Source organism: Oratosquilla oratoria, chromosome 4, assembly GCF_046742065.1.
Source record: "Oratosquilla oratoria isolate Oo_2021 chromosome 4, ASM4674206v1, whole genome shotgun sequence".
NCBI classification, from domain to species: domain Eukaryota; kingdom Metazoa; phylum Arthropoda; class Malacostraca; order Stomatopoda; family Squillidae; genus Oratosquilla; species Oratosquilla oratoria.
In genome coordinates this window covers 26978045-27050133 of record NC_134780.1, presented here as the reverse complement: position 1 = coordinate 27050133, position 72089 = coordinate 26978045, and the positions used below count along the sequence as shown (strand labels likewise).

The 72089-nt window shown below is 38.4% G+C and overlaps 1 protein-coding gene across 1 annotated transcript; it reads right to left on the bottom strand.

The window, feature by feature from the left end:
• Positions 1–13983: 13983 nt before the first annotated feature.
• LOC143024700 (facilitated trehalose transporter Tret1-like) lies at positions 13984–47491 on the bottom strand. The gene is made up of 6 exons (XM_076183743.1): positions 47443–47491; positions 36922–37033; positions 31416–31545; positions 30765–31159; positions 30485–30631; positions 13984–19173 (listed from the first exon to the last, which is right to left on the bottom strand). The coding sequence occupies exons 2-6, from the start codon at positions 36970–36972 to the stop codon at positions 18430–18432; spliced, it is 1467 nt and encodes a 488-aa protein (XP_076039858.1). The 5' UTR covers positions 36973–37033; positions 47443–47491; the 3' UTR covers positions 13984–18429.
• Between the last annotated feature and the right edge of the window lie 24598 nt (positions 47492–72089).

Genomic DNA, 72089 nt, shown 5'->3' with positions numbered 1-72089 from the left:
AAGCAGATCCAAGTCTTGGACATTAAGCAACATGAATAAAATGAAGATCTATACTTACAACGTAAGAAGTCTCTCAGAAGACCACAGGCTGGAGAGTTTAATGGAAGAACTAGACAACATCAATCGGGACATCGTAGGACTGAACGAAGTCCGAAGAACGGAAGAAAAGCTGATACAATTACAAGATGGTCATCACCTGTTCTACTATAGAGGTAAGGACAAAGAAAGATCCAGTGGAGTAGGATTCTTGATCAACCGAGAGATTGCTGGTAACGTAGTCAAATTCAATAGTCTGTCTGACAGGGTAGCTTGGATTGTGATTAGGCTATGTAAAAGGTGCACTCTAAAAATAGTTCAGGTTTATGCACCAGCTTCACAGAGTTCAGACGATGAAATTGAGTCGTTCTATGATTATTTAAGTCAAGTAATGGTTCAAGAAAAAAGTAAGTACACGTTGGTAATAGGAGACTTTAATGCTAAAGTATGGAAGAAGATGGGAGATGAAACGTGTATTGGAAGTTTGGAGTAGGTAAAAGAAATGACAGAGGCGAGATGTTGGTCAATTTTGCAGAGAACTACAACATGAGGATAATGAACACTTTCTTCCAAAAGCGTGTAGGTCGTAAATGGACGTGGAGAAGTCCAAATGGAACAACAAATAACGAAATAGACCTCAAATTAGGAGATGAGAGCAAAAGCGTTAGTAATGTTACGGTCATAAATAAAGTAAACATAGGTAGTGACCATAGAATGGTAGGTTGCACAGCTAAATTCAATTTCAGAGCCGATAGAAATAAACAAATTTTGAGAAAGAAAATCAGCCTTGCAAAGGTTAAGGATAATAAGCAGAAAATTCAATTAGAAATTAAAAATAGATTTGAAGCTCTAAGAACAAACGAGGACACCGTTTGAATTAAGTGAATATCAGTAGGGAATCGGCAGAGAAAGTAGGAAGCACAAGAAACATTAGAGAAAACAAATACTCCAAAGCTACAAGTGACCTAATTAAAAGAAGAAGGACCATGCAGATTAAAAGCAGGAGGGACTAAATAGAAAGAGTAGAACTAAACAAGCTTATCAATAAAAGGCAGAGATTAGAGAAAAGAAAGAGAAACATGGATGAAATAGAGGAATCTATTCGGAAAGGTAAAAGTATTAAAGTGACCAAGCGCAGACATGCTTTAGGACAGGGGTTCTTAACCTTTTTTCTCCAATTCCCCACTTTTTAGTGAGCCAACTCTCCATTTCCCACCACAGCATCGGTCTTTGACAAATTCGATTTTAACCCATGCAGTGTTTAGTACGTAAATATACAGTGTTGTCACTTTTACCCAAACATGACTTACAATACCTTATATATTGGTTGTTTTTGTTATTAAAACAGTCTGTAAATGGTTGTGATTTGTAAAGTAAGTCAACATTTGGATGTAATGTATTAAATTTTGAAGCACTATCGATTATTTGTGGGTGGAAACAAATTCACGAAATGTGACAACAAGAAGACACCAGAAACAAACAAAAAGAAACAAAAACACGTCGATAAAAAAAAAAGAAAAAAAAAAAGACAGTGGTTCTTCTGTCCAACCGGTTATTCCCCACTTGGCAACTCCGCCATTCCCCACCAGTGAGGAATTCCCCACAGGTTAAGAACCACTGGTATAGACGTTTCAACTAGAATAGTATAGAGGATGATATGTTACAAGATAAAACCATGAGCGAATTCATAATAATGATGTAAATGTGTTCAGCGCACGTACCTTTGTTCGTGATGATAGTCTTGTAATAATAATGATAATCGTAATCAAGGAAAAATAGTTTGATTAGTACTCCTTTTTAGAGTGAAAACTCATCACCTCACCACATGTCAAGGGTATCTCGGTGTAACCTAATCTTTTGTTGGGTTGTTTTGACTCAATAGTACTATAAAACGTTTTATCCGACCTCGGAATATTTCACAATTTCGGGATATGTTCGTTTTCTTATGCTTATGATAGGAATAACTGAGACATGGTTAAATGGTATAGAGTTCGAAGCTGAATTTAATATTGCGGGATTTAAACACTTTCATCAGGATAGAAACGACAAGAAAGGTGGGGGTGTTCTGTTGTACGTTAAAAACAATGTTCATGCTTGTGTTTTAGAGAAAGTGAAACAGGATGCATATGATAGTTTGTGGGTTGAGTTAACCCAAACAAATGGACAAAAAATGAATATAGGTGTAATATATAGGCCAAAGACATTATCATTAGCAGACGACAAACTGTTATTTCAAGAACTGCCTAGTTTCTGCAACCGGGATTTATTGATAATGGGTGATTTCAATTTTACTGACATTGATTGGATGACCCTTGAACATGGCCATATAGGTAGTCGCTTGATTGATTTTCTTGGTGACAATTACTTAATTCAGCATGTAAAAGAGCCCACAAGATATGGAAACTTACTCGATCTATTGATCACTAGCCGCGAAAGCATGGTAACTGATGTAGAAGTCGATGAATCTGTTGCAAATAGCGATCACAACTTAGATTCAAACTCCTAAACAATTTTAGAGTAGATACTTGTGTTTCTAAAATACCCGATTTCAGTAAAGCTCAGTTCATAGGACTACGCCAGGAGCTTCAGCTTACAAATTGGGAGGCAAAATTAAACGAAAGACCTGTAGATCAGATGTGGGAAATATTTCAAAGTACGCTCACTAAAATGATTCATACTTACATTCCTTTTAAGGACAGACGTCCCCCAAATCAGGCTCGCCCAAAGTAGCTCGACAAAGAAACTGAAAAAAAGTATTGCTAAAAAGAGACAGGCTTATAAGAAATATAAGTGCTCGGGTGCATCTAATGACTATGAAAGTTATGTATCAATACAGAGAGATTTAAAAAAGACAATAAGAAAAAGAAAACGACAATACGAAATGAACATCGCTGATAAATCCAAAGAGAATCCCAAAGAATTCTATAGTTACATTAGAGATAAAAAGGTTGTTAGGAATCACATTGGTCCATTATTATCTGCTGACGGTCAACTTGAATATTCACATGAAGAAATGTGTAATATCTTAAACAATTATTTTAGCTCGGTATTCGTAAACGAAACACCTCAAAGTGAATTCCAAACTGAAACCTGTGAAAAGTCTAGGGTAAACTTACTCACTACGGTAAATATAACAAAAGAAAAAATTAAAAGGTGTATATATAAACTCAAAGTTAATAAAACACCAGGGCCTGACGGTTGGCATCCAAGAATTTTAAAGGAAATGAAAAATCAGATTGTTGTTCCATTAGAAATTATTTTTGAAGAAATCCATCATATCCGGAGATGTCCCAAGAGAATGGAAGCTAGCTAACGTTACTCCCATATTAAAAAAAGGTGACAAAAAGAAACCAAATAACTATAGGCCTATAAGTTTGACTTCAATCGTAGGAAAAATAATGGAAACTATCATCAGATATGCTATCGAACATCATTTAGAAAGTAACCGTTTGATAAATGATAGCCAGCATGGTTTCAGACGGAAACGTTCTTGCGTGACTAACTTACTCGAATTCTACAATACAGTTATCTCGAATTATGACAAAAGAAACAATATAGATTTAATATATCTAGTCTTTGCAAAAGCTTTTGATACCGTCCCACACGAAAGACTACTTACTAAATTAGCTTTACACGGAATAAGTGGTAGCCTATTAGGTTGGACTAGTAATTGGTTGAATGGTCGAAAACAGAGAGTTGTTTTAAATGGAAAAACTTCTAGATGGAAAAATGTTACAAGTGGAGTTCCTCAGGGTTCCGTTCTTGGGCCACTTCTATTCATAGTATATATAAATGATATAGACCATGGACTAAAATCTACTGTTTCCAAATTTGCTGATGATACAAAACTGTGCGGAATGGCAAATGATCACTTAAACCAATTAGATATTCAAGAAGATTTAGATAAATTACAGTAATGGTCTGAAAAGTGGCTAATGAAATTTAACACAACTAAATGCAAGGTAATGCACATAGGTAAAAATAACAGTAAGTACGATTATAAGTTATTTGGAAATTCGTTAACAAAAGTGGATAGTGAAAAAGATCTCGGCGTAATTATCAGTAACGACCTCAAATCATCAAGCAGTGTATTTCAACCTCTGAGAAAGCAAATAAGATTCTAGGACTGATTGCGTGATCTTTTGATTTCAAAAGTCCATCACTCATTAACAAGCTATATAAATCGTTAGTTCGTCCACATTTGGAATATGCTGTTTCCATATGGTCACCGAATCTCATTAAAGATATTGACAGACTTGAAAAAGTACAACGGCGAGCCACAAAACTGATTCCAAATATCAAAAATAAATTATACGAAAATCGACTAAAACATATGAATCTGTTTTCCCTAAAAAAGCGTAGACTCAGAGGTGACTTGATACAGGTCTTTAAGATTCTAAAGGGAATTGACAGCATCAAAAGTGACAAATTTTTCACATTGAATGAGAATCAGACAAGAAACAATGGTCTCAAACTGTTCGGAAATAGATTCAATTTGGAAGTAGGTAGAAACAACTTTGCCAGCCGTGTAGTTAATGAATGGAATAAACTTCCTGCACAGGTAGTGCAATGTAGTTCAGTTCGAAGCTTTAGGGTTGATTCACACTATCGGTCCGGTCACGCTCCATTCTCGGTCTGCTCTCGGTTCTGAGGCATTCACACGTACGGACCGTCATCGCCCCTCCCTCGATACCAGTAGAAGTCTTACCATCAGTTACGAAGGAAGTGTGACTTTTCTGACGCCGAGTTGGCAATATTCGCTATTGCACTTGATGAAGAAGAAGAAGAAGGAAAACAAAATAGAAAAAGAAAGAGATTGTGGGTTCATCCTATGTTGCAAGATAGGAAGACTGAAGGAGAATTTCATACTCTGTATCCTCGTCTTATTGATGATGAGAGTAAATTCCACAGCTATTTCAGAATGAACAAAGGAACATTTGAGAAAATACTATCCAAAATTGAGGATGACTTGAAATGTACAAGAAGATGCTGCACTTCCTGGCACTGATGTGCTTGCACCATACGTTATAGTGGGAGATGAGGCTTTCCCGCTGAAGAGAAATTTGATGAGGCCCTACCCAGGTTCACAGACTGAACATAAGATAGAGAAGAGGATTTTTAATTATAGATTATCTAGAGCCAGGAGGATAGTTGAGTGCACATTTGGTATTCTAGTGCAAACCTTCAGAATATATTTAAGGAAAATTAAAGCTATGCCTTCTAACGCTAATGCAATCATTACAACAACATGCATACTTCACAACCTGATACACCCAAATGCTGTTGCATTACCAGATACTGTTATCATGCCTCCATCAAACACAGTACGTCCAATGAGAGGAAGAGGGGGAAATGCTACAAAGGAGGCTTTTGGCGCGAGAGAAACACTGAAAGATTATTTCAGCTCCCCAGCTGGTTCAATGCCTTGGCAAAATGATAAAATATAAGTAGACAAACAAACTTGTGTAGGAATATTTGTTGAGTGAGCTAAGGAGATGCATTTCCGCAGTGGATAATAGGTTGTTATTATCCATATGGAATTTCTTTCTTCGGTTAATAATGTGTATTTTTTTCTCTCGGTACCTTGGCAATATGATAAGTATGCAAACATTATCACTGTAGTGCAGCGAAGTCAGGTCATACAGCTCTGGTTTACCTTTTGACCAATTCTATTAGCATTTCATCTAAATCCACAAAATCAAAGTAAGTTTTGTAGGTTATATTGTATTCAGTTGGTGCTTATGAATATCCTCGCTGTACGCATTGTCATTGTATCAGTGATAAATAAAAAGAAAATGTATTTTTATCATTTTTTCTAACTTTCTCATGATCCCATTGTGGTGTTTCCTTTGGATTATCCATGGTTTGGTAGGACAGAGGGTAACACTACTTGCTTATATGAAGGCTGAATCTCGACTGGAGTGGAGCAGGACCGTGGCAACTGAGTTCACACTGGCGCTCACGGTCCAGTCTCGCTCCAGTAAAAATATCTTTTGACGGAACCGTGACCGGAGCGAGACTGGAGCGAGAGCGCCAGTGTGAATGCTTCCATTGAAATTAATGAGACAATATTGGACCGGACCGAGAGCGTAGCGGGAGTGGAGCGCGACCGGACCGATAGTGTGAATCAACCCCTAAGAATCATTTAGATAAACACCTAACCAAGATGCTGTAATGATTATAATTTTATATTATTTGTTTTTGTTTTGTTATCATTTGTCTGTTTGATTTTCATTTATTATTAGTTATATGTCAATTTATTATTATTTACTATTTACCTGTTTGTTTATTATTTAACTATACCTATGCATTTATTTATGTATTTTATTTGTTATTTACATTATTATAGTTTTTGTTTATTAATCTATTATTATTATGATTTTTTCGCATCCGACCTAGATATGGACCAAAAGGTCTCCTGTCGGCATGCTCCGCCTTTGTAATATATATATATATATATATATATATATATATATATATATATATATATATATATATATATATATATATATATATAAATTCGACGCACCCAAGTTAAATCACATTTGACCTCTGTCACACTCCAAACTTCATCATAGTTCTTAACTCTTCTTAAAATTTTCTTCGCATTCATTCTTATCCTCTACCCACGTTGATTTTTTCTGTCATATTTGAGATGATGCCAATATGAATGGATCGTATTTATATGGAAAACCAGATATAACTTATATTAATGACTAATGAGACTGAGTAATTTCTTAAAGACGCAATAGATGATGAAATCAATTCAAACTAATTAAATAGAATCAATTGAAGTTTCAATTTTACAGCCTTCGTTGTCCGTGCAAGTTTGGTATGTAGTGTTCATAAGCAAGATGCATATTTTAGGCGAAATTGCGTTCTTGGCAACTATAAACTTCAATCAGTTTGACTGGAAACACTGAGGAATTTCGTGGTTGTTATTCATGCAGTTTCAGTTTGGTTGGTTGTGGGTTTGTTTGTGATTTTGTACATGCTGAGGTTTTTCAACTTGCTGTTTCAATCTTGTAAATCGTTTTCCCCACATGGAGATGATTTCACTTCATGTATCTGTTTTTATATTGTGGTGCTGCTATTGATATATGGGCATTTTTATGCATAATTATACAAAAAACTGTATATGTACTTTCCACTGTTCTTGTTTCGTTGTGAAGCACATGCTTTTTCTTAATTTCACAGTTCCACTAATAACTATACAGGCTCTTGTTTCTTAAGGATGTTTTCTATTCGTTTAGTGGTTGTTGCTCGCAGCACATTAGCGCAGGGGGACCCGCTCAGTTTCGAGTCCAATATTACCAATATTGGATTTTAAACGAATCCAGCGACCCTATCAAGATGACACTGTTACTATACTATAAATGTTGTTATTTGATAATAGTGATATTGAGAACGCCAATAATGTTTTATATGAATTTTGTGTTAAAAGACAAAGAGGAAAGATAGAAATGTTAAAGAAGAAATATTAATCTCTTCTTAGAGAATTAGAATCAATGTAAAAATTAATAAACTTAACATATTTCTGTAATAAAACTCATCAGAAGGATGGAATATTTATACAAATATTTAACCTAAGCTAACCTAACCGAACCTAATTCAGTTAAAACCTAACCTAAACTAAACCTAACATACCTAATGTATTTCCCAATTGTGACAATTGACGAATGAGTCACGAAGTCTATTAGTGGTCCGAATCAACCATTGCTAGCGAGTGCTGAATGAACCACGACAATGGACACAATTTCTGATTGTTAGTGTGTTATGTATAGGGCCTATAGTACTTAAAGAAAAATTCGTCCCACCCCCATTTTTAATCATGTGTTCTATTTTTCTATATAGGTCATGGATCGCTTCCTAATTCTCCACAAGAGGCAACAAATTAATGACGACGATCAAGAACCATGTACTTCTAGTTCTACTGAAAATCCGGAGTTGGAAGAGAAGGTGGATGATGACAGTACCCAGAAAAACACAAGACGTCCTCCAGGGCCAAACAACATCAGCCTGCTGCCAGATAGTGGGCCTACCTGTCCTGATTTGAAGAAGTATCCTTCACACATGCAAGGTGGTCAGACAAGATCATTCAATAAAAGATGGCACCAACAATATTCTTGGCTTGAATATTCCGTGGTCAAAGATGCAGCTTACTGTTTTGCGTGTCGTCATTTTACAACTTCCCATCTTGGTCGAGCTGAACAATCATTCACCCACAACGGATTCAAGAATTGGAAGAAGGCAACCATGTCTCTGAAGGCTCATGATACTTCAGCTTGTCATAAATTTGCGATGCAAGCTTGGGGAGAATTCAAATTGCAGAAAGTTACAGGGGCAACAATTTATCAAGCCATTGATGCCGGGCATGCCAAGACAGTGGTGGATAATCGGCGGTACATTAAAGCAGTTATTGATGTACTTCTCTATACAGCATGTCAAAATGTTGCCCAGAGAGGGCACAGAGAAGGGGATGAATCCGACAATCGAGGAAACTTTTTGGAATTACTTAATGTGCTAGCCAAGTATGATCATACAGTTGCAAAAAAAGTTAACGGTCCGGGGAATGCAAAATATACTCACCACGATATACAGAATGAATTATTTGAAATAATGGCAGGTATGATCAGAAAGGAGATAAGTGATGAGGTGAAACAAGCAGTGCACTTTGCCATCATGGTGGACGAAACGAAGGATATAGCGAAGAAGATCTCTATTGCCGTGAGGTATCTCCATGATCAGAAACTTCATGAAGAATTCTTGGATTTCACACCAGCTGAAGGCCTTGATGCAGAATCGTTACTCCAGAAGATATAAAAAAATTTAGCCAAATGTAAAATTGACCACAATACCTGTGTCGGTCGGTGCTATGATGGAGCGGCAGTTATGTCGGGTTGCACCAATGGGGTCCAAGAAAGATTCAGAAGAGATGTTTCACAGGCTGTATACATCCACTGCTATGCTCATAGGCTAAACCTTGTTTTAGTTGACTGTGTAAACAATATAAGGCCAATCTCTGAGTTTTTCGTCACAATCCAATCACTGTACAATTTTTCTCCTCGTCGGTTGTGTATCAGGAATTTCTAAAATTCCAAAAGGAGCTGAACCCAGAAAGACCACATATAGAACTCAAACGGTTATCGGACACCAGATGGGCATGCCAACACTCAGCCTGCCAAGCTGTTAAGAGGACCTTGCCTGGCATCGTTGCAACCCTAAAACATTTAATGGAAGGGGGAAATGTGGACAGGGCCAGTGGAGCAAGGTCACTCACTGCCCTTCTGGATCACCATTTTGTGACGAATCTGGTGTTCATGGAGAGTTTGCTGCATTTGACGAAAACCTTGTCAGATCAACTCCAGTCCCCCGATCTCCAGCTTGCCTCAGCAGTTGATTTGGTTGAAGCAGTGATGTCTAGTCTCACAGAGATGAGAAACGAAGAGAGCTGGGAGCAACTACGAAATCATGCTGAAGAATTGTGCCAGACTGTAGGGATTCGCAGACAACTTGCACGTCAGAGGCAAAGGGCAGCCCCACGATACTTGGATGAGTTTGTCATAACATCCGGCATAGGACAAGATGATGATTCGAATGACTCCGATGTTACCAAGAGACGGATTTACTACTCCGTGATAGACAAGTTTCTCAGTGAGTTGAGAAGGTTTTCCGGCGATGCATGTCAGGTACTTATTGGAGTATCTGCCCTCAACCCCAATCATCCAACCTTTTTGAACAAGGAAAAACTATCAGGAATGGCTGCAAATTACGGGGTGGACCCGGTGGAGGACAAAGATCTATCCGTAGAGCTGCACCAACTAAGAAGGTTGATTGCCAGAAAGCAGGAGCAGGGAATGGAAGTGGACACACCTATGCAACTTGCCATCATGCTCCAACCGTACAAAGATGCATTCATAGATTTGTATAAGCTAGTGCGTATTAATGTTACTCTTCCAGTTAACTCAGCATCATGTGAAAGAAGCTTTTTGTGTCTAAAGCAACTGAAAACCTACTTGTGTAACAGTAGCGGTGACAAACATACCAGTAATCTTGGAGTATTAAACATCAATTCCCAAAGAGCAAAGATGTTAGACAGGGATATGATTATCGATGCATTTGCTGCCATTTTAAAGTAGGTGGAACGATGTATTTCCTGAGATATCATCGTGAGTTCCTCTTCTTTTTTTAACTTTATCTGTTTATGGTTGAAATCCATGAAATGTTAAAACATCAAGGATTTACTGTTTTTTTCATATGAAGGAAACTGAATGAAGAAAACATGTATTTCTATCTATTTTTAAACTATTCATAAGGAACAACTTGCAATTAAGTTTAGCAAGAGGATTACATTTTTGTTATCGAAATATGTAAATAGTTTCTGGGGAAGTGCTTATGTTTCAAAAGTGTTTGTTCAGCTATATATGAATTTCATTTTCATTCATATAAATGTCTTACAAACCGTAAAACCTTTTTGTTTTTGTTTTTATTTCATTTTTTGTTTATTCGACAATTGAAGAAATATAGCCTACTTCAAGTAATGTTTCATGAAGCAATTTACACAGACGTATATGCTACATGGGTTAAAAGGGTGATTAGATGCCAGGGCCCACAATACTATATCAGAAGCTTTTGAATTTCCTATGGCATGTACTGCATGATGAATTGGTCACGGTAAAAACATACACTTGATTTCCTTCCTTACCCAATTACACAATTTGATGATTGACAGACAATAATACCCCATTCATAGACATTTAATCCAGCTCAAGAAACCCTAGTCACAGCATGCAGAGCATGTAGAGGGTTTTGATTACAATCCTGCCCAAAGTACCGTGTAATTTTTTGCAACCTAAGTGGAATAGCAGCTCGGTGAAGTGATAATAATAGACCTCCAGCAGTGGGTTTGGAAAATCGATATACCTCATTCGAACAATAGATAAGTGAGGTTAGAAAATCAACTTTTTTACCGGGATCAAAACAGCATGGTATGCCTCCCATGTTCAGATGTTCGTGAATGATCATCATCTGAGTTTATTTTCTGAGACCTCTCCTCGTCAACATGTTGAGTCCCTCCTCAGCCCCCAACAAAAAATCCTAGCAGAGCTCCCGTCAGGGCGGTGCCCCTGGACCCCACCAAGGACCCTAGGCCGGCCCCTTTGACCCCATGGCGGACCTTGGACTACGCCTTTCGGATTGCCGCTAACGCGGAAATTATAGTACTACAAGTCACCCCAAAAATTTGCTCAGCCCCCCCTTAGCCTCCCCATTAAAAATTCCTGGCGCCGCCGCTGCCCCTACCTGTCCTACACCCACACTGTTCCTCACCAATTATTCCCTCTGTTCCTCTCCTAATCCTCTTAATCAAGACCCTCCCATAAGCCTTCCCAACTACACTTAACAAACTGATCCCTCTGAAACTACTACACTCACACTTGTCCCCTTTTCCCTTGTAAAATGGAACTATACAGGCACTCGTCCAGTCCTCCGGCACTCTACCCTCTTTTAAATAAACATTAAATAATTTCACCAGCCAGTCCACCATCACTGTGCCTCTTTTTTTTTTTTTTTTTTTTTTTTTTTTAGACACCCATCCAACCCAGGTGCCTTCACCTCATCTCTCCTTATTTCTCCTCCATTTTCCTCGGTCATCACTGCCATTTTCTTAGCGTTTCCCACCACAACTACCTTTCCCTCCCTATCCTCCTTTACATTAAGCAACTGCCTAAAATGCTCTGCCCATCTTCCTCTTACTGCCGTCTCTTCCATTATGATCTCTCCATCTGCACATTTTACCTTTCCCTCTTTACTTGATTCGCTCCTCTTCCTCTTTTAATTTCTTTCCAAAACATATTTTCATTACTTACAAAATTACTCTCATACTCCTAACTCACATCTTCTCTGCCTCCATTACCTTATGTTTTACTTCTCTCCTCTTTTCTTTGTACCTCTCATATGATTCTCTTGTCCTATTTTACAACCAATACATTAAAGCTCACTTCTCTTCTACAACCTTCTTTGCTTCCTCATTCCACCACTCACTACCGCTCCTTCTATTTCCTCCCGTTCTCCAGTTCCACACACCATCTTTGCACACCTTGTGACTCCCTCCTTGAACCATCCCCATTCTTCCTCCACTCTTAGTTCTACTCTACCCTTCACTCCCTCCCACTCCTCTCTCGGCTTCTTGTACTACTCCTTTTCTTTATTGCGGGAAAGGGGAAATGCCGCTATAAGAATCATGTACCATTAAAAAAAGTACTATTTTCGGTACGGAATTATGGTTCTTAGAGCGTATGATGTTAAGAAGCAAAATGGCTTACGCATGATGACAGCTCAGTGGAGGCGCTATTCTGGGATACATACATGTATATATATATCAACGGTTTTTTCCCTCTTACATGGGGGGTAGCCAAAAAAGGCATAAAATCCACTCCCACCCATTCCATCCCCATATACTCTACTCCCACTCACCCCCCCTCCCTCCCTCTCATTTTGCCTCCCCCTGGATGACGGGTCATCCCTGCATCTCGCCCACTGCCCTTGGTCAGAAGCAAGGTAGCAAGACAGCACATCCACAGCAAGGCCGCTTCATTTAATCGGCGACCCCCTCTCCCCATCCCCTCATGCAGAAAAAGATAAGACGGGGAGAACAGCAATGTCGAGAAGTGACAGGGAAAGTGAAGATCGTGTTCAGAAGTGTGTATTAGTGATAAAAATAGGAAATTTCTATCGCTATGCTAGGGACAAACGCAAATCATGATGGCTAGCTGCCTTGGAAACAAGGGACCTTGAGTACGATGACTCGGACGAAAATTTCGACGACAGTGACGTTGATAAAAGATGATCATCCTGGTAAAGACAATGGTAGTAATAGTGATGTGATGTGATAAAAAAAAAAGGGAAGAGTGTAAAGTGTAGTGGTGCTGGTGATGATTGTGGTGACGATGGTGGTAAGCGCCACGTGGTGCGGCTGTTGGTGATGGTGGTGGGGCTATTATAGTAATGATGGTGATGTGTCTTGTGATAGTCGGGGTGGGCTGGTGGTGATCATGGCGGTGGTGGTGATGATGTCGATGTTACTGGACCTAGTATGGTCAGGGGACAAGGGAGAAAGAAGACCAGGCGAGTGATTGGGGGTTTACTAAGGCGAAAAAGCCAGAAACTTAGGGCAGCAATATATTAGTTATAAGACCAAGAAAGTGATGCCAGCGAGGAGGATAGGGCCACCGTGCCGTGATGGGTCATTCACGAAAATAGGACTTGAGGAGACAGATTTTTTTAATAACTTTTTGGCTCTGGGTGATGTTGACCGTAATAACAGCTATCTTGTTGCCTGCATGAGAGTAGAAAAGTATAGGTGGGGGGGGGGAAAATCACAGAAAAGTGTTAACCATGGCTTCCATGTGACAAATTCTAATGAGATAAGCGAAATCGTCAGGTCGGCCGATTTGGCGTATCATGGAAAAAATACATTTGAATGACCGAATTGTTAGCACACAAGAACTGTGGCACTCTTAGATTAGTGGAAGTGATTAAATTGTGTTAGGGTAGGGCTGTTTGCAGAGGATTCTGATTTTTCATTGTAGTGTTTCCACAGTTATCCAATGGGTTCATCTTGCAGCAGTAAACTAGATCCTTTCACATAAGTTGCATAGTTAATGTCATCATTAAAGCTGCATACTGAACTATTATATGGGTTCATGTCCACTGTTTCTAACTGCAATAACTAGGATTTTGTGTTCTTTCCAGAGGCATCTAGACTGATTTTTTTTCCAAAGCCTATGTTAATGCATCTGAAAATCTCATGATTATAATAAAAAGGTTCAAGGCAGCCCCAGTTGGTGATATTGACTCTTAAAGAGGATTCATTTTCTCAATATCTGAGAAGGTTACCATTAGTTTTCCAAATTTAGAAAGCTACAGGTATGAAATAAAATCAAAGTCTTATTATATAAGATTTAATGTATACATACATGAATATAGAAATTAATACTTACATATTATATATATAAATATATATATATATATATATATGTTTTTTCAGTGAATAGTTTCTCTGACAAATGCACCTCAAATAAGCTTCATATTTTAAAGTACAAGTCAGGCAATGACAGGCATTTTTTGATGAAAGGTTTATAATCAATTTGATGCAAATAGTATGTACAGCCTTTCCACCATACTGTTATACTCTCTTTGGACAAATGGTACTGCTTTAGATTTGAAGAATGTACATTATTGGGTGAATAGGTGAAACCAAGTTTGCCTACCTATTCACTTCAGCTTTGAAATCCTTGAGTGAAAAGAAAGGTGATCATTTTGTATTAGAGCATGTCTGTTATGTCCAGGTTTGGTGCAACTGAAGTAACCTGATTAGTGTTGTTTCAAACAGAAAATTTTCTGCTGCTCCAATTGTGAGGAGTTTATTTGCATTGAATTTTATCTATTTTGTAACATTTTGTTAAGTGTTGAAGGAAAATATAAATGGCTCTTTCATTATTTTTTTTGTTTTATTTCATGTTTTCCTTTAAGTAAAGAGGAATAGTATGTAAAAATTGGTAATATTTATGTTGTTGATATCATTGTTATAATTATTATTATTATTATCATTAGGCCAATGGAGGCAAAGAAACCATGAAGAAATTAGGGGGATAATAGCAAACATACAACAGGAAGAGATATAGGCAGGCCATGTGGTAAAAATGAATCAAGAAAGGAATCTGTACCAAGTTTTAAGTGGGACAGTTCTAGGAAGGAGACCATTAGGAAGACCCCAATATAGATGGAATAACATTATCAAAGTCTTAGATTCTAAGATGTCAAATAACATGTGGAAAACTTAGAGCAATAGTAGGAGATCGCCAACAACAGATCAATGGAGAGCCTTGGTGAAGGCGGTCATGGGACGTCAGACCCGAGTACTACAGGAGTAAGAAAGAGAGTATTTTATTATTATTCCACTTTACAAGGGAAAAGGGGACAAGTGTGAGTGTAGTAGTTTCAGAGGGATTAGCTTCTTAAGTGTAGTTGGGAAGGATTATGGGAGGATCTTGACTGAGAGGATTAAGAGAGGAACAAAGGGAGTATTTTGTGAGGAACAGTGTGGATTTAGGACAGGTAGAGATTGCGTAGATTAGATTTTTGTGGTAAGACAGATATGTGAGAAAGCTATAGGAAAAGGTAAAGATGTGTTTTGGGCTTTTATGAATCAGGAAAAGGCTTATTACAGGGTAGACAGGAAGGCATAGTGGGAGGTTTTGCAGATATATGGGATAGGAGGAAAGCTAGGAGCTGTCAAGAGTTTTTATGAGAGTAGTAGAGCATGTGTCAGGATTACAAATGGAGAGAGTGAGTGGTTCGAGGTAAAGGTGGGACTTTGTCAGGGATGTGTTATGTCGCCCTGGCTGTTCAACTTATACATGGATGGGGTGGTGCGGGAGTTAAATGCAAGGGTAGTGGGTCAGGGATTGGAGATGTTTAAAGAAAAGTGGGAGGTGAGCCAGCTGTTGTTTACAGATGACACTGTGCTTGTAGCAAGATCAGAGGAGGGATTGAGGAAGTTGGTGACAGAGTTTGGGAGAGTGTGTGATAGAAGACAGCTGAAGATAAATGTGGTTAAAAGTAAGGTGATGAGATGTACAATGGGTGAAAGTGGCAGCAGACTGAAAGTGAGCATTAAAGGAGAGTGACTGGAGGAAGTGGATAGTTTTAGATACATGGGTGCGAATGTGGCAGGAAAGGGTGGAGGTGGAGGTAGAATGTAGATTGAGAAAAGCTACTAAATGCCTTGGTGGATTAAAAAGTGTAATGAGGAATATACATTTGGTAATGGATACTAAGAGGAGATTGTATGAAGGAGTGATTGTGCCAACAGCACTCTATGGGGCAGAAACATGGAACATAAGAGTGAAGGAGTTTGAATGTGTTTGTGATGAGGTGCCTGAGAAGTATGATGGGGGTTACTAGGCAGGATAGAGTAAGAAATGAGGAGAACAGGGGTGATGAGGGAGTTGGGAGATAGGGTTGATGAAAGAGTATTTGGATGGTTTGGACACATGGAAAGAATGAGTGAAGAAAGACTAGTAAAAGAGGTATGGAAGGCAGATGTGGAGGAAGTGAACATGAGGGGGCGACCTAGGATGAGATGGATGGATGGGGTGAAGGGGGCTTTGGGGAAGATGGGATGTCTGTTGAAGAAAGATAGGAGAGGACAGAAGACGGGTGAATGGAGAATGGTTGTACATGGATGATGTTGTGATGCATGAGGTAGAATGGATGGGGGTGAGATAGTATGTGTGAGAAAAATTTGACGCAGCCCGAAGGGATTTCTCCCCGTCTTCTCCTTTTCTGCATGAGGGGATGGAGAGGGGGGGTTGCCGATTTACTGAAGCGGCCTTACTGTGGATGTGTTGTGTCTTGCGACACTACTTCTGACCCAGGATAGTGGATAAGATGCAGGGATGACCCATCATCCAGGAGGTGCCAAGATAAGAGGGAGTGTAGAGGGTGGAGGGGAGTGGAGTGTATAGGGACGGAATAGGTGAGAATGGTTTTTATGCCTTTGTTTTCTGGCTACCTCCCTTGTTAGGGGGAAAAAGCATTTGGTACATGGATGTATGTATGTTATTATTATCATAACTATTTTCAGCATGAGGGGATGGAGAAGGGGGGTCACCAATTAAATGAAGTGACCTTGCTTTGGATGTACTGTGTCACACTGCAATGCTTCTGACCAAAGACAGTGGGTGGGAGACAGGGATGACCCTTTATCCACAAGGAGCTAAGATGAGAGGGAGGAAAGGGTGATGGATGGGAATGGAATGGGTATATGCCTTTTGACTTGGCTAACTCTTGTAAGGGGGGAAAAGCCCGGAGTATATGGATAGATTATTATTCATTAAGGAATGTGAGTTTTATAATCATGAGCTAATGTGAGAAGGAAACAAATAGGGGCTGGATACGAGTGTAGCGAGTAGAAGTGGATGTATGCCTTGGCTGACTACCTCCCTTATAAGAGGAAAGAGGCTCTTAGTATACAGATAGATAATTATTATTATTATACATGTACCAAAACCCCGGTGTCCAAATTAAAACACACAGGATGTGTGTATGTAAGAGAGAGAGAGAGAGAGAGAAATGTGGGGGAGAATCCTCATTTCACAAATAAGCTAACTGGTAGGTGTGAGGTAGTGACTGAATAACTGACGCTTATATTTGGACACTGTAATACATTTCTTTATATACTAATATTACCTTTGTTCTTCCCATTTACCAACTTCATCAAAGTACCACAGTGTGTGATGGTGGGGTATCAGAAGGTGATTTCTACAAGTCTCTAATTATAATATGCATGTGGACAGTGCAAGACCAGTAGTCACTTCGTATCAGGATAGCACAGCAGTAAAGCTAAGTAACCACTTGCCCATCTGAACAGCCTTGTTTAGGATTCACTCTGGCACCCCACAAGGGGAAAGTGCCCTTCCACTCTATAGGGGGGACGGCCAACACCCATCCAAAACCAATTTGTTGTCCCTCCCATCTTAGCACCTCATGGATGAAAAGTTATCCCTTGCCAGGGTCAAAGGCAGTGCAGCAAGACAGCACTTACACAGCAGGACCTGACATTCAAAACTGGTTTACACCCTACCAATTCATGGTATAGTGATTCCCATCCCCCCTTGTTACTTAAAACCTGGTTCTCAGAAAATAAGATTGCACATCATAATTTCTTGCCAGCTGCATTCCTTTGTGCTGTAAGTTGCCTTGGACCCTTAGTAGCTGGAATTCATAGTATGCTGAGAAGCCTGTTGACATCATAGAGTGTCATGACATTGAAGCACCCTTTACAGAGAGAATGCACAGTATGCTGGTCTCATTCTGGCGTGAATACTGACCCACATTGATTATGGCTAGTATCTTTGGATCTGCAGTAAGTACCAGGAGCAGTCACATAACAAAGTATGTATACATATTGATTGTATTGGTGTATTGAGGAACTCTTGTTGTACATACTTGTAGATGAATCTGACTGGTTCAATTTGAAGGACCCTAAAATAATATTCTTTTTCAACAACATGAATATCCTTAAGAACTGCATACAATATCACAATTGTGTGAGTGATGAATTGTTTGATACTGTTCATGGAATTCCACGATGAGTTTTAGCATAAATAACGACCTGAAAAGAATCTAACACTTCTGTTTACAAAAAATACTATATGATTAATCACAGGATAAAAAATGGACTCAAACTATCATATATAACACTGAGACACTGAATGGACTAAAATAATGGTATTCATATGAATTACATCCAATTCCTGTCCAAAGTTCTGTCATAGTTAACAGGTTTGTTTGTAATTACGTTACAAAAAAATTCCATGGTACGTTCTATCAGAATTTTGTCCGTTGGTCTTCACAGTGGACGATTTCTAGGTTACCTTTGTGAAACTCATTCCCATTTTGATGAGATGGTTTACTTATAATGATTATTTCACCATTCCTTTTGGGCTTGATGAACAAGTTCTGAAGCTCCACGAGACTTCGACCTCGAGTCTCGGGGACTTTCCACCAGAAGATGAACATTGACGTAGCGTTGAAAGCAGCGAGGAGGAGGAAGGTGTAGCCCCATCCCATGGCTTCCACCATGGGGAGGAAAGTCAGAGAAGCTACAAAAAACAGGGCAAAAGTGATGGTCACACAAATAGAGACTCCGATTGACCGAACGGGCGTTGGGATGATCTCACTCGTCAAAAGAGGCATGAGAACACTTGGGCCTGTCCCTTGACTGAGAACGAAAATTATTAGAGATGCCATGATGATCCAGTTGGGGACGGTGGGAATGATGAAAGAGATGCCGCAGAGGACTAGGGACAAACTGCAGATCAAGGAGGCCCCCAGGTACAAAGGTCTTCTCCCGACACGGTCAACTGCAGCAAAGGACAGGAGGCTGCCCATGAGACGGGCTACTGCCAGTAAAACGGTGCATGTGAATGGATCCAGCCCAACATCCGCCTCATCAAAGATAAACACAGAATACTGTATGACAACGCCCATGCCACCCATCAACAATGTTGAGTTCACAGAGATCATGATCAAAATTGGCACGTAGTTACTTGACTCCTTCAGAAGCACAAACTGAAAGCATGAAAAATGCAGATGAATAAGAAGATGCAGTGGATTAAGTAGCATTGGGTTGCATGAATCTATTGCTATACAGTATTGGTAAAATTCTTAAAAATATCTATTTTTGTGAAATCTCTAAAAAAGATTGTATAAACAGATATACAAGGTGGATGTTCACTGGCTGAGCAGGTTAGAGCATCACTACTTGCAGTGGAGATTGAGGAGGTGACAGTAGTTCGAATCCTGCCACCAGCAAGTTGGACCAAGGGCATGGTTCATTAGATTCCATGCTACAAAGTCCTCTGTAAGGGGTAATATCCTAGACTCCTGATGGGAGGAGTTCATAACATTAAACTAAATCATCAATACAAAGTCCACCCAGTCATTGCTCTCCTGTATCACATCAATCACTCTTGGATAGAAATTCAACAACTTTGAACCATTTATCTTTGTTGTTCTCTGAATTCAAATTGGTTCTATTCCTCTTCCAAGTATTTTGTCCCTTGATTTAAAATAACAATTACCGGCAGAATGATCAGAGTAGACACCATTTGAAGATAGAACCTTTACTAAAAGTAAAACAGTATGCTTGTTGAAGCTTTTTCAAGTACACGTGTGAACATGAAAAGCTTCTGCAAGCAAAACATTGTAATTTGATAAAGGTTCCATCCTGACATGGTGTCTGATCATTTTGTTCCTTCACTATTTTTCACAATTTTCTCATAATCTTAGGTATTATGTTTGTCAAGGACCCTGACATGGTGTCTGACATGATGTCTGACCATTTTATCCCTTCCCCGTCTTTTACAATTTTCTCATAATCTTAGGTATTACGTTTGTCAAGAACCCTGATTTAAGTGTAGGTGGGTGTATGATTCACCATTGTTTTGGATCAAGTGATGGACCTGTGATTGACAGCTATTACCTTCCTGGATGAGGGTTCAGAGCTCAAATATGATCCATTCTATGGCCATAAGTGTGCACACACACAACTTCTTGCCCATCACCAGTGTGTGTATATTTACCTAGTTGTATTTTATGGGAAGGGGAGCTATGCTCGTGGTGTCCCGTCTTCATATCTCATTTTATCTAAACTGTTTTTAAATTCATGAATTGTTTTTGCACACACCACTTTTTCGTCTAACTTGTTCCAGATGTCTATTACTCTGTGGGGAAAGCTGTTCTTTTTCAGGTCCCTTCTATAGCTGTCTTTCTTGATTTTCTTTCCATGTCCTCTTGTATGTCTACTATCCCATTTGATTAGATCCTCTCTATCAATAGTTTCTATGCCTTTCATGATTCTATGAATAGTCATCAAGTCTCCTCTCTCTCTTCTTTGCTCTAATGTCTGTAGCTCAAGTTTTGTTAGTCTCTCTTCATATGATTGTTCTGAGAGTGTTGGTGCCAATTTTGTAATTGCTCTTTGTATTCTTTCAAGTTTTGTTATACAATTTTTTGTACTTGGTGACTACATCGTCGGTGCATATTCCAATCTTGGTCTTATCAAAGTAACTAGTATTTTCTTCACCATTTCTTCGTCCAGGTATGTAAATGCCACTTTGATTGTTCTTATTGAATTATAAGTTTCTCCAAAAATTTTGTTTACATGTTTCTAAGGGGACATATTATTCATAATAATGACTCCCAGGTCCTTCTCATTTCTACTTTTTTTTTTGCTTCTTCCAAATTCCATTATACTACACTTCTTGATATTGAATTCCATCTCCCACTTCCTACTCCATTCCCATACTTTATTGAGATCACTCTGTAGCGACTCACAATCTTCTTCAGTGTTCACTTTTTTCAACAGTTTTGCATCATCCACAAAGAAGCTCATATAACTTTCAATTCCTTCATCCACATCATTAATATATATAGCAAACATTATTGGGGCAAGAACTGTTCCTTGTGGAACACCACTTATCACTTCATCCCAATTGGAGTGTTTGTCTCTTATCACCACTCTTATTTTTCTTTCATGCAAGTCTTCCATCCACTTCAGTAGTTTGTCCTGTATTCCTCCTGCAGTTTCTAATTTCTTAGGCAACTTCTTATGTGGCACCTTATCAAAAGCTTTATCCAGGTCTAGAAATCCACAATCAGCCCATCCATTTCTTTCTTGTATTACATCTATTAGCTTTGAATAGAAACAAATTAAGTTTGTGATGCATGATCGTCCTTGTCTAAATCCAAATTGCCTTGGATTTGGTACTTTGTTTTTTTCCAAATGCTTTACCCATCTACTTTTGATCATTCTTTCACAGATTTTAGTAATATTTGTAAGAGAGACCAGTCTATAGTTAGTAGGGTTTTCCTTGTTTTCCCCTTTATATATTGGTACTATATTTGCTCTTTTCCAATCTTCTGGAACTTTTCCCTCTTTCAATTAACTGTTTATTAGGCTATGTATTTTGTCCGCTAGTTCATTCCTGCATTCTCTCAAAATCCAGTTTGCCATTTCATCTGGTCCATACTATTTTCTGACATCGAGATTACTCAAGTGTTTCATTATTTCATTTCTTGATTCTTCTATCTCTTTCATAGGGGGAACTCTCTCCTCCCATTCAATATCTCTAGGTTGTATGTTCTCCCTTGTAAACACCGATTTAAAATGCTTATTCATAATTTCTGCCATTTCTATTTCCTCTGTGTATTCGACTCCTCTTTGTCGTAGTTTCTCTAATTCTTGTTTGCTTTTCAGTTTGTTGTTTACAAATCTGTAAAATAATTTTGGTTGATTTTTACATACTGTTGTTTCCTCCTTATGTATTCTTTCCCAGTCAGCTTTTTGAAAAAAAAAAGTCACAGTTTGTTTTTTCACACATCAATCTTCCCTTTCTATATTGTTCGTTTTTTTCATGTATTTTTCCTCATTTAGTTCCAGCTCAACCAATATGTGGTCACTTTTACTTATTGGTGTTTTATATTTGATCTTGTCCACTATTTCAGGTTCTGATGTGATTATCAGGTCCAGTCTCGATGGTTCTTCCTCATTTCTATACCTAGTATTCTCTTGTATCCATTGCGTCATTGTATGTTCAATAATCATATAGAGTAATACATTTCCCCATAGGTCATCTCCACCTTTCACTGTCATCTCTTCCCAGCAGATTTCTTTACAATTAAAGTCACCCATTATAATTATTCGTCCTACGTCTTCCATTATCTTACTTAGTGATATCCTTGTGTCTTCTAGCATATTTTTGTGTTCTCTCTCTTCCCACGAAGCCGTTTTAGGAGGCACATAATTTACTACAAACTTCTTGCTCTTCCTCTCCTTGTCCTCCACTTCCATCGTAATCACCTCTATACTATTCTTTCCATATGTGATATTCCTCACATTTATATCCTTCTTAGTCAGGAACATAACTCCACCCTCTTGTTTTACCTCTCTGTTTGTAATCCAACAATTATATGCACCATGTCCTACACTGTTGGGTGATAATGGACCTTTCAATCTTGTCTCTACAATTCCCATTATGTCCGGTTATTTTTCCTTCAGGTAATCATTCAGTTCGTTCAAGCCTGCTATTAATCCATCTATATTTGTGTAAGACACTTTTAATTTTCTGCTACTTCCATCGTGTTTTCTGTTTCCCTTCCGTTTTTCTCTGCTATGAACCATTTCCTCACTTTCATATTCAATACTCTCCAATAGAATTTATCTTTTTCTGTCTCTGTTCTTTTCTCGTTTTTCCTTAGCTTCGTCTTTTTGTTTTCTCATTCTCTCTTTCCTCTTTATTCATTTCTCTTTTTATCCATATCTGTTTAAATTGCTCACTGCTAGTTTCCCTGTTTTTGCTAAGATATTCTCTGCTGTTGTTTGTGACCTGAATTTAACCTTAATTGGTCTGGTCTTATCAGTATTGTATATCCCGAGCCTTTACGTTTCTTCTATTTGTTTCCCTATTTCTGGTTCATCTTCTTGAACTACTTCTAATATACCATTTACCTTTTCCTTTTCCTCCTTTATTCTTGTAGTCCTATTTAGATTATACTTCTCTTCCATCCCTAATATAATTATACATTTCTTTTTATCTGCTAAGTCTCTTACTATATTCTCCTTCTTTCTCATCACTTTAATAACTGTGCCTTCAGTTTGTTCCTTCATCTGTTGTTTCACTATATTTCTAAATTCAATTTTGTTATTCTCCTGAACCTTTTTCCAACCTCTTACTGTTTTTGTTATGGACTTTTATTTTCTTTATAATTCCTCCTTAATTCTTCATTCTCTTCCTTAATTCTCTGTCTTTTATAATTCTTCTACTTCTTTAGTTATATTTTGATTCTCTTTTCTTAGTTCTTCCAGTTTATCAACTTTCTCTGCAACTAGAGTTAATTGGTCAAACCTAACCTTCCATTCTTCGTTAATTTTTTTTTTCTCCTCTAGATTTACTAGTCGGGGGAGGTTGTCCCCTCCTCCCTCTTTAAATCCATAGAAGCAGCTATCATCTCTTTCCATTGAGCTGCTATTATCTAAATTTCTGCTCTTCACACCTCTGCTTCCTTGTTGTTCGTCTGTATATTATGCCGCCCGTTTGTTTACGTCTCTCCTAAGATCCTGGGCTCATTCGTCCCCTTCCACATTTCCTTCCAGTTTCCTCAGTAATCCCTCCCGTTCTCCTTTTTCTTCACCTTCCCACCACACCACGAGCTTTCCCCTTCCCTATTAATACAACACATGTACTTCCTTATCGTTGTGATCCTCGAAATTTGCAGTTTTCTCTGGAGTCCAAACTTCGTTGTCACCTCTACCGACGCGTATTTACCTAGTTGTATTTACCTAGTTGTATTTTACGGGAAGGGGAGCTATGCTCGTAGTGTCCCGTCTTCATATCTCATCTAAACTATTTTTAAATTCATGTATTGTTTTTGCACACACCACTTTCTCATCTAACTTGTTCCAACTGTCTATTACTCCGTGAGGAAAGCTGTTCTTTTCCATATCTCTTCTATAGCTGTCTTTCTTGATTTTCTTTCCGTGCCCTCTAGTATTTCTATCATTCCATTTTATCAGATTCTCTCTATGAATAATTTCTATGCCTTTCATGATTCTGTAAATAGCTATCAAATCTCCTCTCTCTCTTCTTTGCTCTAGTGCCTGTAGCTCAAGTTTTGCTAGTCTCTCTTCATATAATAGCTTTGAGTGTGTTGGTGCCAATTTTGTAATTGCTCTTTGTATTCTTTCAAGTTTTTTTTATACACTTTTTTGTACTTGGTGACCACATCGTTGCTGCATATTCCAATCTTGGTCTTATCAGAGTGATTAGAATTATCTTCACCATTTCTTCATCCAGGTATGTAAATGCAACTTGGATTGTTCTTATTAAATTATAAGTTTCTCCAAAAATCTTATCTATTTGTTTCTCAGGTGACATATTATTCATAACAATAACTCCCAGGTCCTTCTCATTTTCTACTTTTTTTTATTCCTTCTCCTAATTTATATGATCTTGTTATTCTGTTTTTGCTTTTTCCAAATTCCATTATACTACACTTTTTAGTGTTGAATTCTATCTCCCATTTCCTACTCCATTCCCATACTTTATTTAGATCATTCTGTAATGACTCACAATCTTCTTCCGTGTTCACTTTTTTTAATAGTTTTGCATCATCTGCAAAGAAGCTCATATAACTTTCAATTTCTTCATCCATATCATTAATATATATAGCAAACATTATAGGGGCCAGAACTGTTCCTTGTGGAACACCGCTTATTACGTCATCCCATTTTGAGTGTTTGTCTCTTATCATTACTCTTATTTTTCTTTCTTGCAAAAAGTCTTCCATACATTTAAGCAGTTTGCCCTGTATTCCTCCTTCAGTTTCTAATTTCTTAAGCAACTTCTTATGTGGTACTTTGTCAAAAGCTTTCTTTAGATCTAAAAATGCACAGTCCGCCCATCCATCTCTTTCTTGTATTATATCTATTAGCCTTGAATAGAAACATATTAAATTGGTGACGCATGATCGTCCTTGTCTGAATCCAAATTGCCCTGGATTTAGCACGCTGTTTTTTTCTAAATATTTTACCCATTTACTTTTGATCATTCTTTCACAAATTTTTGCTATTGTACTTGTTAGAGAGACTGGTCTATAGTTGTTAGGGTCTTCTTTATTTCCTCCTTTATATATGGGTACTATATTTGCTTTTTTTTTCCGATCTTCTGGAACTTTTCCTTCTTTCAAGGAACTATTTATTATGCTATGTATTTTGTCTGCCAGTTCATTTCTGCATTCTTTAAAAATTCAGTTTGCTATTTCATCTGGTCCATGCGATTTTCTAACATCAAGATTACTCAAGTGTTTCAATATTTCATTCTTTGTTACTTCTATTTCTTTCATAGGGGGGGCCTTACTCTTTCCATTCGATCTCTTCTGGTTGTATATTCTCCCTTGTAAACACTGATTTAAAATGCTTGTTCATAATTTCCGCCATTTCTATTTCCTCTGTGCATTCAACTCCTCCTTGTCTTAATTTCTCCAAGTCTTGTTTGTTTTCAGTTTGTTGTTTACAAATCTTTAGAATAGTTTTTGTTGATCTTAACATTTTTCTATGACATCTTTTTCATATTTTCTCTTTTCCTCTCTGCACGCTTGTACATATTCATTTCTATAACAAGTATATATTTTCCATTTTTCAGGTCTTTTGTCTTTCTTCATTTGGTCCAAGCTTTGTCTCTTTCGTCCTTTTAACTCCCTACAACTTTTGTTGTACCAGCATTTTACATATTTTTTTTCTTGTTTTTGTCTTGGGACATACTTTTCCACTCCTTTTTTTTTATAAAAAAAAATTCAAAATATTCCATTTCTCTTCTACTATTGTATCTTCTTTGTGTATTCTTTCCCATTTTTCATTTTGAAAGAATTCTCTTATTTTATCAAAATTTGTTTTTTCATACATCAATCTTCCTTTTCTATATTGTTAATTTCTTTTCATGTATTTTTCTCATTTAGTTCTAGTTCTATCAATATGTGGTCACTTTTACTTATTGGTGCCTGGTATTTTATCTTTTCCACTATTTCAGGTTCTGATGTGATTATTAGGTCTAGTCTCGATGGTTCTTCTTCATTTCTATACCTAGTGTTCTCTTGAATCCATTGTGTCATTGTGTGGTCAATAATCATCTCAAGTAGAACATTTCCCCATGAGTCTTCTCCACCCTTTACGGTCATCTCTTCCCAGCAGATTTCTTTGCAATTAAAGTCGCCCATCATAACTATTCTTCCTCCATCTTCCATTATCTTGTTTAATGTTATCCTTGTGTCTTCTAACATACTTTTATGTTCACTCTCTTCCCACAAGGCTGTTTTTGGGGGCACGTAGTTTATTACAAACTTTCTGCTCTTCTTATCTCTGTCTTCTACTTCTATCATAATCATCTCTACTGTATTCTTTCCATATGTGACACTCTTCACGTTTATATCCTTCTTAGTCAGGAACATAACTCCACCCCCTTGTTTTATCTCTGTTTCTAATCCAATAATTATATGCATTGTGTCTCTACAATTCCCATTATGTCCGGTTCTTTTTCTTTCAGATACTCGTTCAGTTCATTCAGTCCTGTTATTAATCCATCTATATTTGTGTAGGACACTCTTAACTTTCTGTTATTTCCATTGTATTCTCTGTTTCTTTTTTGTTTCTCTCTGTTGTGGTCCATTTCCTCAATTTCATATTTACTACTCTCCAGTAGAATTCTTCTTTTTCTGACTCCGTTCTGCTCTCGTTTTTTTCTTTAGCTTCTTTCTTTTTCATTTTTTCTTCCTCTCTTTCCTCTTTATTCATTTCTCTTTTTATCCATACCTTTTTATATTGTTCACTTGCTGCTAGTTTACCTGTTTTTGCTAAGATATTCTCTGCTGTTGTTTGTGACCTGAATTTAATCATAATCGGTCTGGTCTTATCTGTACTATATTTTTCGAGCCTAAGCATCTCTTCGATTTGTTTCATTATTTCAGGTTCATCTTCCTGAACTAATTCTAGTAAACTGCTTACTTTTTCTTTTTCCTCACTGATTCTTGAAGTTCTATCTAGGTTATATTTCTCTTCCATTCCTAATATAATCATACATTTCTTTTTATCTGCTAAGTCTCTTACTATATTCTCCTTCTGTCTCATCACTTTGATAACTGAGTCTTCAGTTTGTTCTTTCATTTGCTGTTTAATTATATCAGTAAATGCAACTTTACTGTTTTCCTGGATTTTTTCCAACCCTGCGCTTCTTTTGCTATGGCCTCTTTATTGTCTTTATTATTCCTCTTTAATTCTTCATTCTCCTCTTTTACTTCTTTTAACTGTCTTTTTAATTCTTCTATTTCATTAGTTAAATTTTTGTTCACCTTCTCCAGTTCTTCCAACTTTTCAACTCTCTGCGCAATGTTGGTCACGTTACCGAACCTGTCTTCCCAATGTTCGATCATATCAAGTTTCTCCTCTAGTCTTGTCAATTGGGGGAGGTTGGTATTCCCCCCATCCTCATTAAATCCCTGGAAATTATTATCCTCACCTTCCATTGTGCTGCTCTTATCTATATTTCTAATCTTTACAATTTTGTTAATCCCATCACCAGAATCATCGGTCCTTCGTTTGTTTACAAGACGTCTGGCCTCTTGGACCAAGTCCACCCCTTCCTCATTTCCTTCCGTTTCTCTCAGTAATCCCTCCCCTTCTCCTTTTTCCTCGCTTTCCCACGACACCACGAGTTATCCCCTTCCCTGTAAATACAATAGGTACTTCCTTTGCGTTGAGGTCCACGAAAATTTCACTTTTTCTTCAAAACACTAATCCTCGCCGTCCATCCGACAAAAGTGTGTGTGTGTGTGTGTGTGTGAGACAGCATGTGTCTCCAGTCATAGGGAGAACTACACCTATGTTAACATAATCAAATCTAATCTGACAAAATCTAAACTACACCTAAACTAATCTACACTAAACCTACCCATAGTTAACCTAACCTAGACATAACCCAAGTTACAGTAACCAAACCTATCCAAAACTGATCAGGGAGGTATCCAGAGTCAAAAAGCTTATACCCATTCCCACTCATTTCAGCCCCACTCAGTTCCCATGCAACATCCTTTCCTCCCTCTCATTTTAGCTTCTCATGGATGACGGGTCATCCCTGTATTCCATCAAATGCCCTAGGTCAGACGCAATGCAGCAAGACACTGCGCATCCACAGCAAGGCCACTTCATTTAATCGGCGACCCCCCCCCATCCCCTAATACAAAAAAAAAAAAAAAGTAGACGACTAGGAGAAACCCCTTCAGGCTGCGTCAAAATATTCACACACAACCAATCCCTAACTTCCCATTTCCCATCAAATCCCTTGCATCACAGTATCATCTATACACAGCCATTCTCCACTCACCCCTATCTTCCACCTTCTCCCTTTCTCAATAGACATTCTGCACTTGCACAACAGACAATCTGCTCTTGCTCAACAGACATTCTGCTTTTGCTCAATGCCCCTTTCACCCCATCCATCCATCCATCCCATCCTCAGTTGTCCCCTCATGTTCACTCTCTCCAGCTCTGCCTCCCACACCTCTTTTACTAAACTTTCTTTACTCATTCTTTCCATGTGTCCAAACAATCCCAATACTCTTTCCTCAACCCTATCTCCTATCTCCTTTTCCACCCCCACTCTCGTATCTCACCTCGTTTCTCTATCTAACCTTATAATCCCTGCCATATGTCTCATACTTCATCTCAGACACATTTAAAACTTAACCCTCCTCCTCTCTTAAATTTCAGGTCTTCATTCAATCTCATTGCATCCATTCCCAAATGTCTTTTTAATCCCCCAAGGCACTTACTCGCTTCTCTCAATCTACAATCTACCTCCACCTCCACTCCTCCCTTTACTGCCATATGTGACCCCAAGTACCCAAGTTATCCACTTTCTCCACCCTCTCTCCTTTAAGACTTCCTTCCAAATTGCTGCCATCCTCTCCCCTTGTACATCTAATCACCTTAGTTTTACCAACATTTACCTTCAACTTTCCCCTATTGCATACATTCCCAAACACTGTCACTAACTCCCTTAATAATTAATCCCCCCTCTGACCCTACCACAACAGCAGTGTCATCAGCACACAACAACTGGCTCACCACCCACTTTTCTCTATTTCCTTTAACCATCAATCTCCTGCCCCTTACCCTTGTATTTATCTCCCGCACCACCTCATCCTTGTACTTATTGAACAACCGCGGCGACATGACACATCCCCGACGCAGCCCCACCTTTACTTCAAACCATTTGCTTTCTCCATGTCCCATTTTAACACGGGTATACTACTCTCGTAAAAACTCTTGACTGCCCTTAACATCTTTCCCCCGATCCCATACATCTGCAAAAACCCCAACAGTGCCTTCCTGTCCACCCTTTCATAAGCCTTCCAAATCCATAAAGGCCCAAAAAATATTCTTACCTTTTAGTAAAGCTTTCTCACATATTTAAACATAACCTAACCTGAACTAACCATATCAAACCTAAGCTGAACCCAATCTAAAACTCAGCTAACCTAACCTTAACCTTACCTATCTTAATCTTACTCTAGTGACTAATGACGTGAACGATGAGAGTAATAGTAACGATAGTAAAGCACATGCAATACGCGTGTGCTTACCTAATTGTGGTACATGTATACAGGAAAAGAGGGCTCGTGGGGTACTATCTCTTATTCTTTAATTTATCATATCTAGTATCAAATGCATGTAAGGTCCCGGCTTGATGATATCATGAGTTTTGTGTATGTATTGTATCTACGTATGTACCTATGCATGTATATTGGCCAAATCGGCTGACCTGACGATTTCGGTCAAGATCCATAGTTTAACTCCGTGTTTTTGAGGTCATTTTGGCCACGTGTCATTAAAGCAAAAGTCCTGAATTAGAGACGGTGCAAGGAATCGCGGGGCTCATTTAGAAAATGGATAGCGGGGGCCTCCTCTACCAAAGTTCGAAATGGATGATTTATTTTCGTGTAGTATACCAGTCTTAGCCAAAGAGCATTAAATGCTTGATGTACTAAATACTGAAAGACAATATAAAAGTTTTAACATTTCCATACAAGGCCTGAGTTCAAACACTTCCGCGAGGGCCCCAGTTTGATGAAATTTCAAATAGGCCCTTGGTCCTGGAAGGCAGTAAACAACATGGTGTTTATTTTGTTAATATATGAGTTATATTTTCTTCATTTTATCAGGTATTTGGCATTTCTGCTCCGATTGTAGTGACGTATATTTACCTGTATTACACGACCTTATCAAGCTACTGCAATGAACGAGCAATAAACTCTTGCGCTTCCGACTTACCTGATCCTTGGTGCTGAAAGAAGGCTGCTCCTCGATTCCCTTCTTGATTTTGTCCAGCTCCTTGCGGGCGTTCTCCTTGGATCCCCGGAGGGAGAGTGACTTCAACGCCTCATCGTCCCTTCCGTGCTTTGCCAGCCAGAATGGAGACTAGAGGATAGGTAAACAACGATTGATTAAATTAAAACATAAACAAATAAAGAGTAAAATGGACGAACCAATGAATGGATAAATTGAATAAATGAACGAATAAATAAATAGAATAAAGATACCAGACTCTCACCTCGGGGACTAGAAACAGTAAGAAGAAAACGGGGACGAGCGGGACGACGGTCAACACCGTTGCCAGACTCCAGTTTAGGAACTTGGCCATGATCGTCATCAGAACAACCCCGATCGAGAGCTGCACTCTTAGTACGGAAGTGAGCAAGCCCCTAATTTCAGGGCTCACAAGCTCTGATATGAAGGGAACAAGGATGGTGTTCATCATTCCTCCGGTCAAGCCGGTTCCAATGCGGCCGATGAGCATGGCGGTTTTGGAGGGTGCGTAGGCGATCAACACTGTGAAGGCCATCGTGGGGATGGTGATAATGGTCACCATGCGACGCGACCCCAGCAACTCCATCAACGCACCGGCAAGCACAGGGACGAAAATCCCACTGAGACTAAATACAGAGACTAGGAAGATGTGAAAATGTACATTATAAAACATATCTTACTCTGTGCAATGGGGTTGCATCCACAGCCTTAGGAACTAAGGAGATAAAAAGATACAAAAGAAAATTTAGTTACGTTTGTTACCGTTAGTGTCTCATTTTATTTTGCAAATAATGGTGAAAACTTCCGTGTGAATTATATATAAAACAGTCTTCAAGTTTGTCGCAGTGATTTTTCCTGCGCACGATAAACTTCCGTTTTCTTTGTACGAACTTACTGATCCACTGAGTGTCTTCTTCGGTGTATTCTCCATTTGATTCGTTCATGACCTTAGGGAGGACGGCGGGCCACGTTGTGCCCGTGCCGTTACATATCATCCCTCCAGACAACACCATCACACAACCCATCTTAAATGGAAGAACAAAGTCAATTGTTGAGTTTTTCATCAATATTTTGGGGGGGCCTGAAATGTATCAGCATATCCTCTCAGGGATATTGAGTTCAGATTGTTATTGATAAAACACAATGGGCTGGAATTAGAAACATTTGAGAGAAATTTTGGAATGCATCGCTACAAAAGATGTCCTTATAAACGTTTATACTACGACTGTCCCTCCGTCATGCTGTCCCCCAACCCCTTGTTACTGTCCTGTACCATTTCTCTGAATATTCATTTCCTTTTTTCGCCCACCTACCCTGTGGTGGGGGAAAAGAATACTGCCACCAAGTATTTCCACTTGAGTCGTAAAAGGCGACAAAAAAGGGACGGGGGATAGGATTAGGAGTCCTACTACCTGTAGCCCCAAAAGGGGGACATTCCTAAAAAAGAAAGTAAAGGCATAAGAGGGTCTGGGAGTTTTCCAACCAGTACCCTAAGGTTTGGGTCTTTTAATGTGCGTGGATGTGGTACAGATGAGAGTAAAAGGGAAAAGATAGGCAGTATGTTTGTGAGAAGAAAGATGAATGTGCTGGCTTTGAGTGAAACTAAAATGAAAGGAAAGGGCAACTGTGAGTTTGGGAGTGTAGCTGGGAGGTACTCAGGAGTGAAGAGGGGACGAGGAAGAGAAGGGGTGGCTATACTAATAAGTGAAGAGGTAAGTAAGCGGGTAGTGGAGTGGAAGGAGGTGTCATCAAGGTTGATGTGGATGAAGGTGAAGCTGGGAAAGGAGATGTGGGTTTTTGTAAGTGCGTATGGGCCTGGTAGTGAGAAGAACGTAGAGGAAAGGGAGGCATTTTGGGTAGATATAAATGAGTGCATAGAGGGATTAAGGAGAAATGTTAATGCAGTTGTATTGGGAGACCTAAATGCTAGGGTAGGAAATTAACCAATTGACGGAGTGATTGGGAAGTATGGAGTTCGAGGTAAAAATCATTGTGGAGAATTGATGGTGGAGATGTGTCTAGAAAGAGAGTTGATGATAGCAAATACAGTGTTTAAGAAGATGTGTTGGTGTGGTGTAGAATTGTATTTTGTTGTTTTGTTATTTATTGTATTATTTATATTATGTTATTATGTATTTATATTAGGTATAAGATTTGGTTGTGTTGTATATCGCAGATGCGATGCGCGCCTTTGTTTTGGCGCGAATTGGAGCGTGGCGTCAGTATCTGAGCGGCCTTGTTCGCAGGTGCACGCCTTTATTGAGTGTATAACCAAATATATTATTTCTTGGAAGTTGTCAATTCGTATTCATTAGCCACCCAATACAAAGAAAGTCAAGCATAAGTACACATGGGAGAGGGTGGTGGATGGAAGGGTGGCAGATAGAGCGTTAATGGACCATATAGTGGTGACTAGGAATATGGTAGGGAGAGTTAAGGATGTACATGTTCTAAGGGGAGAGAGTGGGGGAATATCAGATCATTTCTTGGTGGAAGGTAAATTGAGAGTGGAGAATAGGTGGAGAAAGAGGAAAGGGGCAGAAGGTAGGGAGGTACTTAGAGTGAACTGTTTAAATGAAGAAAAAAAAGGAGAAGGAGTGTAAGAAAAAGTTTAGAGAGGAGTGGGAGAGAGTAAAGGATAGAGTGGAACTAGGAGTGGAGGAGGAATGGGGATGGTTCAAGGAGGGAGTCATAAGGTGTGCAAAGACGGTGTGTGGAACAAGGAGGGCGGGAAGAAATAAAAAGAAGGGTAGTGAGTGGTTGCATGAAGAAGCAAAGAAGGATATAGAAGAGAAGACGCAGGCATTCATAGATTGGCTACAAATTACGACGAGGGAATCATATGAGAGGTACAAAGTAAAGAGAAAGGAAGTTAAGCATAAGATAAAGGAAGCAAAAAGGAGAACAGATGTGAAATGGGGAAAGAGTATGACAGAAAAAAATTAAAGTGATAAAAAGATGTATTGGAAGGAAGTTAAAAGAGGAGAGGAGGAGAATCAAGTAGGGAAGAAAAGGTAAAAGGTGCAGATGGAGAGATGATAATGGAAGAGAAGGCAGTGAGAGGAAGGTGGGCAGAGTTTTTTAAGGAGTTGCTGAATGTGAAGGAGGATAGGGAGGGAAAGGTAGTTGCAATGGGAAGCGCTAAGAAAATGAGAGTGATGAGTGAGGAAAATGGAGGAGAAATAGGGAAGGATGAAATGAAAGCAGCTGTTAATATGATGAGAGCAGGTGAGGCACTTGGGTTGGATGGATGCCATGCAGAATGTTTGAAGAAAGGAGGTACAAATATGGTGGACTGGCTGGTGAGGTTATTTAATGTTTGTTTAAGAGAGGGTAGAGTGCCAGAGGACTGGAGGAGTGCCTGTATAGTTCCACTTTATAAAGGAAAGGGGGACAAGTGTGAGTGTAGTAGTTACAGAGGGATCAGCTTGTTGAGTGTAGTTGGGAAGGCTTATGGGAGGGTCTTGATTGAGAGGATTAGGAGAGGAACAGAGGGAGTAATTGGTGAGGAACAGTGTGGTTTTAGGACAGGTAGGGGTTGTGTAGATCAGATTTTTGTGGTAAGACAGATATGTGAGAAAGCTATAGGAAAAGGTAAGGATTTTTTTTTTTTTTTTTTTTTTTTTTTCTTTTATGGATCTGGAAAAGGCTTACGACAGGGTAGACAGGAAGGCACTGTGGGAGGTACTGCAGATATACGGGCAGTCAAGAGTTTTTATGAGAGTAGTAGAGCTTGCGTTAGGATTAGAAATGGAGAGAGTGAATGGTTTGAGGTAAAGGTGGGACTTCGTCAGGGGTGTGTTATGTCGCCCTGGCTGTTCAACTTATACATGGATGGGGTGGTGCGAGAGGTGAATGCAAGGATGGTGGGTCAGGGGTTGGAGATGATTAAAGAAAATGGAGAAAAGTGGGAGGTGAGCCAGCTGTTGTTTGCTGACGACACTGCGCTTGTGGCAGGATCAGAGGAGGGATTGAGGAAGTTAGTGACAGAGTTTGAGAAGGTGTGTGAAAAAAGGAAGCTGAAGATAAATGTGGGTAAAAGTAAGGTGATGGGATGTACAAGGGGAGAGAGTGACAGTAGGCTGGAGGTGAGCATTAAGGGTGATAAACTGGAGGAAGTGGATAGTTTCAGATACTTGGGTGCGAATGTGACAGGAAAGGGAGGAGTGGGGGTGAAGGTAAAATGTAGATTGAGAGAAGCAAGTAAATGCCTTGGTGGATTAAAAAGTGTAATGAGAAATAGACATCTGGGAATGGATGCTAAGAGGAGGATATATGAAAGAGTGATTGTGCCAACAGCAATGTACGGGGCAGAGACATGGAACATGAGAGAGGAAGAGAGGAGTTTGAATGTGTTTGAGATGAAATGTATGAGAAGTATGATAGGGGTTACTAGGCTAGATAGAGTGAGAAATGAGGAGGTGAGGAGGAGAACAGGGGTGGAAAGGGAGCTGGGAGATAGGGTTGACGAAAGAGTATTAGGATGGTTTGGACACATGGAAAGAATGAGTGAAGAAAGATTAGTAAAAGAAGTGTGGAAGGCGGAGGTGGAAGGAGTGAATATGAGGGGGCGTCGTAGGATGAGATGGATGGATGGGGTGAAAGGGGCTTTACAAAAGAGAGGAATGTCTGTAGAGGAAGGACGGGAGAGGACAGAAGATAGGGGTGAATGGAGAAGGGTTGTGTATAGATGAGGCTGTGATGCATGAGGGGGAGTGGGTGGGGGATGGGGGGTGAGGAAGTATGTATGAGAAAAAAATTTGACGCAGCCCGACGGGATTTCTCCCCGTCTTCTCCTTTCCTACATGAGGGGACGGAGAGGAGGGGTCGCCGAATTTATGAAGCGGCCTTGCTGTGGATGTGCTGTGTCTTGCGACACTGCTTCTGACCCAGGGCAGTGGACAGGATGCAGGGATGACCCGTCATCCAGGCGGTGCCAAGATAGGAGGGAGGAAGGAGGGTGGGGGGAGTGGAATATATGGGAAATGAAATGGATGGGAGTGATTTCTATGCCTTTTTCTTTTTGGCTACCCCCCGTGTAAGGGGGAAAAAGCCTTTGGTATATGTATGTATGTATGTATACTTATTATCAAGGAACCAGCAGTTGATCCGTTCAGGATCTAGCATACATCGTGAAACATTCAGCCAATTAACATTAGTGCATGTCCCTCTCTATTTGATATTGTTTATGTATGTGTATATATATACATATATATATATATATACATATATATATATATATATACATATATATATATATATACATATATATATATATATATATATATATATATATATGTATATATATTGTATATAATAAAGGAAGCAGAAGAGTAGTATGAATATCACTCTTTAGGATCATAATAACGATTTGAATAAATTCTATTACACGATCCGATACTTGGTAGTCAAATTGGCAAAGACACACTCGTGGGGATTAGTGCCAGGGCTAGATCTGTCAAGTACGTGAAGGGACTTCACTTTGGCTACTTATATTCTTTAGAAGATGCATTTGTTTTCCTTTTCCACTTTTTCTACTCCTATATAGAGGTATATCTTTTAGATGAAATTTTCTTCTCAAGCTATATGTACATATATAAAATTCTATGTATATTTGGAATTCCTGGCGTCTGATATGCCTTGCGATTGTGCTGGACTTTGTGGGCATTTCATTTTAGATTGCTAAAGAAACAAACTTTTGGATATCGAAGAGCACGCGGTCAAATGCTATCTTAGCACTTTTGGAAGAATTTTTAGTATTAGAAAAAATCATAGATAGATAGATAGAAACCATATACCCTACAAAGATATTGGGATGGTTTGAGCACATGGAAAGAATGAATGAGGAGAGGAAAGGCCAGCAAAACGGGTGTGGAAGGCAGAGGTGGATGGAGGGAACTTGAGGGGAAGACCGACAGTGAAAGATAGATAGCTGGGGTGAAGGGGGCCTTGAGTAAAAGGAGGATGTCCGTTGAGCAGGGAAGGGAGAAGGCGAGAGATAGGTGTGAGTGGAGAATGGTTGCAAATTGACGTCGCCCAAAAGGATTTATCATGATTTTCTTGAGGAGGAAGTATCACCATGTAAATGAAATTGTGTGACACTCCTGTAGATATGCTGTACCTTATTGCATTGCTTCTGACGACTTAGGCAGTGGGCGAGGAGCAGGAATGTCCCTTCATATATGGGGATGAGTTAGAAGGAAAATAAATAGGTGATAGGAGTGCGATAGCTATGTGTGGGTGCATGAGTGAGTTTACCTACCATATATGGGTGAAGGGGCCTCTTAGTTATAGATCAATAGATAGCTATACCTTAGAGCTATAGTCTAAAGGCTGAAATTGTGTATAATTCTGTTTTAACAAAAAACGCGGTCCAACCACTAGCCAAGCGTCTGCCTTACCTGTTTGAAGAATCCAGGTATTTGCAAGATCCCAGTTCTCGTCTTGGCCATTTTGTGAAGCACGTTCGACTCAAAATAACTGAAGTTACAGACGCAATGGCGAGTGGGTTTCCTGGACAGGGGAGACATTATTAAACATCATGTACCGTATTCGATTGTATTCAGAAAACACATGAACCCTTTCGCTGCGTTTTATTGGTGTATTTGTTCATCGTAGCTGCCGTCAAGCAAAGAAAGGGTTAATGAATGTATAGTCACATGTATGGAAAGCTTCATATCATTGATTATGTATGTACTGCTAATATCTCGTGTAATTACTGAATGAATGATCACTCAGATCAAGCGAATATCCAAGAAGATTTAGACAAACTAGGGCCTGTAACTGTCTTATGAAATTTAACTTAAATGTAAAATTATGCACGTGTGTAAAAATAACACTGAACAACTGCAAGTTAGAAGGGGGAAAACTTGAACCAAAGTAGAGTGAAAAGGAATTTGGTGAAATTAGCAACGACCTTAAATCAAATAAGCACTATTACTGTCAAGGAGAAAGTAAATATTAGAAAATCTATATATTTGCATATAAGCTTCTAGAACTGACAATACTATCTCGTGATATCGCTCACATTTGGAATATGCTGTTTTTATTTGGTTTCTGAATCTCGTATATTTGCCACAAAACTGAAACCAAACATAAGAAACAAACCATACGAAAACATCCTAAAACGTGTGAAAATATTTTCCTTTGAAATAAGAATTGGGTTGGAGTAAGGGACTTTAAGAGCAGTTATTTGATCATACATACATACATATACCAAGGCTTTTTCCCCCTTACAAGGGAGGTAGCCAAAAAGAAAAAGGTATAAAATCATTCCCACCCATTCCATCCCTAAATACACTCCACTCCCCTCCACCCTCCCTCCCATCTTAGCACCTACTGGATGACGGGTCATCCCTGCACTCCTGTCCACTACTCTGGGTCAGAAGCAGTGTCGCAAGACAGCACATCCAAAGCAAGGCCGCTTCATTAAATCGGCGACCCCCCCTCTCCGTCCCCCCATGCATAAAAGGAGAAGACGGGAAGAAATCCCTTCTGGCTGCGTCAAATTTTGCTCACACATACTCCCTCGCCCCCCATCCCCCCACCCATTCCACCTTATGCATCACAACCATATACAACCATTCTCCATTCACCCCTGTCTTCTGTCCTCTCCCGTCCTTCCTCAACAGACATTCCCCTCTTCCCCAAAGCCCCCTTCACCCCATCCATCCATCTCATCCTAGGACGTCCCCTCATGTTCACTCCCTCCACATCTGCCTTCCATACCTCTTTTACTAGTCTTTCTTCACTCATTCTTTCCATGTGTCCAAACCATCCTAATACTTTTTTATCAACCCTATCTCCCAGCTCCCTTTCCACCCCTGTTCTCCTCCTCACCTCCTCATTTCTCACTCTATCCAGCCTAGTAACCCCCATCATACTTACTCAGACACCTCATCTCAAACACATTCAAACTCCTTCTCTCTTCCTCTCTTATATTCCATGTTTCTGCTCAATACAGTGCTGTTGGCACAATCACTCCTTCATACAGTCTCCTCTTGGCATCCATTCCCAGATGCCTATTTCTCATTACACTTTTTAATCCACCAAGGCAATTACTCGCTTCTCTCAATCTACATTCTACCTCCACCTTCACTCCACCTTTTCCTGCCACATTTGCACCCAAGTATCTAAAACTATCCACTTCCTCCAGTCGCTCTCCCTTAATGCTCACTTCCAGTCTGCTGCCACTTTCACCCCTTGTACATCTCATCACCTTACTTTTACCTACATTTATCTTCAGTTTTCTTCTTTCACACACTCTCCCAAACTCTGTTACCAACTTCCTCAATCCCTCCTCTGATCCTGCCACAAGCGCAGTGTCGTCCGCAAACAGCAGCTGGCTTACCTCCCACTTTTCTCCATTTTCTTTAACCATCTCCAATCCCTGACCCACCACCCTTGCATTTACCTCCCGCACTACCCCATCCATGTACAAGTTGAACAGTCAGGGCGACATAACGCATCCCTGATGAAGTCCCACCTTTACCTCGAACCACTCACTCTCTTCATTTCTTATCCTGACACATGCTCTACTACTCTCGTAAAAACTCTTGACAGCTCCTATTTGATCATAAATGAGAATATTTTCATAATAAATGACAACTGGACGAGCATCGATGGCCTCGATCCGTACAGAACGTAAATTTGACTTCATAATAGGTAGAATTTTTATTTTATTTTATTTTGACTTATTCATTTATTTCATTTATTTATCTATACATTTATTTGCAGTGTAATCAATGAAATGGGGCAGACTTTCGGTAGAAACGATTGAAAATAGTTAAGTGAAAAGTTCTGGAATCCTTATTTTTTTATTACTCTCCTGTCATTTTCCTAATTATCCAGTAGTCCTCCACTATATTCTTGATACATTCCTTTCCAACCTGCAGTTTTTCTTAAATGATTTTCAAGATTACCACAATTTTTCCTGGCTCTCCATGTATGTATCGTGAGTATCGTAGTGTCCACCTATAAATCATATCTGGCGTTTGCGCTTTACATATGATCTGCAGATCTTCACGTGTATATACATACATATGTACACACACACACACACACACACACACACACACACACACACACACACACACACAAACACACACACAAACATGTAAATATAATAGTTGGAGAAACCTACAACTTGATAAGATCAATGAAAATGCCCTTTGACAACATTGACAAGATGAAGAAAATCCTAGTTACACTGATAAGACCAAAATAAGAGTACGCAGCGACACTATGGTCACCCAGTACAATATATATATATATATATATATATATATATATATATATATATATATATATATATACATATATATATATATATATATATATATATATATATATGTATATATATATATATATATAAAGAATTCAAAGAGCACTAACAAAGATGGCACCAACACTCAGTATGCTAACATATGAATTAAAATTAGAAAAACTAAAATTATTAACTCTGGAGCAGAGAAGAGAAAGAGGCGATTTGATATCCATATATATAATTATGAAAGGGATGGAAATCCTTGACAGAGATGATCTAATTAAATGGGACAATAGAAATACAAGGGGACACAAAAAGAAACTTAAGAAGAACAATTACAGAAGAGATCTGAAAAAGAATAGATTTCCACATAGAGTGATAGATACATGGAATAAATCAAAAGAGAAAACAGTGAGTGCTAAAACTATACACGACTTTAAGAAAGAACTGGATGCGGAAAGATAGAACTGCGGGTCACTACGAGCATAGCTCTTCTCCCGCAAAATACAACTAGGTAAATACAACACACACACACACACACACACACACACACACTTCAACGAATGGACGGCTTAGAAGACGTTCTGAAGAAAATTGAAGTTTTGTGGATCCCAACGCAAAGAGAAGTGCCTATTGTATTTACAGGGTGGGGGGGAAATTGCTCGTGGAGTGGTAGGAAAGTAGGGAAAGAGGAAAAGGGGAGGGATTACTGAGGGAAATGGAAGGAAATGAGGAAGGAGTAGACTTGGCCCAGGCAGACAGGCGAAAGGTAAACAAAAGGCCCCCCGACGACGATGAAATGTCTAATAAAAATGTAAAGATTAGAAGTATAGATAAGAGCAATACAGTAGAAAGTGATGAGAATATTTTCCAGGGATTTAAAGAGGGTGGGGGGGACACAACCCCCCCCCCCCCACACCCCCGACTGACATGACTAGAAGAGAAGGTCGATAAGATGATCGAGGACTTGGAGCATAGGTTCGGTCATGTTAACAATATTATACGCAGAGTTGAAAAATTGGAAGAACTAGAGAAGGCGAACAAAAACTTAACTAAGGAAATTGAAGAATTAAAAAAACAGTTAAAAGAAGTAAAAGATGAGAATAAAGTCTTAAAGGAGAATAATAAGGAGAACAAGGAGGGTTGGAAAAAAATCAAGAAAATAGAAAAGTTGCATTCACTGACATAATCAGACAGCAAATGAATGAACAAACTGAAAACTCAGTTATTAAAGTGATGAGACAGAAGGAGAATATAGTAAGAGAATTAGCAGACAAAAAGAAATGTATAATTTTATTAGGAATGGAAGAGAAACATAACCCAGATAGAACCACAAGAATCAATAAGGAAAATGAAGAAGTAAGAAATTTACTAGAATTAGTTCAGGAAGATGAACCAGAAATAATGAAACAAATCGAAGAGAAATTCAGGCTCGGGAAATATAGTACAGACAAGACCAGACCAATTAAGATTAAATTCAGGTCACAAACTACGGCTGAGAATATCTTATCCAAAACAGGGAAACTAGCAACAAGTGAACAATATAAAAAGGTATGGATAAAAAGGGAAATGAATAAAGAGGAAAGAGAGGAAGAAAAACAGAAAAGACTTGAAGCAAAGGGAAAAAAAACGAGATAAGAACGGAGTCAAAAAAAGAGAGATTCTATTGGAGAGTAGTGAATATGAAACTAAAGAAAGTCGACATACAAGAGAAAAACAAAAGGGAAACAGAGAACACAATGGAAGTGGCAGAAAACTAAGAGTGTCTTACACAAATATAGATGGATTAATAACAGGATTGAATGAGCTGAATGATTATTTGAAAGAAAAAGAACCAGACATAATGGGAATTGTAGAAACAAAATTAAAAGGTCCACTACCACCCAACAGTGTAGGACATGATGCATATAATTATTGGATTAGAAACAGAGACAAAGCAAGGGGGTGGAGTTATGTTCCTGACTAAGAAGGATATAAACGTGAAGTGTGTCACATATGGAAAGAATACAGTAGAGATGATAATGATGGAAGTAGAAGACAGAGATAAGAAGAACAGAAAGTTTGTGATAAATTATGTGCCCCCGAAAACAGCCTCATGGGAAGAGAGTGAACATAAAAGTATGTTAGAGGACACAAAGATAACATTATACAAGATAATGGAAGAGGGAGGAAAATTAGTTATGATGGGCGACTTTAATTGCAAAGAAATCTGCTGGGAAGAAATGACAGTAAAGGGTGGAGACGGCTCATGGGGAAACGCTCTACTTGAGATGGTTACTGACCATACAATGACACAATGGATACAGGAGAACACTAGGTATAGAAATGAAGAAGAGCCATCGAGACTAGACCTAGTAATTACATCCGAACCTAGAATAGTGGACAAAATTGAATATAAAACACCAATAAGTAAAAGTGACCACATATTGATTGAACTGGAACTTAATGAAGAAAAATATATGAAAAGAAATGAACAATATAGAAAAGGAAGAATGATGTATGAAAAAACAAACTTTGATAAAATAAGAGAATTCTTTCAAAAGGAAAACTGGGAAGAAATATACAAAGAAGAAACAACAGTAGAAGAGAAATGGAATATTTTGACAAAAATTTACAAAAAAGGAGTGGAAAAGTATGTCCCAAGACAAAAACAAGAAAAAGAATATGTAGAATGCTGGTACAATAAAAGCTGTAGGGAGTTAAAAGACAAAAGAGACAAAGCCTGGACCAGATGGAAAAAAGACAGAAGACCTGAAAAATGGAAAATATATACCTGTTATAGAAATGAATATGTACAAATGTGCAGAGAGGAAAAGAGAAAATATGAAAAAGATATCATAGAAAAGTGTAAAGATCAACCAAAACTATTCTACAGATTTGTAAACAATAAACTGAAAAACAAACAAGACTTGGAGAAATTAAGACAGGAGGGAGTTGAATACACTGAGGAAATGGAAATGGCGGAAATTATTAACAAACATTTTAAATCAGTGTTTACAAGGGAGAACATACAACCTGAAGAGAACGAATGGAAAGAGAAAGTCCCCCATATGGAAGAAATAGAAGTAACAAAGAATGAAATATTAACACACTTGAGTAATCTTGATGTCAGAAAATCGCATGGACCAGATGAAATAGCAAACTGGATACTGAAAGAATGCAGGAATGAACTGGCAGACAAAATACATAGCATACTAAATAGTTCCTTGAAAGAAGGAAAAGTTACAGAAGATTGGAAAAAAAGCAAATATAGTACCTATATACAAAGGAGGAAATAAAGAAGAACCTACCAACTATAGACCAGTCTCTCTAACAAGTACAATAGCAAAAATTTGTGAAAGAATTATCAAAAGTAGATGGGTAAAATATTTAGAAAAAAACAAAGTGTTAAATCCAAGGCAATTTGGATTCAGACAAGGACGATCATGCGTCACCAATTTAATATGTTTCTATTCAAGGCTAATAGATATAATACAAGAAAGAGATGGATGGGCGGACTGTGCATTTTTAGATCTAAAGAAAGCTTTTGACAAAGTACCACATAAGAAGTTGCTTAAGAAATTAGAAAATGAAGGAGGAATACAGGGCAAACTACTAAATTGGATGGAGGACTTTTTGCAAGAAAGAAAAATGAGAGTTGTGATAAGAAAACAGCACTCAAAATGGGATGAAGTAATAAGCGGTGTTCCGCAGGGAACAGTTCTGGCCCCAATAATGTTTGCTATATATATTAATGATATGGATGAAGGAATAGAAAGCTATATGAGCTTCTTTGCAGATGATGCAAAACTACTGAAAAGAGTGAAAACTGAAGAAGATTGTGAATCACTACAGAGAGATCTAAATAAAGTACAAGAATGGAGTAGGAAGTGGGAGATGGAGTTCAATACAAAAAAGTGTAGTATAATGGAATTTGGAAAAAGCAAAAACAGAATAACAGGATCATATAAATTGGGAGAAGAAGGAATAAAAAAAGTAGAAAATGAGAAGGACCTGGGAGTCATTGTTATGAATAATATGTCACCTGAGAAACATATAAATAAGATTTTTGGAGAAACTTATAACCTAATAAGAACAATCAAAGTTGCATTTACATACCTGGATGAAGAAATGGTGAAGAAAATCCTAATCACCCTGATAAGATCAAGATTGGAATATGCAGCAACGATATGGTCACCAAGTACAAAAAAATGTATAAAAAAAACTTGAAAGAATACACAGAGCAATTACAAAATTGGCACCAACACTCTCAAAACTATTATATGAAGAGAGACTAGAAAAACTTGAACTACAGACACTAGAGCAAAGAAGAGAGAGAGGAGATTTGATAGCTATTTACAGAATCATGAAAGGCATAGAAATTACTGACAGAGAGAATCTGATAAAATGGGATGACAGAAATACTAGAGGACACGGAAAGAAAATAAAAAAAAGACAGCTATAGAAGAGACTTGAAAAAGAACAGCTTTCCTCACAGAGTAATAGACAGTTGGAACAAGTTAGATGAGAAAGTGGTGTGTGCAAAAACAATACATGAATTTAAAAATAGTTTAGATAAAATGAGATATGAAGACGGGACCCCACGAGCATAGCTCCCCTTCCCGTAAAATACAACTAGGTAAATACAACTAGGTAAATACACACACACACACACACACGCACACACACACACACACACACTCGGTAGAGGTGACAACGAAGTTTGGACTCCAGAGAAAACTGCAAATTTCGAGGATCACAACGATGAGGAAGTACAAGTGTTGTATTAATAGAGAAGTGGAAAGCTCGTGGTGTAATGGGAAGGCGAAGAAAAGGAGAAGGGGAGGGATTACTGAGGAAAATGGAAGGAAATGAGGAAGGGGACGAATAGGCCCAAGATCTTAGGAGAGGTGTAAACAAACGGGGGGCAGAATATACAGACGAATAACAAAGAAGCAGAGGTGTGAAGAGCAGAAATATAGATAATAACAGCTCAATGGAAAGAGATGATAACTGCTTTTGTGGATTTAAAGAGGGAGGAGGGAACAACCTCCCCCGACTAGTAAATCTAGAGGAGAAACTAAAAAAAAATGAACGAAGAATGGAAGGTTAGGTTTGATCAATTAACTCTAGTTGCAGAGAAAGTTGATAAAGTGGAACAACTAATCAAAATCTAACTAAAGAAGTAGAAGAATTAAAAAAGACAGTTTAGAGAAGTAAAGGAAGAGAGTGAGGAATTAAAGAGGAATAATAAAGAAAATAAGAGTCCATAACAAAAGAAGTGGTTAGAAAAAGGTTCAGGAAAATAACAAAATTTAATTCAGAGATATAGTGAAACAACAGATGAGGGAACAAACTGAAGGTACAGTTATTAAAGTGATGAGAAAGAAGGAGAATATAGTAAGAGACTTAGCAGATAAAAAGAAATGTATAACTATATTAAGGATGGAAGAGAAGTATAATCTAAATAGGACTACAAGAATAAAGGAGGAAAAGGAAAAAGTAAATAGTATATTAGAAGTAGTTCAAGAAGATGAACCAGAAATAGGGAAACAAATAGAAGAAATGTATAGGCTCGGGAAATACAATACTGATAAGACCAGACCAATTAAGGTTAAATTCAGGTCACAAACGACAGCAGAGAATATCTTAGCAAAAACAGGGAAACTAACAGACAGTGAGCAATTTAAACAGGTATGGATAAAAAGGGAAATTAATAAAGAGGAAAGAGAGGATGAGAAAGCAAAGAGACTAAAAGCTAAGAAAAAACGAAAAAAAAAACAGAGACAGAAAAAGAGAAATTCTATTGGAGAGTAGTGAATATGAAAGTGAGGAAATGGTTCATAGCAGAGAAAAACGGAAGGGAAACAGAAAACACAATGGAAGTAGCAGAAAATTAAAAGTGTCTTACACAAATATAGATGGATTAATAACAGGCTTGAACGAACTGAATGATTACCTGAAGGAAAAATAACCGGACATAATGGGAATTGCAGAGACAAAATTGAGAGAGTTCCCCCTATGAAAGAGATAGAAGTATCAAGAAATGAAATAATGAAACACTTGAATAATCTCGATGCCAGAAAATCGCATAGACAGGATGAAATGGCAAACTGGATTTTGAAAGAATGCAGGAATGAACTAACGGACAAAATACATAGCCTAGACAGTTCATTGAAAGAAGGAAAAATTCCAGAAGATTAGAAAAGAGCAAATATAGTACCAATATATAAAGGGGGAAACAAGACAGACCCTACTAACTATAGACCGGTCTCTCTTACAAGTACGATAGCTAAAATCTGTGAAAGAATGATCAAAAACTAGATGGGTAAACCGTTTGGAAAAAAACAAAGGCAATTTGGATTTAGACAAGGACGATCGTGCGTCACAAACTTAATGTGTTTCTATTCAAGGCTAATAGATGTAATGCAAGAAAGAGATGGATGGGCTGATTGTGCATTTCTAGACCTGAAAAAAGCTTTTGATAAGGTGCCACATAAGAAGTTGCTTAAGAAATTAGAAATTGCAGGAGGAATACAGGGCAAGATACGATGTTTACGTTATCTTTTGGCAACATTTTTAGTTATCCCAATAATCTATTCAGAAAAGTAGTTAACGTTCATCACAGACCAACAGAAGACATAAATCCCGGAGTTTACAAATTACCCTGCTCAAATTGTGAAGTGTATTGGGGACAAACGGGCAGAGAATTAAAAACGAGAATTAAAGAACATAAAAACTCAGTTAAATATGCTCAACATAACTCCGCGGTATTTCAACACGTAGCCAACAATAATCACAGAATAAATTGGGACGAGGCAAAAACCATTTTTAAATCCAAATGTAGTTATAAAAGGAAAATTATTGAATCTTCCTTAATAAAACAATTCCCGAATTTCAATATCTCAAAAGGCCAATGGTCACCAGATTACATAACCACCTTGGCAGTTAATAAATTATTTCCTTGTATTGTAAAAGCGGACGATTTACCACATAACCCGCGTAACAATATAGATGTCACATGAGATGTCTTGTCCATGTTCCCTAACTTTACCTCTCTCATCTGTATATAAGATATGTATGTTCTCTTGTCTATGTATTCCGCTTGAAGAGGATCACAGCAAGTGACCGAAATATACGGAAATTCGTTACTTCCTTCTTTTCTTAAATCCAAATAATAGTGGGTTTTTAGTGCAATTACTAATGTGTAACGACATTACTGGACAGTGATATATATATATATATATATATATATATATATATATATATATATATGTATATATATATATATATATATATATATATGTATATATACATATATATTTATATATATATATATACATATATATATATACATATATATATTTATATATATATATATACATGTATGTGTGTATATATGTACATATATATGGATATATATATATATGTAAATATATATATATGTATATATATATATGTATATATATATATATATATATATATATATGTATATATGTGTGTGTGTATATATATATATATATATATATTATATATAAAATATGTAATATATATGTATGTATATATAAATGTGTGCATGTGTGTGTGTATGCACATATGTACTTAACAGAGAACTAGAGGTACTTAGGGTCGGGTTGGAACGCGAAATAAATGAATATTCAAGACGCTGTTGATATACCTGAGAGCACTGAATATTTAAAATCTTAACGGTGCTGCAGAAAATCACTGACTGGTGACGCACATACGAAGAACTGCAGTTTTATATTACAGATAAGCAAGATTAGCGTTATGAGAAGGCCCTTGCTTCATAATGCTGTGACGAGAAAAATTATTCTCAATTTGCATGACTCACCATGAATATGATAATATTTTTATGGGACTCTATATGTAAAGTTATTTGTAAGGAGCGAACAGACTTCTTTCTTGTCAAGGAGGCGAATAGTTTAAGTATTTAGAGGTATACAACATTTCAAGGTGCACAGGTATAAGATGTAATGTTTTGAAACACCCATCCCACACTCCTTTACCGCCCTCATCTCGTGAACGATGTCAAGAAACAGCTTTCCGTATAGACGTTTCAACTAGAATAGTTTAGATGATATGGTACAAGATAAAACCTTAAGCGAATTCATAATAATGATGTAAATGTGTTCAGCGCACGTATCTTTGTTCGTGATGGTAGTCTTGTAATAATAATCGTAATCAAGGAAAAATAGTTTGATTAGTACTCCTTTTTAGAGTGCAAACTTATCACCTCACCACATGTTAAGGGTATCTCGGTGTAACCTAATCTTTTGTTAGGTTGTTTTGACTCAATAGTACTATAAAACGCTTTATCCGACCTCGGAATATTTCACAATTTCGGGATATGTTCATTTTCTTATGCTGTGCTGTCCCGTCTCTTCTCATCGTGTGACCATTCTTCTTTCCTGCAACCTTCTTTGATACTTCTTTCGTGATTCCTCTTATTCTTTCGTTCCTGGTCGTATCCATTTTGGTTACGCCACACGTCCATTTAAGCATTTTCAATCCTGCTACATCCAACATCTGCGCTTTCTTTACAGGCCATGTTTCAATTCCATACACCATCGTTGGTCTTACTACCTTCTTATATGCTACGGTCACACAGAACCCCAGACATTTCCCTATAGTTGTTACCCCCTGACTCTACAGTGCGTGCAATGTTGAACTAAGATATCTAAACATATTCACTCTCTTTAACCTTGTAAACTAATCTCAATGTTTTGATCTTCAATGAAAATTAAATATTGCGTCTTCTTTCTGTTGATCTTGAGACCTATATCTTCCATAGTACCTATTCACTCCTCTAATTTTAACTCCACTACCTCTCTGCTGTTACTGCACAATATGATGCCATCGGTAAACAGCAAACACCAAGGAGATTGATCTTTTATTCCCTTAGACATCGTATCCATACCAAGATATATATATATATATATATATATCTATATATATATATATATATATATATATATATATATATATATATATATATATATATATATGCTGTTGTTGTATATATATATATATTGCTGTTGTTGTTGTATACATACATATATATATATATATATATATATATATATATATATATGTATATAAATATATATATATGTATATACATATATACACATATTTTGCTGGTAACCACTAAGGAAATCAAAAGGAAACAGTAATTCCCAAGCGCTTTTGTGTTATTCACATCTTCAGGGGAATACAAAAAAGTTGGTGTTACAAAGAGGTTTAAAAGTAACAAGATTATACACTAGGAAATCTTGTTACTTTTAAACCTCTTTGTAACACCAACTTTTCAGTATTCCCCTGAAGATGTGAATAACACGAAAGCACTTGGGAATTACTGTTTCCTTCCGATTTCCTTAGTAGTTACCAGCAAAATTTGTGGATCACGAGTTGTTTTAGTGATATTTCTGCATATATACACATATATATACACACATCTCATCACCTTACTTTTACCCACATTTATCTTCAACTTCCTTCTTTCGCATACCCTCCCAAACTCTGTCACTACCTCAATTCCTCCTCTGATCCTGCTACAAGCGCAGTGTCGTCAGTAAACAATAACTGCCTTTTCTCCCACTTTCTCCATTTTCTTTAACCATCTCCAATCCCCGACCCATTACCCTTGCATTTACCTCTCGCACCACCTCATCCATGTATAGATTGAACAGCCAAAACGACATAGCACATCCCTGCTGATTCTAACACTAACTCTACTACTCTCGTAAAAACTCTTGACTGCTCTTAAAAGCTTTCCTCCTATACCATATATCTGCAATACCCCCACAGCGCCTTCCTGTCTACCCTGTCATAAGCCTTTTCCAAATCCATAAAAAACTAAAAAAAAACATCCTTACCTTTTCCTACAGCTTTCTCACATATTTGTTTTACCACAAAAATCTGATCCAGGTAACCCCCTCTGTTCCTCTCCTAATCCTCTTAATCAAGACCCACCCATAAGCCTTCCCAACTACACTTAACAAACTGATCCCTCTGAAACTGCTACACTCACGCTTGTCCCCTTTTCCCTTGTAAAATGGAACTATACAGGCACTCGTCCAGTCCTCCGGCACTCTACCCTCTTTTAAATAAACATAAAATTACTTCACCAGCCAATCCATCATCACTATGCCTTTTTTTTTTTTTTTTTTTTTTTTTTTTTTTTTTTTTTTTTTTTTTTTTTTTTTTTTTTTTTTTTTTTTTTTTTTTTTTTTTTTTTTTTTTTTGACATTCTGCATGACACCCATCCAACCCAGGAGCCCTCACCTCACTTTCTTTATTTCTCCTCCCTTTTCTTCGGTCATCACTGCCATTTTCTTAGCGCTTCCCACCACAACTACCTTTCCCTCCCTATCCTCCTTTACATGCAACTGCCTAAAATGCTCTGCCTCTTACTGCTGTCTCTTCCATTATGATCTCTCCATCTGCACATTTTACCTTTCCCTCTCTACTTGATTCGCTCCTCTTTCTCTCTTAATTTCTTTCCAAAACATATTTTCATTACTTACAAACTTTGTCATACTCCTAACCTAATCACATCTTCTCTTTGCCTCTTTTACCTTATGCTTTACTTCTCTCCTCTTTTCTTTGTACCTCTCATATGATTCTCTCGTCCTATTTTATAATCAATACGTGAAAGCTCACGTCTTCTCTTCTACAACCTTCTTTGCTTCCTCATTCCACCACTCACTACCGTTCCTTCTATTTCCTCCCGTTCTCCAGTTCCACACACCATCTTTGCACACTTTGTGACTCCCTCCTTGAACCATCCCCATTCTTCTTCCACTCTTAGTTCTTCTCTACCCTTCACTCCTCTCTCGGCTTCTTGTGCTACTCCTTTTCTTTATTGCGGGAAAAAGGAAATGCCGCTATAAGAATCGTGTACCATTCAAAAAAGTACTATTTTCGGTACGGAATTATGGTTCTTAGAGCGTATGATGTTAAGAAGCAAAATGGCTTACACATGATGCCAGCTCAGTGGAGGCGCTATTCTGGGATACATACATGTACATATACCAACGGTTTTTTTTCCTCTTACATGGGGGGTAGCCAAAAAATGCATAAAATCCACTCCCACCCATTCGATCCCCACATACTCTACTCCCACTCACCCCACTCCCTCCCTCTCATTTTGCCTCCCCCTCGATGACGGGTCATCCCTGCATCTCGCCCACTGCCCTGATTCAGAAGCAAGGTAGTAAGACAGCACATCCACAGTAAGGCCGCTTCATTTAATCGGCGACCCCCATCCCCATCCCCTCATGCAGAAAAAGATAAGACGGGGAGAACAGCAATGTCGAGAAGTGACAGGGAAAGTGAAGATCGTGTTCAGAAGTGTGTATTAGTGATAAAAATGGGAAATTTCTATCGTTGTGCTAGGGACAAACGCAAATCAAGATGGCTAGCTGCCTTGGAAACAAGGGACCTTGAGTACGAAAATTTCGACGACAGTGACGTTGATAAAAGATGATCATCCTGGTAAAGACAAGGGTAGAGTGTAAAGTGTAGTGCTGGTGATGATTGTGGTGACGATGGTAGTAGTGAAGCGCCACGTGATGCGGCTGTTGGTGATGGTGGTAGGGCTATTATAGTAATGATGATGATGCGTTTTGTGATAGTCGGAGTGGGGCTGGTGGTGATCATGGCGGTGGTGGTGATGTTGGTGGTGATGATGTCGATGTTGCTGGACCTAGTATGGTCAGAGGACAAGGGAGAAAGAAGACCAGGCGAGTGAATGGGGGTTTACTAAGGCGAAAAGGCCAGAAACTTATGGCAGCAATATATTAGTTATAAGACCAAGAAAGTTATGCCAGCGAGGAAGATAGGGCCACCGTGCCGTGATGGGTCTTTCATGAAAATAGGACTTGAGGAGACAGAATTTTTTAATAACTTTTTGGCACTGGGTGATGTTAACCGTAATAACAGCTATCTTGTTGCCTGCATGAGAGTGGAAAAGTATAGGTGGGGGGGGGAAATCACAGAAAAGTGTTAACCAAAGCTTCCATGTGACAAATTCTAATGAGATTAAGCAAAATCGTCAGGTCGGCCGATTTGGCGTATCATGGAAAAAATACATTTGAATTACCGAATTGTTAGCACACAAGAACTGTGGCACTCTTAGATTAGTGGCAGTGATTAAATTGTGTTAAGGTAGGGCTGTTTGCAGAGGATTCTGATTTTTCATTGTAGTGTCTCCACAGTTATCCAATGGGTTCACCTTGCAGCAGTAAACTAGATCCTTTCACATAAGTTGCATAGTTAATGTCATCATTAAAGCTGCATACTGAACTATTATATGGGTTCATGTCCATTGTTTCTAACTGCAATAACTAGGATTTTGTGTTCTTTCCAGAGGCATCTAGACAGTGATTTTTTTTCCAAAGCCTATGTTAATGCATCTGAAAATCTCATGATTATAATAAAAATTTATCCCAAGAGAACAGGGTCGTTCAGAAAGCACTGTGATGCACGTTTGAGGAACCCAAGAGCGTGTGCGTGGGGCCCAACAAACTCTAATGTTAATTTATGCCTAGACACTTTTCTCCTAAAAGCGGGCATCAAAATAGCCAGGACGTCAGGTAGCAAAGTAGGACATTTGGTAACACGTAGCGACAATAATCCCACTAACGAAAACAGCGTTGTTTATAAAAACCCGTGTAAAAGCTGTCCCTCTTCATATTTTGGTGAATCTGGTCGCGGATAAATGAACATAAAAATGACGTAAAAGCCCATAGGACATCTAACTCCATAGTAATACATGTGGATAAACATGGTCACCTTCCAGACTGGAACAACACAACCGTATTAAACAAAGGATCATCCAAGAAACTAAGGAAGACAATTGAGGCAGCATATATCAACACTAATAACAACATTAACCATAGAGAAGGCTTTATATGTTTAGCAAAAGACACAAGCTTATTAATAATAAAAAAATACGCAAATAAAATAACAAGCTCTCCGAAGCGTCCCATAAGATGACCCGTCCGTATATAAAATATCCTGTTACGTTTGAGTTGTTAGCTTTGTGATCAAGACCCTGCGGGTCGAAACGTTAAAGCGTGAAATTCTCCCATTACTCCTCGTCTACTTCTTTCACCTTCAATCTTATTTGTCATGATATAGTCAATATATATATATATATATGTACATGTATACATACATACATATATATATATATATATATAAAGGACTACTATTACACAGGACGTGCACACCCAGATTCCTGGGTCCGCTAGCGAAGGCCAGTCCAGTGCAGGGTTGCTACTCCTAGTGTATTCCCATTAGATATATTATTTTTTGCCTCAATCTAGTGTTCTAGTGGTTTTTCGTCATGGATATCAAGAATCTAGTATATTTTGAAGATCGTAATAAAAACGTTTAATTTTGCATTACGGAACCAAATTCTTGGAGCCAGATTTGAGCCAGATGCTAGATTGAAAAAGTTTGAGTCAAACAGAAAAATAGTGCCAGATCTGGCACCAAAAGTGCTAAATTGGCAACCCTGCCTACTAATCACACAATCATCCTACAAAGTACAAAATATAGCAGGCTGTCGTGCTCGCGTCGAAGTTTGTATCTGTTTTCGCAAAATGTTATTTTTCTGCTTCATTTCTGTCTAATACTTCTCGAATCATTCCATGGAAGCATGATTTGTCATTGAGAGGTTTTGAAAATTAGCTATAACACATTCACACGTACAGTCACTATGAATTGAATGTATATCATCATACGAACTCCATAGAAATTGTCAGTCAAATTGGCGCACTTGTTATTTGCTTAAAGTATGTTTGCCCGATTGATTGGTTACATTAGTATATAGTTGGTTGCAGGACGGTTGATGTTTGTATTATCCAAATTACTAGTTTGTGCAAATTTTTAAGTGCAGAATCGTAAAGAGCAATGCAACAACAGTCTTGCCTGCATACAACAAGTGACGAGTTTAGTTCATAGTTGTCTCACTTGAGTAACTAGTGATTGGTTGTGAAAGTTTGGATTATTGCACAATTACAGGCAGTGGTAATTAGTTTGATGTAAACATTTTTCTAACTTCAAAATGTTTTCATGTGTATGTTGTGTAATATAATTCGAATCTAGTAGTTTTTTGTTCAATGTAGTAATTTTTGGCAAGCTGTCTAGGTTTTTTCATTTTCCAGAGTGGCAACACTAGTCCAGTGTGCTACTAGCAATGGAGGTGTAAAGATTGTGTTACTCCGTCTTTCCCGCGTGGCTGCATTTAGAAGTGGACGTTTTAGGCCTAACTTTGATACTTTCTTTCTTACTTCAGTATCAATAGCTTCCCTGTTGACTTCACAGATCTTCATTAGAATTGGCCAGTTATTTATATAGGCCTTGAGACAGTCTGACATTGTGTTCCACCTTGTGTCCTGGGGCATGACTAGGCACTGACCACCTTCCTGCCGATACCTTGAAGCAGCATAATGATTATTTCTAAAATATTTAACTACATGGACCACATGTTGTTTTACATTATCCATCTCAAGGTCATGAGCCAGTATATTTAGTAGGTGTGCTGCACATCCGTATGTGAGGACGGTATGCTCAGGTTCGCTCGATTCCTCCAAGAGTTTTCTCATCTTGGTGACATTTGCTGCATTGTCTGTCACAACACTTCCAATGTGACAACCAAAATCTTGTTCAGCCTTCTTGATCGAATTTTGTACAAGTTGTAGAAGATATTCAGCAGTGTGAGGTTTCCCTGATGTGTCTATTGTGTCAACTAAATAGATCTGACCAGTGGATGTTGTTAGAGTGACACATATTATGGGCTTATTATGGATGTTAGACCGCTCACTTTTTTTTATATTCCTTTTCATACACGAGATCCAAGTACTTATCAGCAATATCTTTTCTGGATGGAGGAATATAACCTGGCCTCAGGTTCTGAACCATCTTGAGAAACTGAGGATGCTGAACAAGACGGAATGGTGAATTTGTAGCAAATATAATTCTTGCAACTTCTTTGTCGAGATTTTCCTTTTCAGAGGCTAAAGTTTTTATGATAAATCTGTCCAGAGATGTTGATGACTTTCTTTTAGATGAAAATGATTTAGCAGAAGTGGCGCCTGTGGAGGAGTCTGATAGTGACCTTTTTAATGGTGGAGTCAGGTTTGGAGATAATTAAAGTGGAGCCGATGATGAAGGGATTGAAGCTGTTGATACAGATCCTGAAATGGAAACAGAAAATTTGAGCATATTGCATAATTTATAAATGAATAAATAAATGAATGAATACAGTGTGATTTAGGCTACGTTTGAGTACAGTAGTTATTTTTTTTAGATAATGATCATATTCACACAAGCCACTAAATTATTTGGAAATAATTAACAGGATATGAAATAGGTGGGTTTGGAATTCAGCCCACACAGGATTCAGTCCACTTTTAAATTCACTAAAAAATAATGGGTTAGTTGGGTTAGGTTAGGCTAAATCCCTTTGGGCTGAATCCCATGTGGGCTGAATTCCAATGGAACCTATGAAATGTTGAATGTTGAATGAAATGAATAACAATCATCTAGGCCCCAAAGTTGAGTGGATACAGTATATTATAGTGATATAGTCATTACCCAAGTTTAGAAGTAATGAAGTTGAAGTATCATCTCTTTAGGCCTTCACATTTTTATTGCACATGCTCTCCATTGTTCACCAAATTTATATAGTTGCGTATGAAAAGGGAGAAATGCACACAATATAAGTAAAATTATTTACCTGGGTCATCAATTTCTTCTTCTGTATGCTGTGGCTGACCTTGGCATTTATCTCTGTGAGATTTTAATCTTGACACAATGCCCTGTAGTTCCTGGCTGCAGTCTTTGCATTTAGCTCGGTACCCTTTGCGAGAAGTTGTTGGTAATTTTTAAAAATAATTCCAAACAGGATAATTTTTTCTGCCTGAAGGAACTACTCTGCCAGGTCCAGAGGACATCCTTCCTGGTTGATTCCAAAGCAGCAACTGACTCAGTGAGAAGCTGCTTACCTAGAACAAGTTTCAACAAGAATCTTGTTGAAACTTGTTGTGGGTTGTACAGTGATATATACTACATGTAGGCTTATACCGTTCCTTGTATACTTGTGGCAATTCTATATAACACTGCTCCTTATACTGATAAGCTAAAAATGTCCTTTAGCAATCAGATCGCATATCAGATAGCAATCCCACAATATTTAAAATATATTTTTAAAAAAATCGATTTAAATCAAATAAATCTGAATTAGATAAAGAATATATATATATTTTTTAAGATAAAAAAAGATCGACAACCCTGGTGTCCACTAACCTCATACAATAATACATGTTAAGTCCGGCTAAAATTGGCATCCCAAAGGATAACAGTGCCTTAAAGATAGTTTCTTATTTCACTATAAAAGTTTATATTAACTTATATTACATTGAATAAGTCAATAGTTGCTATATTTGTCCTATATACAATGTTAGGTGTCTAGTTTTGATATACTTGTCCAATATAAAATGTTAGGTTACAAAGAAATCAATGGCCTCCACTAGCGGAGCCAGGAATCTGGGTGTGCACGTCCTGTGTAATAGTAGTCCTTGATGTATATATAAATCTATATATATATATATATATATATATATATATATATATATGTATGTATGTATGTATGTATGTATGTATGTATGTATGTATATATACCAGGCCAACCTCAACCGAAAACTTCACCGGTTATGTAACAACAGTGGTCTAAATTTGCCCTCACAGCAAATGTTATTAATTTCTCCTCTGTCGATCTTACAAGGACACAGTTAGAAGTTTTGGGCCTTGGCCTTAACTTCGCACTCAGACCAGAGAAACACCTTGTGTTAGATTATTTAGTAGGTTTTGACAAATTCTTAGCTAATAATAATTATAGCAAAGATCTTACTTGCCTCAAAGGTTTTTTGCTTAATGGTATTTCTGAGTGCTTTAACAGAGATTGTGGCTTACCAAAAAGACATCGGGTTGCACTGTCAGCTTTGAAGGAGTTAGATAACATCATTATTACCAAAGCAGACAAAGGAGGCCAAGTTGTCATTTTGGAACTTTCTGATTATGTTAAGAAGGCCTATGATTTGTTAAATGACTCAGAAACTTACGAAAAGCTAAGCAAAAACCCCCTTAAGACCTCAGCCGCTGAATTCAATAAACAAGTTCGCAAGATTTCAGTGGTTAATTGCATTAATAATCTGAAGGTCACAAACCCGAAGCTCCCTTACTTTTATGGTCTTCCTAAGGTTCATAAAGCAGACATTCCTTTGAGGCCCATTATTTCCAATCGAGGCTCCTGTACAAGTAAACTTTCCAAATGGCTCTCAGACCTTTTGTCACCTTTTGTTGGCGAATTTTCTAACTCTCATATTAAAAACTCCTCAGATTTCATTTCCAAGATTAAGGATGTTAATATACGTGGAACTTCTTCAGAGAGTGAAGTTCTACGCGAACGAAACGTTAGAGTGTTTAGGGTTCCGAGCCTTCCCCTGTGTTTATGTTCTCCATCATCCAAATCATATATATATATATATATATATATATATATATATATATATATGTATATATATATGTATATATATACATATATATGTGTATATATATGAATATTATATATATATATGTGTATATATATATATATGTATATATATATATATATATATATATATATATATATATATATATATATATATCCTTCGTAGAAATGGGCAGGAGATTCTCTCTCAAGCATATTTCAATCAATGAAATGGCAAACTTGTTGTGACAAAGCTTTTTGTCAATCTTCTCCCTTTTTCGTAAGGCGACTTTGCCTTCCATAGGCAGGAGTCCGAGTAATTTGCCATATGCCATGAGATAGAAATAAGCATAGTCGAAAGGCAAAACGCGTTTTCGCACCTCCTGGCGCTTCTTCAGTTACAATTGAAGTAATGGAGATTCCATGAAGATCAGCAACTTTTATACCCAGAAGGTGGATGGTGATTGGCTGGATTACTGCAGGTTAGGTACGGTCTGTTCTTCCATTGGCTGAGAGGTGCGTGACGTCATCAGTTTGCGCCCCAGCACCGTAATGGGCGGACCTCCTAACGCTGGGTAACGCCTGCAGGTCATGGGCTCGTATATTAAGATTTGGGGAAAGATCTTTTATGTAAAGGGCCTCCAGTATAAGTAATCTTCTAGGGGATCCCATGGAGGTGCCATGGGATCCCCATTAGGAGTTCTATTTGGCAATTTTTTCATGGGCAACATTAAAGAAGAGGTATTCGATGAGGTACAGAGACCACGAATATACTGCCGATACATCGATGATGTTTATGTCATGACCGAGAATATCCAACAGATTGAAGCCTTGCAACAACGATTGAAAGAAGCTTCTGGCCTCAACTTGACCATCGAACATAGTTATGAAGGTTCCCTCCCATTTCTTGATGTTCTGGTGAAACAGGGAGAAGAAACTTTCAACACCTCTGTTTATTGAAAGGAGAAAACATTTGAAGAAACACACAGGCGAACTAAAGCAAGAATTTTGTTGACAGGGAGGGGGAAAGAGTCTTGAAACGGTTGCAGTTTGGTTTCCAAAAAAGTAAGTACATCATCAACATTAATTTTCGTAAATAACGAGGTAACATCAAGGCTGAGGAGCCTTAAACCCTGAACTTTCATATTTTTGGTCTTAGAAATAAAATCACATGAATTTGTGATATGAGAATTAGAGAAATTACCTACGTACGGGGATAAAATATCCGCCAGCCATTTAGCAAGTTTGCTAGTGCAGGAGCCACGGTTGGATATGATGGGCCTGAGGGGAATGTCTGTTTTGTGAATTTTAGGGAGACCATAAAAAAATGGGAGCTTAGGGTTGGTAACTTTCAAATCAATAATGCGTTTATCAACTGTGATATTACGGACTTGTCTGTTAAACTCGGCGGCTGCGTTCTTAAGGGGATTTTTTGTGAGTTTTTCATAAGTGGCCGAATCATTAAGCAACTCATGGGCTTTCGTGACATAAACAGACTGATCTAAAATAACAATATTGCCACCTTTATCCGCTTTTGTGATGATGATGTTGTCAAGCTTCTTAAGAGCAGACAGGGCCTCCCTGTGTCTTTTTGGTAGGCCACTTTCATTTTTAAAACATTCTGAAATACCATTTAATAAAACCCCTTTAAGGCAGGCAAGATCTTTGTCATAGTGGTTATTAGCTAAATATTTGTCAAAACCAACCAAAAAGTCCAAAACATGGTTTCTCTCGGGAGTGAGGGCGAAATTAAGTCCAAGCCCTAACACTTCTATTTGGGTGTTGGACAATTCAATGTTGGTGAGGTTGATGACGTTGTCCGTGAGAGAAAATTTGGACCAAACACTGTTATTGCAAAGTCTATGGAGCTTACGTGTGAGGTTGGCCTGGTGTTGGCCACTGAGGAAACAAGCCTTGTGAAGAGCTTGGGCGCAAAGAGACTTAAAAATGGACTGGTTGGGACTAACTAAACACAGGTGCCTCCGTGCATGTCTGGATTTCCAAAGGAGGTTTTCAAATTCCAAAGAAGCAACACGCACTCGTTCTAACAGAAAAGCACTAATGTACGAGGGAAAACTGTACCCTAGTGAAGATCGTTTCAGGAACCTAAACGAATTAGGGCACACTTGTTCTTCTAAACAGTTGGACAGGAACGTCTTCTGGTTCTTTCTCTTCTTACTGGCGATGAGCGAAGATTCCAACATTCTGTAGGCTTGTTTTAGTCCCGGAAAAGACTTGAAGATGAGGTGGAGTGGAAGAGAAGCCTCCATCGTGGGTGTAACAATTTCTACCCCAGTCGAAAGAATGATTCTTATTTTTAACATGAAGAAATACAGCCGAATTTTCCTGCCCATACCTAATTGACCTTTTATGTTCTGCCAATCTAGTGTTCAAGTCTCTCCCGGTTTGACCCAAGTAAACCAAATCACAATCTTTGCAGGGCAAACAATAAACACCAGGTGACTCAACTTCCTTCGGCTTTTGTTGAACGTTTACGATTTGCTTACGTACGGTGTGTGTGTGTGTGTGTGTGTGCGTGTGTGTGTGTGTGTGTGTGTGTGTGTGTGTGTGTGTGTGTGTGTGTGTGTGTGTGTGTGTGTGTGTGTGTGTGTGTGTGTGTGTGTGTGTGTGTGTGTGTGTGTGTGTGTGTGTGTGTGTGTGTGCAAAGAAATCACAAAACACACATGATAAACTATTTTTGCAGAAACCACCGGGAAATTGAAAAAAAAAGCGCATACCGAACGTTTTCGTCTATTTGAGACATTTGCAAAGGTACCTTTGAAAATGTCTTAAATAGACGTAAACTTTCGGTATCCGTTGTTTCAATTTCCCGGTGGTGTCTGGAAATGTGTATATATATATGTATGTGTATATATATATATATATATATATATATACATATATATATATATGTATATATATATATGTGTGTGTGTGTGTGTGTGTGTGTGTGTGTGTGTGTGTGTGTGTGTGTGTGTGTGTGTGTGTGTGTGTGTGTGTGTGTGTGTGTGTGTGTGTGTGTGTCTGTGTGTCTGTGTGTGTGTATATATCTATATATATATATACATATATATATATATATATATATATATACATACATGTACATACACACATATATGTATATATATAATTTAGGGTGGTCCATAAAAATGAATTCCTGAATTCCTTTGCTCCCTGGCCTGATTCTGGTTCCATTTAGGTAGAAAACACTGTGTACAAAGTTTGAAGCCAATCAAATAATATTTAGGGGTGGCTCAACAAGTTTTGAGATTTACCCCTGGGAGCAGATGACGAAATGTTGCATCATCTTGTATCATCCACTCAGTTCCACGCTGGTTACATTTGATTGCGTCATATTTGAACTAATCTCGTCTCTGAGAGGTGGCAAAGACATTGTATCTTTATTCTTTTCAGATGGCGAAAAAACGTGGTTTTTATCTCATTGAAGAAATGTCCACCACAATTCTGGGGGCCAAGCTCCCCAGCAAGGAGCAAGTGTTAAGTGTATTTTTACATCACCATATGACATTAAACAAAGGCGTTAGTGAAAGTGCATCTATTGTAACAAGTGAAGTAGAAGCTTACTGGAAAAAGGCCAGGCTTCCTCTTCAAAGGAATGACAAAATTCAAGAAAAAGTAAAGACATTGTTCAATCAGTGGAAACTTTTGAAGAAAAACAAAGGGAGAGGAGGAAAACAAGAGGCAAATTAAAAAAAATTCCAGGTTGCAATGAAAAACCTATTTGATGTGGCGCATGCCAATGCAATGTCTTTAATTCATATTCAAGAAGACAAAGAATTCTTAATAGCGCAACGAGAACCAGGGCGCGATGGACAAGAAACTGGACAACATGGAAGCAAGATCGCAACAGCGAGAAGAACAACTGAAAAGGCGCAGACAAAAACATGTTGCCGAAGCCGAGGCAACTACAAGCCAAGTTCAGCTGGAAGGATCTTCTTCCTCTGCAGAGTCACGTGAAAACTCGTCGACATCTGCGGATTCAGATAACGGACAGAAGAAAACAACTCCACAAACGAAGCGGTTTCGAACTAACAATGTCTGGACCCCAGAGCTTACAGCAGCCCTGGATCGGACAGGGACAACGGATCGCAATGCTCTGTTTGTGGTAGCTGAAACCGCCAGAAGTCTGGGACATGATCCTGGCGAGCTCAATATCAGCCGCTCCAGCGTCAAGCGCCATAGAGAAAAGCACCGTCAGCAACAATGGACGGACCTGCACAACGCATTCAAATACGAAGGCAAAACATGCATTGTGCATTGGGATAGCAAGTTATTGCCGTCTCTCCTCTGTTCAACCATATCCGTTGACCGCCTTCCAGTTTTGATAACGGCTGTCTCCACTGGAGAAACACAACTTCTTGGTGTACCAAAACTGACATCAGGAACGGGCGAGAATCAAGCTGCAGCAGTTTATGAACTGTTACAGGAATGGTGTTTGGATGAAAAGGTTGCAGGCTTCTGCTTTGATACAACTGCATCGAAGACGGGACGTCGAGCAGGAGCGTGCATTCTTATAGAACAGAGACTCCGTCGCACAGTCCTTAATTTGGAATGCCGCCATCACATTTACGAAATAATTCTTGGTGCAGTATTCTCTACATGCTCTGGAGCTTCCTCGGGTCCCGATGTCCAACTCTTTCGTCGGTTCCAAAAGAATTGGGGCTCCCTTGACAAGTCCAACTATCAAACTGGAAAAGACTTGGAGGTGCTGCAACCTGACAGGGATCGCATCATGAAGTTTGCGGAATCCAAGTTGGCACAGGGCAATCACCGAGATGATTACCTGGAATTCTTGGAGTTAACGATTGTCTGCCTTGGAGGGAATCTTCCTAGTTTCAATTTCAAGAAACCCGGAGCTTTCCATCATGCTAGATGGATGGCAAAAGTCTTGTACTGTCTCAAGATTTGGATGTTCCGAGGACAACTCAAAGATCTTACCCAACGGGAGGAGTCCTGTGTTCGTGATGTGAGCATTTTCTCCATCCTGATTCATGTGGAAGCCTGGTTTTCTGCCCCTGATGCCGCAGTTGCTCCTCGAACAGATTTGGAGATGCTGAAGAAACTACACTCTTACCACAATGACCGTGTTGGAAGAGCGGCCAGAGACAAACTGCAACAGCATCTGTGGTATGTGTCAGAGGAGCTTGTGGCACTGTCACTGTTCGATGAAGCTGTTTCAGCACCGACAAAGCGGACCATAGTGTCGGCCATGATCCCAGCAGAATCAGATGAAATCGATGAGGATGATGACGAAGACGAAGATCCCCCAAAGCGAGTCGAATTGAAAAGTTCCATGATTCCACCACTTGAATGTTTTGCAACTCGCAAGTCAATCCGTTTCCTGAAACACCTCGACATCAACAGTGATTTTCTTAATGCAGACCCAGAAGACTGGGAAGAGAATGCATAATTCAAAGAAGGTCTGAAGAAAGTAAAAAATCTTCCAGTGTTCAACGATGTGGCTGAGCGAGGGGTCAAACTCATTGAGGAGTTCAACGGCCGTCACACCACAAAAGAAGAGCAACTCCAGTTCCTTCTGGGTGTTGTCTCGCAACAACGTAAAATGTTCCCCACATCGTCAAAGTCCTTACTAGCATCTGGACCACATTGAGTGCTTGGCAAGCATGATACCCCCGTCTATGAGCGGATAATACCCAGTGGTCTGATGAACCCTGGGGGGGGATCCAGGGGCCTGCTGGATAGGGACCTTGAGCCACCCCTAAATATTATTTGATTGGCTTCAAACTTTGAACACATTGTTTTCTACATAAATGGAACCGGAATCGGGCCAGGGAGCAAAGAAATTCTTACTTTTATTTTTCACCTCTATGGCAGTGGACCACCCTAAATTATATATATATATATATATATATAAAAATATATATATATATATATATATATATATATATATATATATATGTATGTATGTATGTATGTATCCCAGTCTGTGGTATGGGCTGGATGTTATTGTGGGGGTTAAAAGGTGCTCAGTAGCATGCAGATGATACTTTAGGGTCTATATTGGGCACCTCTACGGACCAGAGTCACACATCATTTTATTAGTGGTAGAGAAAATCTCTATTCATACAGAAATTATAGTACTTTATTATACTGCGACTTTCCCTCAGTTATGCTGCCCCCCCCCTTACTCTTGTTACTGTCCTGCACCACTTCTCTGAATATTCATTTTCTCCTTTCGCCGAATTCTGTGGTGCGGAGAAAGAATACTTCCACCAAGTGTTTCTACTTGAGTTTTAAAAGGCGACAAAAAACGGAACTAGGTATCCTTGTCCCTGTAGCCCTAAAGGGGACATTCCTAAAAAGAAAAGCAAAGGGATAAGATGGTCTGGGAGGAGTTTTCCAACTAAAACCTTAAGGTTTGGGTCTTTTAATGTGGGTGGATGTGGTACAGATGAGAGTAAAAGGGAAGAGATAGGCAGTATATTTGTGAGAAGAATGATTTATGTGTTGGCATTAACTGAAACAAAGTTGAGAGGGAGGGGCGAGTTTGAGTTTGAGAGTGTAGTTTGGAGGGTCTCAGGGGTGGAGAGAGGACGAGGGAGAGAAAGGGTGGCTATACTAGTAAGTGAAGAGATAGGTAAGCGTGTAGTGGAGTGGAAGGAGGTTTGTCCAAACTTAATGTGGATGAAGGTGAAACTGGGAAGGAGATGTAGATTTTTGTAAGTGCATATGGGCCTGGTAGTGAGAATAGTGTAGAGGAAAGGGAGGCTTTTTGGATAGATTTAGATAGATACAAAGACGGTTTAGGGAGAAACGTCAGTGTAGTAGTTGGTGATTAAAAAAAAAAAAATTGTAATTGTAAGTTAATTTTTTTTTTTTTTTTTTTTTTACACGTCCAAATTTGTTCAGATATTAAATATCAAGTATATGAAAACAGGTGTAAGGACTTCATTCATCCCTCCACATATGCGTATCTACCTTATCCAAAGAGACATCAGACACAGTATAAAAATAAACAAATAATTGGCCTTTTTAGTCAGGACTCAGATGCTGAAACAATTGTAGATAGTGTATATGGGCCAATATGGCTACCTTACGAAATTTACGCTTAGTATAATCTTCAAAGATTAAACACTCCAAATTTCCTTGTCATGAATGGTTAAACATACACATAAAATAGGATATACAATAAGGTATGCACAAATTAATCATGGTCTATGGGCCTGGAAAATATTAAAATATATATATATATATATATATATATATATATATATATATATATATATATATATCCTTCTTTTTTCAAGTTTTTTTTTAATTTTTTTTTTTTTTTTTATAAAAACAGCATTAGAATGTTTTGGACACATGGAAAGAATGAGTGAAGAAATATTAGTAAAAGAGGTGTGGAAGGCAGAGGTGGAAGGAGTGAATATGAGGGGGCGTCCTAGGATGAGATGGGTGAATGGGGTGAAAGGGGCATTGCAAAAGAGAGGAATGTCCGTTGAGGAAGGACGGGAGAGGACAGAAGATAGGGTTGAATGGAGAAGGGTTGTGTATAGATGAGGCTGTGATGCATGAGGGGGAATGGGTGGGGAATGGTGGGTGAGGAAGTTTGTATGACAAATAATTTGACACAGTCCGAAGGGATTTCTCCCCGTCTTCTCCTTTTCTGCATGAGGGGACGGAGAGGGGTGGTCGCCGAATTAATGAAGCGGCCTTGCTGTGGATGTGCTGTATCTTGCGACACTACTTCTGACGCAGAGCAGTGGACAGGATACAGGGATGACCCGTCATCCAGGAAGTGCCAAGATAAGAGGGATGGAGGAGGGTGGAGGGGAGTGGGATATGTAGGGAATGGAATGGGTGGGAGTGGTTTCTATGCCTTTTTTTTGGGGGGGCTATCCCCGTGTAAGGGGGAAAAAGCCTTTGGTATATGTATGTATGTATATATATGACGTAACCGGAGTAGGAAACACAGGAGTCTTAGTCTTGAGTTTATTCCTGACTAGTTTCGCAGGTATGCTTTTTCAAAGGAATCTGGAATCTGGAATCCAAGGAAAGACCACCTCGCTTGCGCGGGATCGGGTTTTGTGGGAGGGGAAGAATGTCTGTAGGAAAATGAAAAGATAGTAGCGTATAAAAGAGGGCTATTGCCACCGGGCGAATTACGAGCGATTAGGGGTTTATTGGTGGCCGTGGCTCGGGAGAAATGGACCGGGAGCTTGGAGGGCAGCGCTTGACGCCGGGGTTAGGATTAGGATCACCAACGAAAGTTTAGAAAATGGTAGGAGGCGTAGTAGTAGAGGTGGAAAATGGAAAAATATTTAGTGGGAGGTAAACTGAAATGAGAAGATGTAGTAGAAGAGAAAGTTAGAAAGGAAGCGAATTTTAGTCGAAGAAAAAGTAAGTGTAGATGTTTGTGCGTGTGTTGTGGCACTGTTCGTGAGAGGTGTATGTGTGTATCTTACGGGAAGTGAGTTGAGTTCACTTCCCGCGTGTAGAGGGCGGTCCTGATAAGCCACAGGTGGGGCGAGCGTTGCCTGTTTTTCCCCAGGGTTTGGGTTTGAAGTCCTGTAGAGCTGATCCAGTGGCGGTGCGAGGGGGGGCAGACGGGCGGTGCAAACCCGCCTGCCGACGTCAACGAAGAGATCGGTCCGTAACCAGACCGGCAGCGGCAAAGGAGATAACTCCTCGCCACCACCGCTGGCGAGCGCGTTCCTGATGAGCCACAGGTGGGGCGAGCGTTGCCTGTTTATCCCCAGGTTGGGTTTGGGTTCCAGAAGAGTTGATTCAGTGGCGGTGCGAGGGAGGGGCAGACGGGCGGGTGTTGTATGGTCTCTTTCCTTCCAATCACAACTCTGAAAACAGAGAATTACGCGATTGGGAATTGTGTGTAAATGTTAGAAGTGTAAACTCGCTCACCAGCGTCAGCGAAGAGGCCAGCGTTAGGTTGCGGGCCGGTTGGACAGAGAGGTGTCCCAAGTCTCTCCGTCGACCAGCCTGCGATCAGATTGAGCGTTCTGAGTGAGACGGTTTGGGCCTCTGCTTTTGCCAGCGAGCAAGTGTGCGTGTGCGTGTGCCTCTTTTCTTCCAAGCACTACTCTGAAAACAGAGATTTACGTGACTTGAGAAATGTGTGTATTTGTCTTGGTGTAAACCCGCCTGCCGACGTCAACGAATGGTGTACAAACAGGCTGTGGGCATTTTATGCATGGGGTGGACCTCACTACCTCCCCGTGTTACCATAGTTGGTGACAAGTGTGAACATTACATATTCATTGTGGCAAATGTAATAATAATGATAAAGCTTAACAAGTGGTAAATATGATGACAACACTAATAATAACAATGAAAATATTAATAGTGATTGTAACAGTGATAACAGTAACCAAAAATAGTAATGATAATAATAATAATAATACTAATAGTAATAATAATAGTAATAATAATGATAATAGTAATAATGATAATAATAATGATAGTAATAATAATGATAGTAATAATAATGATAGTAATGATAGTGATAATAATGATAGTGATAATGATGATAGTGATAATAATGATAGTGATAATAATGATAATGATAATAATGATAATAATGATAGTGATAATAATGATAGTGATAATAATGATAGTGATAATAATGATAGTGATAATAATGATAGTGATAATAATGATAGTGATAATAATGATAGTGATAATAATGATAGTGATAATAATGATAGTGATAATAATGATAGTAATAATAATGATAGTAATAATAATTATAGTAATAATAATGATAGTAATAATAATGATAGTAATAATAATGATAGTAATAATAATGATAGTAATAATCAAAATTTTAATATTTGATAATAATAATAATAATGATGATGAAAATTTAAATATTAATTATATAATAATAACAATAATAATGATAACAGTAATAATACTAATAATAATAATAGTAATGATAATAACAATAATAATGTTGAAAATAAATAGTGATAAATGATATCAAGAATATACCAAATAATAATCATGATAAAAAGAAGAGAAGAGTAAGGATAATTATGAAAATATTAAGTGGTGAAGGAACAATGTAGAAATAATGGAGGATACGTGAATTGGTAGCATGTGAAATAAAGTATGGTAGCACGGTATAAGAAGGAACGACAAAATAAAAGGAAGAAAGCTGGAAAGGGTAGGCAGAAGTGGGAAAAAGGTATCTACTTAGAGTCGGGAGGTGTGGGAAGCCATTCTTGGAGGGCAAGTGTCTTTTTTAAGTCACCAGTTCTCTTGTTTGTGTTTTTGTGGTCGGCAATGTAAAGTGATTCCATTATTTTCCGTTGTTTCTTGTGTAGTCCTTTGGCTAGAATGGTGGATCCCTCCCAGTTTGGTAGGTGTCCCTCTGTGTCTATGTGGTTAACTAGAGCGTTTGTTTCTCGGTGGTGTCTAATGTCCGCTTTGTGTTCCCTGAGCCTGTTGTTAAGTCCTCTGTTTGTCTCTCCGTAGTATGCACAGTCGCATCCTTTGCAGGGAATTTTGTATACTATGCTATTGTCATGGTTCGTCTTGGTTCTGTTTGTGATCAAGTGTCCTATTTTATTTCTTGTGTCATTTACTATGATAAGTCCTGTCTGTCTCAAAGTTTTGGAAAGTATGTGAGAGAGGCCAGAGTTAGGAACCACAAGGTATCGTAAATCTGTCCTCTCTTCACTTTCTTTCCTCTGTCTGATTTTAATGGCTTTCCGTAGTGACGTCCCTAACATGCCCTCTGGGTACCTTAGGTTCCTGAATGCAGCGGTTATGTACTCAATTAGGTACCCAGAGGGCATGTTAGGGACGTCACTACGGAAAGCCATTAAAATCAGAAGAAAGTGAAGAGAGGACGGATTTACGATACCTTGTGGTTCCTAACTCCGCTTACGTCAACCTGTCAGAATGTCTCAACATCAGTATATATATATATATATATATATATATATATATATATATATATATATATATATATATATATATATATATATATATATATATATCAAGGACTACTATTACAGACGACGTGCGCACCCAGATCCCTGGGTCCACTAGTGGAGGCCATTGCTTTCTTTGTAACCTAACATTTTATATTGGACAAATATATCAAAACTAGACACCTAACATTATATAGAGGACAAATATATCAACTATTGACTTATTCAATGCAGTATAAGTTAATATAAATTTTAATAGTGAAATAAGAAACTATTTAAAGGCACTGTTATGGTTTGAAATGCCAATTTTAGCCGGACTTAACAGGTATTATTATATGAGGTTAGTGGACACCAGGGTTGGCGATTTTTTTTTTTCTTTTTTATATAATATAAAAATCTGTTTTTTATTTAAATCAGATTTATTTGATTTAAATCGATTTTTTTTATAGATTTTAAATATTGTAAGATTGCTATCTTATATGTGATCTAATTGCTAAAGGACATTTTTTAGCATATTAATATAAGGAGCAGTGTTATATAGACTTGCCACAAGTATACAAGGAACAGTATAAGCCTACATATAGTATATATCACTGTGCAGCCCACAACAAGTTTCAACAAGATTCTTGTTGAAACTTGTTCTAGGTAAGCAGCTTCTCACTGAGTCGGTTGCTGCTTTGGAATCAACTAGGATGTCTTCTGGACCTGGCAGAGTGGTTCCTTCAGGCAGAAAAAAAATGATCCTGTTTGGAATTATTTTTAAAAACTACCAACAACTTCTGGCAAAGGGTACCGAGCTAAATGCAAAGACTGCAGCCAGGAACTACAGGGCATTGTGTCAAGATTAAAATCTCACAGAGATAAATGCCAAGGTCAGCCACAGCATACAGAAGAAGAAATTGATGACCCAGGTAAATAATTTTACTTATATTGTGTGCATTTCTCCCTTTTCATACGCAACTATATAAATTTGGTGAACAATGGAGAGCATGTGCAATAAAAATGTGAAGGCCTAAAGAGATGATACTTCAACTTCATTACTTCTAAACTTGGGTAATGACTATATCACTATAATATACTGTATCCACTCAACTTTGGGGCCTAGATGATTGTTATTCATTTCATTCAACATTGTGTAATATATTTCATAGGTTCCATTGGAATTCAGCCCACATGGGATTCAGCCCAAAGGGATTTAGCCTAACCTAACCCAACTAACCCATTATTTTTAGTGAATTTAAAAGTGGACTGAATCCTGTTAATTATTTCCAAATAATTTAGTGGCTTGTGTGAATATGATCATTATCTAAAAAAATAACTACTGTACTCAAAAGTAGCCTAAATCACACTGTATTTATTCATTTATTTATTCATTTATAAATTATGGAATATGCTCAAATTTTCTGTTTCCATTTCAGGATCTGTATCAACAGCTTCAATCCCTTCATCATCGGCTTCACTTGAATTATCTCCAAACCAGACTTCACCATTAAAAAGGTCACTCTCAGACTCCTCCACAGGCGCCACTTCTGCTAAATCATTTTCATCTAAAAGAAAGTCATCAACATCTCTGGACAGATTTATCATAAAAACTTCAGCCTCTCAAAAGGAAAATCTCGACAAAGAAGTTGCAACAATTATACTTGCTACAAATTCACCATTTCGTCTTGTTCAGCATCCTCAGTTTCTCAAGATGGTTCAAAACCTGAGGCCAGGTTATATTCCTCCATCCAGAAAAGATATTGCTGATAAGTACTTGGATCTTGTGTATGAAAAGGAATAAAAAAAAGTGTGCAGATGACCTAAATAATGAAACTGTATGTCTTTCAATTGATGAGTGGTCTAACATCCATAATGAGTCCATAATATGTGTCACTCTAACAACATCCACTGGTCAGATCGATTTAGTTGACACAATAGACACACCAAGGAAACCTCACACTGCTGAATATCTTCTACAACTTGTACAAAATTCGATCAAGAATGCTGAACAAGATTTTGGTTGTCATATTGGAAGTGTTGTGACAGACAATGCAGCAAATGTCACCAAGATGAGAAAACTCTTGGAGGAATCGAGTGAACCTAGGCATACCGTCCTCACATACGGCTTATACCGTTCCTTGTATACTTGTGGCAAGTCTGTATAACACTGCTCCTTATATTGATATGCTAAAAATGTTCTTTAGCAATCAGATCGCATATAAGATAGCAATCCCACAATATCTAAAAACTATTTTAAAAGAATCTATTTAAATCAAATAAATCTGATTTAAATAAAATAAAAAACTATTTTCTATATTTTTAAAAAGATAAAAAAAAAAACAAAAAAAATCGCCAACCCTGGTGTCCACTAACCTCATACAATAATACCTGTTAATTCCGGCTAAAAATTGGCATTTCAAAGCATAACAGTGCTTTAAAAATAGTTTCTTATTTCACTATAAAAGTTAATATTAACTTATACTGCATTGAATAAGTCAATAGTTGATATATTTGTCCTATATACAATGTTAGGTGTCTAGTTTTGATATATTTGTCTAATATAGAATGTTAGGTTACAAAGAAAGCAATGGCCTCCGCTAGTGGACCCAGGGATCTGGGTGCGCACGTCCTCTGTAATAGGAGTCCTTGATATATATATATATATATATATATATATATATATATATATATATATATATATATATATATATATATATATATATATGAAGAAAGATCACTAAAAACATGTGATATCACAAATTTTGCTGGTAACCACTAAGGAAATCGAAAGAAAACAGTAATTCCCAAGCGCTTTCGTGTAATTCACATCTTCAGGGAATTACACGAAAGCGCTTGGGAATTACTGTTCTCTTCCGAATTCTTTAGTGGTTACCAGCGGGAAAAAAAAAAATATATATATATATATATATATATATATATATATATATACACACACACATACATATAAGGGTAACCCATGGGATTTTACCGAAATCGCCAGATCGGCCGAATTGGCCCAAACTTGTCGCATGATCCTTTGAAGTATGATTTCACTTGTCGCATGGGGATAGGGTCGTTCAGAGAGCACTGTCAGGTATGTGTGAGGAACCTGGACCAAAAGCTCAAGTTGAGGCTCCGGGTGGATATGTAAAATACGCATGTGTTACTTGGGCAAGGTGACATAGGGAGTTTAATGCGCGGTTTTGTTGTTTACTTTATTCTAGTGAAGTACGTGTGTCAGAGGCAAACGTAGCGTGGTCCCCAAGTGGGGGACCGACCGCGAAGGCCTAGTGATGTGTAACAAATTGAGTACAGAGAACTAACTCATTCATTGGCCTGCCCGCTTGGGGCAGGCAGTATATATACAAGGGACTAACCCGACGCCATGATAAGACGCGACCAAATTGCGGCGACCCTTTCTGGCCTTTCCGACCATTGAATCAGATCAACTAACACACAACAGTTATGCATAACTTTGCACCTTACGCACAAGCATGCTTGTGGGGTTACATGTACACCACAGATGTCTGCCTTTCCCCCTGTCGCGTCCACACCCTTGACCTGAGGGCTGTGCAAGTGCAATCTGCAGGTCTCGCGGCTGAGATGGTGGCTCAACCAAGTGGCCAAAAAGACCTAAAGAAATCTAAGGAGTTAACCCATGGATTTTGACTAAAAAGTCAGATCGGCCGATTTGGCCCAAACTTGTCCTATGGGGAGAAAGTCGTTCAGAGAGCACTGTGATGTACGTGTGAGGAACCTGGGTCCAAGAGCGTAAGGTCCAGCCAAACCTGAGGCTGTGGATGTATTTTCACCTTTTCGCTGTTGGCGACCGCATCTTTGGCG

Bases quoted from the DNA above. Each gene is read 5' to 3' on its own strand.
- LOC143024700 (XM_076183743.1), bottom strand. From the start codon at position 36,972: ATGGCCAAGACGAGAACTGGGATCTTGCAAATACCTGGATTCTTCAAA. The intron at 31,160-31,415 runs GTAAGTTCGTAC...ACATCTTCCTAG, and splicing joins AGAAGACACTCAGTGGATCA to TCTCTGTATTTAGTCTCAGT. The intron at 19,174-30,484 runs GTAAGTCGGAAG...TCATGCTTTCAG, and splicing joins CTTTCAGCACCAAGGATCAG to TTTGTGCTTCTGAAGGAGTC.